We start from the raw sequence: 72,089 nt of genomic DNA on the forward strand, positions 1-72,089 counted from the left end.
GTGACTGAGGGGCATGCAAATTTTTAACAAGTCTTCAAATATCTCTCCATTATGACCAAAAAAACAAAAAAAAAAACCTTAAGCAGGCTGACTTTTTTTTAAAAGATAATTTATTTCTGTTCCCTCCCTTTGACAGTCCAAGGAGCAATATATATATATATATATATATATATATATATATATATTATATATATATATATATATATTATATATATATATATGTATATGTATTTTTTTTTCCTTCATAACAGTTTGGATTCCAACACCGCTTTGCAGCTGTCCTTGAAACTGTCTCAACAAAATACAGCTTCCCTCCCCCCAAAAAAAAATCCAAAAAACAAAACACCCAGTACCCTTTGAGACACACAGATTGGTACAATGGCAATATACACATCAATCCTTAACCAATGGTGGCTGGACTTAGGCAATTTTGGATGTGGCAATACACAAGGTTTCATTTGAGTAAAGACAAAACTCAAGAATGACTTGAGCAAAGAGTAAGGAAGAAATGCACACAGAAAAGACAAATCACAAATATCTCAAATAGGAACCACAATTATAACACAGATAATTAAGTAATCAAACTATCACACACAAATTTGAACTTTTTTAAAGGGACAATAGTTCCCTTTGCTAGTGTCCAAAAAATCCTTTTAATTACTCTCCTTGAAAAAGAGCCAGTAAAATGAATACCAAGTCCATTGCATCTTTCATTCACTCAAGTCAGAGGAGATGGAAGGAACTTGAAAAAGTTACCTCTATTTCAATATGACTATTACCTTTGCAGCCTATATTTAATTTTATGCATTTAAAAAACATTATTCTGAAATGGGTCCATTTGCTTAACTAGATGCCAAAGGATCCAGAAAACAAAGATGAAGCCCTGATCCAGTACAACCCTTTAATTTTAGAGAAGAAATCGATGCCCAGAGAGAAAATCCCTGGCTCAGGGCCGGACCAAGAGAGATGGGACTGGAGAAAGGAAGAAGCAGTAGAGTCTTCGAACAAACCCAGGTCCTTTTTGGATTCAGTTTGTTACTGGTCCCTCTCCAATAACCAACCTGAATCAGTAGTTCTCTTGCCTTAAAAGAAGAGCTGTTCAATTATATTACTATTTCACATTCTTCTATCTGGGACAGGCAGAAAATTTTCTTCTCATTACTGTGATAAGATATTCATACTGGGTTCCTGTTAACTTTCAGCACTTAGAATTTGTCATAGAATTCAAATTGCAAGCAAAGGTCAGAGGAAGTGGAATATGCAAGGGAGTTAATGACTTCTTCCTTTATTAGGCTGAGATGTGATTACACATCTATTAAAGCGGGGTGGGAGATGGTGTACAGCATTATTTTATAAATTAAAGGAGAAAGCAATTGCTCGACAATTCACCTCCATCATGGCATTTTATATTCTTGTATTAAAAGACTTCTTTAGGTAGTTATATCACCTACAAAATCGAGATAGCACTATGTGGCTTGGGCAAACTAAGTGCTCAATAAGATACAAGACAGGTTGGATTGGCATTCTATTAACCCCGTTATATTTTCACCTGTCTACAATGGGATTCAAAATTACAGCACTGAATGAACCCGGATTTCTTCTCTTGAGTCCAAGATTCAATAGAATTCAATGTGGTTTGATGTTAAGTGATTTCTTATTATGTTCTGAAAATCAGTCATCCATAGGTAACTTTCTCTTAACCTGAGTATATATTTAATTAACAAGCAATTGTATTCCCAGTCACTCTTGGTAACAAAGGGTAAGCTTTGATTTATTATTTGTACTTCTAGAAATCAGAGTCAGTCTTACTGGGAAACTGGGAAATTTTAAGATGGAAAACGAATTATTATTAAATCACTTGCATCTGAAGCCCCCAATATACTCCTTCACCCAAAACTAGGCTCTGTGGAACTGGGCTAGGAAGAAGGGAATCACTTAGATTGAAAGTGAGACAAATAAAAGTGTGGCTGATGTAAGTAAGGTGAATGCATAGCATAGCAAAAGGGTATCAAAAAATGGGCAATGAAAACCTAGACTTGTGTACTGTAGTTCTCTACTTTTGGTTCACCCAACCTTTTCATAATCATTCTCCTGTTTGACCCTCACAACAATCCTATGAGACAGGGCAGACATTTTCCCTATTTTTACAGATTTAAATAAAAATGCTGTTCCTGGCATTTTATGAATAGTCCTATTCTGGAATATAATGGTTAGTGGACAACTCCACAACTAGCCATTTCTCTGTATCAAAGCATGGATTGATGGATTATTGAAACTGGTAAACAGTACTTTGGTAAAGGCGCAGTGGATAGAGCACCAGCCCTGAAATCAGGAGGACCTGAGTTCAAATCTACTGGGCAAATCACTTAGCTCCAATTGCCTCATCCAAAAAAAAAAAAAAAAAAAAAAAGGTAGGGGGAGAGAAAGATAGATGGCCCAAGTGGCTTCAGCCTTCTAAAAATAAAAACAGAGCCCTCCAAGGGGTTGGAACGTGTAGGACTAAATCCCAGGGAATTTCACTGTGAAGAAGGGCAACTGAATGCTGAAAGGGACAGGAATCCTGCTTTTGATTTTTAAAAAATTCAATAACTCAACACATTTGCAGACACCTCCTAAGTCTTAAATAAATGTTGACTGACTGAGAGCTCGAAAAGGCAGTCAACCTGATTTTTCATGGCTTGGAACACACCCACCTATATGACTGGTTCAAAGACCAGCATACTGCTTCCTCTAACACCAAGCTTAGTAATGTCAACAAAGAATGCAAAAATATTCCTACCTTCACTCAGCCCCCTGACTGCCCTTTTTTTTTAAACTCCAAACCTTCTCTTCTATTAAAAGAGGAAAAACCCTGCTATCAGCCAGCCACTTTAACATTAGGACCAATAGTCTCTCTAGGTTAAAATACCTTGAGGGCTTGACTCTATACCTGGTAAAATGACCAAATCATACTGATCTGACCAATAAAAAAATCAAATCAATAAAACAACCCTACAAAATGTATAGGCGTAAAATCCACTTCAGCAATCCTACAATATAAGGATACAGGTATATTTTACAATATTTAAAATTAAAAAAAAAAACTGAGTGTCATGTAGATTGTATAAGATTTTGCTTTCTGGAAAAGCTGACTGAATTGTTTGGAACAAGATAGTCCCCCAAGGTCAGACAATGAAAATCTCTTACTGGCAGTGTTTGCACTGAGGTTTCTGAGCAGAAAGGGGCAAAGCCCTGAGCTCTGAAAGCTGTTCTTTTCTTGCCCTCCGAAAAGAGATCTCGGGTACTGTTGGATGCTTCTCACACGGAGCCAAATGTCCCCGAGTTTTGCAACAACGGGTTATCACTTGCACTCATTCCAAAACATATGTATGCAATCTGCTTTTCTACAAACAGAATGTTGTTGAAATCTGCATTTGTTGAAGAAGAACATCCCAGGAAAGGGCAACTGTTTGGATCATCTGGATCTGTTCTGCCTAGGGATAAATAAGGCAGAATCACAGATTCCTGGGTGACATGACAGGACTGAGGAATATAGATCATCATATTTTGGGCTACTCTTATTGTACAGAACAGCAGGCAGCAGAGCAATAAATAGCCTTGCTCAAGGAGATCTCGATTCCCAGCAGTCAGCACAGCCAAGCTCAGACAAGCATCTAGCACAGGATTCATAGATTTTAAGCTAGAAGAGATTTCAGGAAGACCCAAATAAAATCCTGTACAAATCTCCCTTCCCTAGCCTTTGGTGCCATCCAGAAGCATGGACTGAATCTGGTAATCTATCTTTCCCAACCAATTCTTTGTTTCACTGGAGCTTCTTGGAATATGATTTAGATATAAATAAGGATCTGACAGAAGTAGCAACCAAGAAAAAGCCTTTTTCCTCTATTCTAAATTAGTTTCTAAAGATGTGCCTGAAGACTATACTAAGGTAAAGAGGCTTTATTAAAAAAGAACAAATGTTGGAAATGTTCTAAAATGCAAAGGAAAATGGGGGGATGTCCAAAATCCTTTCCAAGGGGGCAACTGTCCTTAGCACCTAGTCTCTCAATGGCAAACTGGGTTTTTATAACCCATGAAAAAGGCATCAGGAGAAAAGAAAATCCGAGGAGATCCAATAAGAGAATCCAAAACCTGCCTCAAATGTGCTTATGGAAACAAAGCATTCACAGGGGAAAACTTCAGAGCAAAAACTTAAAGCTATGGTAATCACAATAACTAGCAATTCTTCTATGGAAAACAGATCAAGACTCGGAGAAAGACTCAGAGGAGAAAGGGACCTTAGAGATTATTTTCCCCAAAACTATTTTATAAGTGGGGTTATTGTGCATAGAACATAGATGAGAGTTAATGCCATGAAAAAAGTTTCAAAAAGGATGTTGGAGAAGGCAGGGACCTGTTGACTTATTGGGGGATACCCTACCATTGGTTACAAGGAGATTTTTTTGTTGTCATGGACTTAATACTCTGTCTGTAGGGCAAGTGCCCATCATGGGTCCACAATGAAGCTGGCTCAAAAATATCATACATGGCTTTTTAAATTGTGGTATTACTGAAAAAGAAAAATGAAGTGCTTCAAACCCCCATCATTTCTGGAGGTGACCAATCATACAAATACATTCAGATCGGCATGTCCCTTTCTTAGGGTCACCGAATGCCCAAAAGATACATCCTATTTATTGCTTATTCACTCTGTGCTATTTGTTTTGGGTTTACCTGGCCATGGATTATGGTCATTTTTAGAAGTGTCTATCAATTATTTGTCCACAACATTCATGGGAGGTATCCAAGGTATAAAGTGGCTGGTTTGGTGGGAGTGCTTATCAATGGTGTTGTACAGGGAGGTGCTAATAGGAAGGATAAACTGGAAATGGAAAGGAGAAAAGAACCCAGACAAAATTATTTTTTTTCTTAATTTCTATAGAAAACCTTCCCTTGAAGTGGGGAGGAAGATGACTAGCTTTGTAACCAGGGAAAGACAGGGGTTGGTCATCACTAGAAACATTTACCCAAGGAGCACAGAACATGATTTGAAAGAGCTTAAACCTTAACATATGACTAAATGACTTTAAAAATAAGAATACATCATGTACCTAAGTCTAATCTGGTGCTTCGGGTGGAAACCGGAAGCCAGAGCTTCCAAGGAATATGGAACTCACTAGCATTTGCAGAGAATTAAAGGAAATGATTCAAGGTGCTTGAGGTGATAAGCAAGGAGGATGAACAAGCAGGAAAGCAGAGATCTCCATTAAATACTCTCTTCCTCCCCTCTCCCAACTATGGTGAGCCTGTGGCTCAGTGATAGGGAAAAACATACTTTCATTTATGTGCCAACAAGGGCGCTTAGGAAACCAGCTTTTGACTTTCTCCATAGGCTGTTTTGTAAGTAATAACTGGAATATTGGAAGAAAAAAAAACATTAAACATATACAATAATCAGGGTCACAACTTAAGAACCTATTCCATATACAGACTGGCTCAGATACAAAGCTTTGCTCCATGGAGTCCTCTTGGGGGGATATCTCCCTCCCCAAATTTGGCCAACTTCCACCATAAGTTGCTTCTCCTTTAACCATCTCACACCGAGATTAATGTAACACTGAACTATTTGATACTCTATGTACATATATAAATATGTGATATTATATATGAGGGGAATGGGGGAAAGGGGATTGTGCCCAACAAGGAAAATTGCGTTGATGTTTGATTTCAGGAAGGGCAGTAGCTCTGGGTACCAGAAGAACAAACAGACCTCCTTTTTTGCATCTCCTTCAAAGCAGGCAGCCCAGAGCTGCCCTCAATATGTCATATACAAAAGAAAAGGGAATCACTGATCCTGAAAGCTTCCAAGGCAGTCTGGCACAGACACATCTTGTGTTGATAGGATTCATCTCAAATAAGTCCACACAAATCTTACTGTGTCTCCAGAGTACTGCCTCATTCACACATCTAACTATAATTCTCCCTTAATGATAGCCTCAGGTTCAATCCTTGCTGTAGTCAGGAAGGAAAATTTTCTGCCCTTATTTCTGCAAAATTGGAGGTTGTCCTTTCTTCTTGTGACTCGCCCAACTTCATTCAAAGGGAAGGAGAAGGAATAAGCAAAGGGGAGGTTTGCTGGAATTCAATGCTTCCCTCCTCCCAGGTAAGACTTCAGTGAGAAGTCCAGCTATTAAAGACAGCCACAATTTGGAATAGGCTCATCTGCCTGATCAGGAGTGAATCCACATCTCAGGCCTGTTGGGAAAGGGAGGTAGCGCTCCAATGCTAACTTATGGAATGTAGTCTTTCATGTTAGTGGGGATCAGAGCTGCAATATCCCAAACCTGTAGACCACAGATTTATCTTTACATAAGAGACACTGAGGTACAACTTGACCAAAAGACCAGGGCTCAGCTCCTCTGATTCCTAAATTAACTTATATAAACAAGTCACTCACTTTCTCTGGGACCAATTTCCTCATCTGAAAAAGGCGAGCTTGGATTAGATCTCAGAGGAAAGTTCCAGTTTTAATAATCTACATTGGAAGATCCTTTCTACAACATTCTATAATCTTACAGCTACACGGACATGCATGCATTACATTCCCACCAAAGACACTCCCTCATCCCCCAGTTCCCAGCATTCAGCTTTATTGGTCCAATGATGCTGCCCCCTCCCCCAAAGTCTCATAGCCAGCAACTAGCAGAGGTCCTTCAGGACCCTGTGGCAGTAAGGGATGTTGCCCCATGACTTGCCCTTGCAAATAGTCCTCCCTTCCTCTTCTTTAAAGGTCTTTACTTTTTAGAGGGGATGCTTGGGTCTATAAAGATAGCTCATCAATTCTGCTTTCACCATAGAAACTGAGGAGTGTTTCTGGTGTATAGAACACACACAAGAGAGGACGAGGCAAGGGGAAAGGACAAAGTTTTTCTTCACTCCTAGGTCTACTGGCAGATCGGGGCTCTAAGTATGGCTGACAGTCATGCAGGTTAATTGCAATGGTGCTAAGAGCTGGTTGTTGGTCCTGGGTGTTTGGGGAGGAGACTCCACCTGTACTCCTCCCTCAGTAGATGCTGCAGATTTGGTCCTCGTCAGAGCTACTCCATAGTCATTTGCTCAATATGGTCACTCAACAGCTTGTATTGCTCTGGAAGAAAGAATATTTCACAGAGGAAATTTCAGTTTACATACGAACCTCAGAGAGAAAGAAACAGACTGTATGGAGGTGGGGACTCTCTAGGAAAACAAGAACATTAAGATGATGTTCAATATATTTAGGATAGAGACTTAAGGTGCTTCTTTGTTATTAAATAATTAAGGTCCTGGAATGAATATACAGTAAATACTTAATAAGTTAAGAGTAAGTTAATAAGTAATAGTTAAACAAATGAGTAATTATCTTCATTAGAACCACAGAAGTTCTCCAACCAGAAAATGGGTAGTGTTGCCAACAGTTTATTAGAACACTACAGATTGAAGCTTGCTTTTTAAAAAACTTTCTGTTATGGTTTTTTTGGGGAAAGGGGCAGGTGGGAAGATCTATGTTTTCTTTCAAAACATGACTTATGGAAATGTTTTGTATGGCTTCAAATGTGCCTTCTCAAAGGGATGGGGAAAAGAGGGATAATCTGGAACTTTAAAACCAGGAAAAAGTTTTTAAAACAAGTGCTAAATTAAATTGTTTAAATTAAATTAAATTAATCTGTTTTACATTTAACTGTGGGGAAAAATAAAATTTTAATAAAAGTTTTTAAAATGAAATAAAAATATTATTTTCATTTTTTCTGTATTGTACTGATTCTTCTCTTATTCTGCTAATCAAAGAGGTTTTTTCATGATGGTTCTTATAAGGGTGAGGAAAAATTTCCAACTTGTCCATGTCGCTGTAGGATTATAGAATGTTGTAGAAAGAATTTTCCAATGTAGATTATTTAAAACTGGAATCCCAAAGGGACCTGTATGTGCCAAAATGTTTGTAGCAGCCCTGTTTGTAGTGGCTAGAAAATGGATGCCCATCAATTGGAGAATGGCTGGGTAAATTGTGGTATATGAATGTTATGGAATATTGTTGTTCTGTAAGAAATGACCAGCAGGATGAATACAGAGAGGACTTTCAAGACTTACATGAACTGATGCTAAGTGAAATGAGCAGAACCAGGAGATCATTATACACTTCGACAACGATATTGTATAAGGATATATTTTGATGGAAGTGGATTTCTTTGACAAAGAGACCTAACTGAGTTTCAATGGATAAATGACAGACAGAAGCAGCTACACCCAAAGAAAGAACACTGGGAAACGAATGTGAACTATCTGCATTTTTGTTTTTCTTCCCGGGTTATTTTTACCTTCTGAATCCAATTCTCCCTGTGCAATAAGAGAACTGTTTGGTTCTGCAAACATATATTATATCTAGGATATACTGCAACATATCTAACATATATAAAACTGCTTGCCATCTAGGGGAGGGGATGGAGGGAGGGAGGGGAAAAATCGGAACAGAAACGAGTGCAAGGGATAATGTTGTAAAAAAAATTACCCTGGCATGGATTCTGTCAATATAAAGTAATTATTAAATAAAATTTAAAAAAAAAAACTGGAATCCCAGCTTATATTTTTCAGATAAGGAAATTGGTCCCAGAGAAAGAAAGTCTGAAGAAAGACTTTATGACTGGGATGGGTATGGAGATATATGATAAGTGCAGGAATATATTTTGGCCAGTATAGGTCAGCAGGTCAAAGACTATTTGGTACTTGTTAACTGAGGTCTCCAACCACTCCTACTGTATGCCAGATTTAAATAAAATTGGGAAATATTTCACAAAATAAATAAAATATAGACATTATTTACATTTCAAAACAAAGTCATATGAGCCTTCTGGGATCCTTTTTTATGGTTTAGTGGCCCATGTTTCTATTTGAGCTTGACACCATTGATATAGAGGTCTAAGATCTAATAACTAAGTATGAAACCTACAGCATTATGTGACTTCCAGACTAGAAGCTCCTTGAGGGTAGAGACAATCATGTAAATTCCACCTTCCTTAGCTTTCAGTCTAGTGCTCTGTACACAATAGGCTAGCAGACTAGTAACATTGTGCCAGGCCACATTAAATTAAAATTAAAATGCCTGCATTAGGCGCCAAGGAGCTAAGAATATAAGTACAATCTCTACTGAGAATAAACGTGGAAGAGCAAGAAAAATATATAAAAATATCAAAACAAGGGAGTTGTTATAGGTAAGGTAGTTTGGAAAGATGGACAATTAATGGGAATCAAGAAAGACTTTATGTTGAGGATGGTAACTATAAAAAGAACAAGTTTCCTTGCAGTGAAACAAATCTCACTAGCTAGAAATGTGACTCCCTCAAAGGAAAACAAAAGCCAACACAACTTCATTAATCAAGTTTTCTAGAAAAAAAAAAAGAATATTTTTCCATGAATTCTTTTGCTTTGTCCCTGCCCACCTTCCCCCTTAATTCTCTATATACTTCTATATGTTATACTTTCATATATATATATATAATATATATATATATATATATATATATATATATATATATATATATGTATATTCTCAGCAGCAGTAGAGCTCTCTCACCTTCATCCAGATTGCCAATCACCGCCTGCTTCTTCAGAAAGTCATTGCACAGCTTCTTGCTCAGCCCAAAAGCCAACATGTTGTGAGTAAATGTGCTGGAGGAAGGAAACCACACATTACACCCATTGGGATTCCTACCTACACCCTTATTTATACCTGTCTCCAGTGAGAAGCGGAAGATGAGTTTCTCATTGACCACCTTTGTCCAGAAGACCACATTGATGCTTTTCTGAATTCCATCTATAGAAGCCCCTTCATTAACTTCAGGACATAGGAAATGAAGTATTCCCAGAATACTCATATTTCTCCTTCCTCCATCAGTTTCCTATATCCCTCAAAGGGAATGGCAATTCTAGCAGTTTCTGTCAAGTTGGACAGGCCTTGAAGCCTACCTTTTTCAATCAATCAGTAAGCATGTACTAACCACCGACTGTGTGCAGGTCACTTTGCTCAGTACTGGTGATATAAAACAGTGGTCCTCAAAGTGTAGTCCAAAGAATTGTTGGGGTCTCTGAAACCCTTTCAGAGGGTCTACAAATTCAAAATCATTTTTTATTTCTAATATAGTAAATAGCTATAAATATAACCCATGTGAACAAAAACCTCTTGAACAGATCCTCGATAGTTTTTAACAAAATGAAGATACTGAGAACAAAAGTTTGAGAACCGCTGATATAAAAGATTGCCCTATCCTCAATCTAAGCTATTTCAAAGCTAGCTTAATTAGAGTTAGAAATGCTCATCACCAGAGAATTAGCCAGTGAATTATGATTTGGAAAGGAATGCAATGATTAATACAATCCACTGAAATAAGGAGGGATTGTGATTAGCATCAGGAAAGTTAATTCTGTCCCCTAGAGTAATAAAATGATAGATCCGTGAAGTATATAATAAGTTAAGAGGATCATCAGTCTGGACCATCAAATCTAACCCACTCATTTTAAAGATGACAGAGCTAGATCTCACAGCCAGTAAATGTCCATGGCAGAATGTGAACTCCCTGATGTCATCTCTCAAGGTTACCCAGTTTAAGGACATAGTCTTGAAAACTGAATCCTAGAAATAAGAACTAAAATGGATTTTTCAGGAAGTTAAGTGAGTTTTCCCATTACATTATGAGTTCCTTAAGATCAGGGACTGCTTTCTGTCTTTCTTTGTATCTCCAGTACATAGCATGGTACCTAGCACATAGTCAGTGCTTTATATATGCTTACCAACCAATTGCTTGCCCAAGATCTTACCCAAGCTGCCCAAAGGTAATGTTCTCATTGAATCGAAGACTGTCAGCCCGTTCCTCTTGGGTCATGTGACACCACTTCTCCCTGCAAGCACAGGAGGTAACAAGAGAGCAGGTTTTTGGAGAACTTAACCCATGGACCCAACCACAGCCCCAATAATATTCACAGAAATTACACCTACCCCATCATCCCCTGCACCACCAAATAGTTCTCTTCATGGGAGATCTTTTCACTTTGCATTGAGCACTAAATTTACAAAATACACAGCATCTAAATACTAATGCAACAGTGACCTGTTATTTTACCAATGTGGGAGCCTCCCTGTGTGGAAACTTCTTCCACCATTGTCTGTTACTTTAAAATTTACAGACATAAAATCTCTTGGAGAGATAAAGTGAACTGCTTGTCCACAAAGCTAGTATGTGTCAGAGGTCTTCCCAATTCCAAGGTTAATCCAGTCCTCTCTCTAGCATGATTTATAAGAACAACAAAAATTAGCAGATATTATTTCATCTCTTCTCTCCCATTAATCCATTAATTAGGGGAAGACAAGTTGGTGATTTCTCTACTTCATAGATAGGGAAACTGAGAGAAAATGTGCCTAAGGACACATAGGGCAAGTCAGTTGGAGTGGAGACTGTTATGGGTTCCTAGATCCTGGATTTGTGAATATTTACTAGTTTCCTCATATAATAAATGTTGCCTCCTGTCTAGGAGAATTCATAGAGAGACAGAGCCTGTATTACACCATAACTTTGGAAAGAAAACATGTTGGCTTAGGCAATTCCTCCTGTTGGAAAACTAGGGGCTGACCTAAACTATAGACAGGGATATCCCGATTGCCTATGAACTTCCTTTGATCTAAGAAAAGCTCATTTTTCCTAGTTTTGGCTTCTGGCTATATCCTCCTCTGGATGGTTGGAATCCAATCCACATCCAATCAATTTTTCAAATGTTTGCTTTTATCTCCTTCCCTCCAACTCCAAAGAAGTCAAACAAAACATTCTTTATTCTAAAGCCATGAGAAAATGTTAGTCCAATACAGCCTGAAGACCTGTTTAAGATCCTAAAAGGGTGAGGAAAATGTGCTGAAAACCCCAACAGGGAAACTGATGAAGTTCCTATGTACTTTTATAAGATACAGCCTTGATTTTTGAGGTTCCGAGTGACATTCTCTCTCATATCTTCACAATTCCTCTTTCTATATTCTCCAGAAAAAGAATACTCAAGGTTGGGAGAGGTGGAGGAAAGAGATGATATGAGAGCAGAAACCAAGCATGTTTTCCCAAGAATCCCCTCTATATAGACGTATAGGGAACATTGGGTCACCACCTCTGTGGTGTTGTAAGGGAAACAAAATGTTTTCCCTCACCCTAGGTAGTGGATGGTGTAATATTTACAAATGTAAAAACAGAGGCTGAAAGAGATTAAGCTTGTTAAGGAATTAATGGACAAATATCCTCCAACTCCTAGGTGCTAGCTCAAGGTCTAATTGATGTTAAAGAGTAGACTGATCTCACTTGAAAAATTCAGTGATAAGCTCTGGCTTAGTGATAGCTCTTTCACATATGATTCTCACAACAACCCTGTGATATTTTTAATAATCCTTTTATTATTAATAATTTTTTATTATCTCATGTGCTATTACTATCTTTATTGTACATTTGTGGAAACTGAGGCAACCAGAAGTTAAATCATATAATAATAATAGGATAATCATATCCAGGGTCACATAGTTAAGTATGGCATTTATAGCATTTGAACTTGGGTCTTCCCTACCCTAAGTCCAAACTTCTATATACTGCCCTATGGAGTTCCAAAGCTTATGTATCTTTTTTCTCGTAACATTGCCTTTGTCTATCAGAACTTAATAATGCCAGATGGAAATGTGGCTCCAGGCTTCCTGGGCTTTATTCATTTGTCTTAATGAATAAAAAGCACCGAGTGTCAGAACCAAGGAATTAAGGGCTTCTAGGGAGGGCTGCTGCATTAATGAGAACCAGGGGGCAGGCTTGAAGGAAGAATGTATTTTAACACATTGGTTACCCTAGAAAAATAAAGTTCTTGACGCGTTAGTCAGGACTACATAATAGCTAAGATCAATATAAAAGGAAAAAAGATAGTCTGAAGAAATAGGGGCCATGGAGGAGAAATGCAAGCAACAGGAGAATGAATGCTCTGAGAAGAGGGCAGTATCAAGTCAATGAGGTGCTTAGATACTCTGTAACATAAGGGTCAACAATGTTGAAGTGAGGATGGGCAGAAAGTAGAGAAATAGAGACATACAGTCTTGGGGGAAAGCGTAAGTGTGGAAGTTGCTAACAAATGGCTGAATAATAACTACTAACTAATAGTAATATCAATTTTAAATTTCTAGAGACATCCCTTGAAAATGTACCTCAAAGCAATCTATTACCTATTTTGACAAGGATTTTTATTCTCATTTTTCAGATTAGTAAACTGAAACTCAGAAAAATAAAGTGATTTGGTCAGTATTACATAGCTAATGAGCATAGGAGAGGAGTGTCTCCTGATGCCTTTCAAAAGAGGCATTAGGTCACTCATGAGAATTATATTAGTCTTGCTTAGAGTCCCTCAGCAGAGAGAGCTGACACTAAACAACATCCCTTCCTGTAATACCCCATCCCCTTAACTTCAATCCCTAGAGAGGCCATTATTTTAAAAAAAAAAATTGCTTTTTCAGAAATATAAGGTAATAACGGTGTCTTTACTCAAGGTAACTTTGATCAACTGATACTTCATACTGAAAAATTGAAATTAAAATTTAAAAAAATGTATGCACGTTTAACATATCAGATTGCTTATAATATTGGGCAGGAGGGGAAGAGGGAAGGTTTTGCAAAGGTGAATTCTGAAAACTATGTTTGCATGTATTTGAGAAAACAAAATATTATTAGGTTGAATTAAAAATAAAAACAAACAAAGGTAACTTTACCAGTATCTGGTCATCAGACTTATGAAAAGAGTCAAATGGTTAATGTGTACCATATATGATCTTAGCCATACTACACATTTCTAAAGAGGTCTCTCTGTGCTTTATAATAATTGTCAATTGCTGTCAACTATTTTTACAGAAAAACGGAACCTTCGGGAACTGAAGTAGCCAGCCCATGGTCTCACAGCTTACCAAATCCTAGCCAGGAGTCTGCTTCTACTCTCAAACCAAGTCTGATTCCAGTATTCCATCTACTTCACCTAGACTATGCATTCAAAACCTAAATCACACTTTGAAAATGGAACAATCAATTTAGAAATAATAAAAATTTGATATTTCAAAAAGAAAAAGAATCTCCTTGTTGGAATCTCAAGTCCCAACTTCTTACATTTTCCAAGTTCTAATACTTGGATCTTGGGAATTAGTGGCAGAAGGAATCATTAAATTCATATGGCCAAACACATTTACAGAATAGGAAACTGAGGCTTAATGGGATTAATTAGGCAACCCAGGTCATATGGCCATGCCTTGACTTCTGGTACTCTTTCCACTATAATATAGCTGCCCAAACAGAAAATCATCATCTCCCTTCAAAAATACAATTTAAAAAATATTTCCTGTACAAAGCATGATTTCAGTTTTGCCCTGGAGCCAAAAATCATTTTCTCTGGCAGAACACTGCTAATTTTATAGAGGAAGGAGAAATTATTTGATTTATAGAAATTTAATTTAAAAGCCAGCTTTTCAGCAACAGTGGTAATCTATAAAATGAGACCCACTGGATCAGGACCAGAACAGAACTTGTTTCAGGGAAGGCAGAGATGATTGCATTTTATTCCCTCTGTGAAAATCCCATGAGGAAGTGACAAAATGGATAAGGAAAGAGGACAAATTCATTTTTTTCTCTCAATGGGGAAGGGAATCTTCAGGTTAAAGAATTGTCAAAGGAATTGTTTTTCTACATTGATAAAAACACATTCTGTGTGTGTGTATGTGTGTGTGTATACATGGTATGTACATGTACATACTGTCAGGTGTGATACCATTAGAATGCTCAAATACCATGTGAAAGGCTTTCTTGATAAAAACAGACTGGGAGAAGAAAGGATCCACCCTTCTTTTCTGTGGCTTTCAAAATGAGAAGGGAAGAAACAACATTTCTTCTGCTCCTAAGTTTCTAGATCTATAAAATCAGGACAATGAACCTGAACTTGTCTTTGAACAACTTTCCTTCTCTGCCAGCTATTTTCTAAATGCCAAGAAAGAGTCATAAAGGGGTAACTAAATTAATTTTTTAAAAGAAATCTTTCCTATTATTTAATCTAATTAATAGATGAGGAAGAATGAGGAAATGGGGGATTAGAAAGATTTAAAGCTTAATTATGCTTAATTAAAAGAGATTGTCAATTATCCTGAAATTATTTTCTATTGAGTTACACCACTCCCAAGGCCAGCCCAGTCCCACTGGAACAGAATGTAAATTCTAGGAAGGTATGTTTTTTTGTCTTTCTAGATAGATCAGAAGTTTAATAAATTCAAACAAGCTTGAAAAGTTCCCAGACCCTGGTGCCTTAATTTAACCCTCAAAACTAAAATGCTCTTCCCCATCTTTTATAATCATGACTGACTATAAAGATCAGGTGAAATTGAGTCAATTAGCTTAAAATCAGAATCATGGCCCCAAAGGTGTATCACTGCCATTCAAAAAGCCAAGGAGACAGAATCAAGGATACAGGATCACAGAAACTTAGAAAAAAATAAAATGATAGAACTGGATGAGAACTTCCAAATAATCTAATCCTTGTCCTTGATTTTAGAAATTAACAAAACCCAGGAAAGAAATGAGACCCAATTTATACTTGCTAGTCATGGCAGCTGCGCAATTGGGCAGGAAATAAGGAAATAAATATGGTTTGCTGCAGGAGGAGCTGACCATTCCAAAAAAGAGCTCTGATAAAAACTGATTTATTCAAGGTAATTTAGAGTCATCACATGAGGGAAGTAGGGTGTCTATAATGGCATAGAAGGAGCCATGGGGGAATACCACAGAAAATAACACAACATGCATCTATTGTGTCTTGTCTATACTTGCATATAGATCTTCTCAGTGTCTAGCACTGGACTCTGAAAACAATAGACATTTGATAAATGCCTGTTATCATTGAGTTAAGATTTATGATTCCATCCTCCCTTTCTCCATCTAGTCCAGAGGCCACATCTCACAGAATGTGAAGAGAATTGGGTTCCCTGATTAAAGGTTATTTGGCTGGGGGGAACCTTTACATGGGACTTGGGCAGTTGATCAAGGGCTATGTGCCTCCCAATTATGGTCTTCTCCAACTCCTCCATGCCCAGGGCCACCCACAAAGTAAGACATGCTGAGTATGAGTGATTAGCAGATATCATCTGTCTGCACTGTCCTGAACTCCCCAGGTAACACCTCTACTACAAGAAACAATCTTCTGACCTCCACCTGGGCCTGTTAGGACCACAACAACTAAAATTGTACATTTCCTCCCCCGCCCCACATCCCACCCCCTTAGTTTTGCCCTGAAATGACCTTAAAGTGGACCAGAAGTTACTATCATATGGAACAAAGACCCAGGGGACACACACCTCTTTTCTTCTTCCTCTCCAGCATTCCCTCTGGAGTGGCAGCAGAAACAGGGTCAACAAAGGGCACATGTTAAGATCATGCAAGATATATGAATGGAAAAAGAGAACAAGTAAAAGAATGAATTATTATAGACATAGAGAAAGGACAGAGAGAGACGGAGAAAGGAGAGAAAAGACAGAAAGAGAAGGACACAGACACACAGAGAGAGGCAGAGGGAAAGAGAGAGAAGACAAAGAGAGACAAGAGACAGAGAAGAGAAGGAAAAAGAAAGAAAGGGGAAATAAAAAGGGAAAAGGAAAGGGAAAGGGAAAAAAAAGGAAAAAGGGAGAGAAAAAAATAGGAGAGGGAGTAAGAGAAATAGGAAGAGACAGGATATTTAAAATAAGCTTCTTTCCTGATAGAGAAAAGCCCCACTTGCCCTTAATTATAAAACTTTTCCTCAACATTATTTCTAACATAACACAATATTTTTTTGTCCAAATAGCCTGCAGTGAAATTTCAGGGTACTTCTCCACCCCTTTTCTTCTCCCAGACTTACCCCAGAAGGTTAAGGTCACCCCAAGTCAAAGAGTTTGGGATTTCCTCTGCTTTACCCCACTCCCATGACTACCCTCCCCCTACTCCAGTGGTCCAGTATGCAAAAGCTATGCTTAAAAAAAAAAAAAAATCAGCCATTGCTTCTCCTTGCTGGGGCCCCAGTAATGGGTAATAGCATCATACCGCTGGAAGGATTCATACAGGCTATATTAGTCCAGTTGCTTCTTCAGGCCAATGACATGCCCATGGCCATACAAGCTTACCTCTAAGACTCAGACCCGAGTCTTCCTCATCAGAGAAATGAGGAAGCTGAGGTTTGGTGAAGGGAAGTATCTTGCCCTAAGGTCACTCAGCTTGCGACTGGCAGAGCTGGGATTCAAACACAAACTTCCTCACTTTCAGAATGGCAGCCTTTTCCACTACACCATACTAACCACCCAAGTAATGGCTGGGGGACATCAAAGAGCTCAGCGTGTCGGGCAGTTCAGTAAGGAAGAGTGGTCTTAAGCAGGAGACATCAGCCTGGTTATGCCATGCAAGCCAAGCACTAAAATCCCCTTTTCAGAAATTGAAATTGGCCTGTCCTCCCTGCAAACACTCACCTGGGGGAGCTACTCCTTACGCCAGTCTGGAGTGTCTTTAGAGTAACAGAAGTTAGAGGGATTGCAGAGATCTATCCCAAAGTCCTCATTTTATAGAATGGAAAAATGAGGCTAAGAGAATACAGGTCAGTTGCTGTAGGTTGCACAGCAGTTGCCAAAGCCCAGGTCTCCAGCCTTTCAGTAAGGGGTCTTTCCACTCCTCTCCCACCTATCCCTTTGCCACAAGATTCTTCTGAATATAACAGCCATAAGGCCCAACTTTTCCCTCATGGTGTCCCCCCAAGACAGAAGTAGGAACACCATGAAAAGCTCTCACATCAGCATCTCCCTACTGTCGAATACTGTAGCCAACCTTCTATAAACCAGCAGAAGGAACCCCCAAACCCCGGCCAAACTGCTAATCATTGGATCCTAGCAAGACCAAAAATGGCAACTGGGTTCCAATAGAGGTTAAGCCTCATGATGGCATCTCCTTATGGCTTCACCTTTGGGTTCTAGTGTCCTAGTGAGAGTGGGTCCAGAGGGAGATGGAGAAAGAAGGTGATGTTGTCATCCAGTGTCTGGGAGAGTCAGGCCAAGTCATCTAACACTAACCCCAGGCAAGAAAGCATACATGCAGCTTCTGGACAATCAGCCTCCGTCACCTCCTTCTCAGCTGCGTGTCCTTCCAGCACAGCAGGCAGAGAAGGTGGCAAAGGGATGGTGGGAGGGACGAGTCCCTTCCCCCATCTTCCCACTTACACAGAAAGAGGAGGGGCCCATGGCCAGCTTTAGCTCCTACCTAGTAGTAGGTGATCTTTTCCTTCTCTCACAGTGAACAGCATCAAAAAAAGCTGCGTTCCAGAATCTCAAGGTATGCCTGGAAGAGAAGAAATCATTCTGGTGAAGAATAAATTATTTATTCCTTTCTTAATAATAGAATTATTTATTCTACTAAGACCAGTATAGATTTTTGCTCATTAGTTCAATACATCAATATTTCATGTTATCCTAGGGGTTATTTCAATGTGAGTTGAAGTTCAGTAGCTCTGTGATCACATCCCACACCATCGCTTATTATCTATATAAAAAGATGGCCTAAGTCCTTCCGACATGGTCCTTCTTATGGTGCAGTAGTTAAACTGCATGAGGTCCACATAAAGTCCAAAAAAGCTTAGCTTAGGGTTCTTTATTAGAGTCAAGTTATTCTGGGGGGGTTCAGTTCCAAAACACCATCATTGTTATGAATCAAGGAAATGCCTACTACTTAACAGGCACTCGGGATACAGATGGAAGGAAGGCAACAAGCCCTACTCTCAATGAGCTTATATTCATAGTAAGAAGATTCAGTTGTCCTTCATTCTCCAAGAGCACCAATATGACATCACCATGTTTGAATTGTGTCCGACTAAGCTGATCAGACCAATATGATCACAGAATGCTCAACCACAGATCAGACACCAATAGTCCCTATGAACATTTCAAGAACTTCTCTTCTGCATTAATTCAATTCTGCTTTGCTGAATTGTTAGAGTCCTTGAGAGTAACATTCTATTGCTTTTTCTAGCCACTTTGTGAGCACTTGTCCTGTATGATTTCTCCATAAAATATTAAAAAAAAACTAAAAAAAGGACACAATGATCTAAAATATTGTGGAAAATGATGAAAGTAAAGTAATGTAATGATGAAAGTAAAATAATAATAAAAGCAGTTCCACTCATGGGGGTGGAGCTTTTCAGTTGAGAGCAAAGCCTTCATTCAAGGATCTTCAACAAACATCCAAGTCTCCCTGGCTTTATAAAGTCTTTGCTTACTACCTACAATTCACCATATTAAGTGCTAAAGAAATAAAACATTTATTAAGCACCTTTTGTATTCTAGGAATGAGGCTAAGACATGGTCCCTCATCCTCATGAGCATAAAATGAGATCTGGAGGGACAGAGCAAGGTAAACTATTTCTACCTATCAATGTCTATATGTATGGGTAAATTGTTTAACTCCCCTGAAGTTCAATTTCCTTTTCTGTAAAAGAGATATAATTGCCTTACATACATTGCACCAATAAGATACAAATGTTTTGCAAACTCTAAACAAAGAGAAGCCATGAATTATTAGCACTCTTCTTCAATGCAAAGGGTCAAGGTTTGATGATGGCAAGGAAAAACCTTGTGGAAAGTTACATCTATTACCCAAGGTAGGGACAGATGATGAGGCAGCTAATTCCCTGAGCTAAAAGCGGAGACACTCTCTCAAGGGGACCTGGGAGCCATCCAGGTCAACCCTCCTCATTTATCAATGAGGAAACGAAGACCTTGAGGGCTTAAGCATTGACCTGAGGTCATATTCCTCAAATGATTTCCTTCTTAGGAACATTATTAATGGAGTCCTGGGAGGGACATATGATGTGGGTAGTTAAAAAACTCAATGTGGGGGAAGGAGTCTGAAAGAAAACAGGACAGTATACATGGAATATTAATATGAAAAAAGCTTAAGGAATCCAAGTCTGAAAAATCTTCTCCCACTCCTTTTTTTCTCCTTTACTTTTTCACCAAAACTTGGCTAAAGCACCCATATATCACCTGTGAGACCTTTGCTAACCAGACCAGCTCAAAGGATCTCTCCCCACTATGAACTCCTACATTCGTGCCATCCAACATTCTATATGTAAAGGATCTAAGGCAATCCCATCTTTTTACATAGAAAAAACTGAAGAAGAAATTCAATATTTAATACATAATACTGAAATAGCCATAGGATAACATCATAGATCCCTGAAATATTGATATATTGAACTATCGAGTCCAAATAAAGCAAACTTGCCATCTCTCAAAAGGATGAACAGCATTTCCTCTAGTGATTCATAGAATTATAGTCCTTAGAACTAGAAAGAATTTAATCTAGTCCAACTCCCTTATTTTACTGAAGAGGAAACTGAGGGTCAGAGAAATTAAGTGATCAAAGTCAGGGATTTCAATCTAGGTCATTTTACTCCATATTCCATGTGTTTTTTTTTTAATTGTACCACACACTAGCTATCAATATTTAAATATTTCTGTAGCATTTTCTATATGTGAGGCACTATCCTAGGCACTGATAACAAAACAAAATAAAAAGGAAAAGACAACATAAAGCATATTATAAAAATGTTATATAATTTAAATAAATTTATATTATATAAATTATAATATTCCAGGGAATATGACATAAAAAGGAGATTACAAATGTTATTTGAGAAAGGATACCATGAAAGACTGAGAGGTGATGAGATGTTTGTAAACAAATGGATGGAGTGCGTTCCAGCATAAACAACAATTTACACAAAAGCATGCTGGCTGGTAGGAAATGAAATGCAGCGAGTAACCCAGGAGGAAAAAAAAACATTAAGGAGATCCCAGAGTCTACTTCCTTTCAACAGTAATCAGGTGGTATGGAAAAGTAGCTGTCCAATGCTTACCAGATAGGTTGTTGCTTCAGGTGAGTGTACAGATAGATCTTCTCCCCTTTCTTCTCTTCATCTGGGCTGTACATCGTCACTGCAGGAAAACGTAAGTATTCCTAAGTGTGGTCTCCTTTTGTTTATCCACACTGGCATTGGAAGGCCCCTTTAGAAGCCTTCAACCACAATCAGGATCACCCATCTGTGTCTATCTCAAAGCTTCTTAAACTGTGGCCTGTGATTGACTGAATGTACTGATTTATTATAAGTAAATGTTTTATTTACATATCTGTTTTATATCCCTACATATATGGAGTCATGTAAAAATTCCACATGTCAAAAATGGAAAAAAGTGGAAAAATGGATTTAAAATGAATAATGGATTTAAAATTCAAGCTACTCTACCAAGTAGCAAAAGAAGGTTTTATCAAAAGCAGGACAAAAGGATGTTGCTCTCCAAGACTTCTCTACTGAAACACTGGTCTTTTAAGCCTGGCTCCAGGAAAGAGCCAAGAGGGGGACTCCGCATCAAAATAGCATTTTTCACACATTATATTGTTTAATATACAATGTCCTCAAATATAAGCTACAGGGGAACTATTTGCCCGTCTCTGCCCTAGAGTCTGAGAATTTACAAAATTTACAAAAGCAGATGGATTCTCACCAGATTTCTGCTGCTTCTTCGGTTTATCTTCATCCTCCCTGAGGAAAAGGAAACCACAGCAACCATAAAGAACCTGCCTTCTCCAAAAGATTAAACTTCCTGGTGGTCTCATTTTACCCAATTTTTGAAGTTGATTGATCCCCAAATGTTTGAACCATCAGTAGTGAAAATGCTAAGATGCTTTTGGCATCAATAATGCCCATTGTTTACATGCATCACTGAACTGCAGTGAGAAACTTGAGAAACATGATATAACTATATCCCAAACCATCATAGATCAGATTTATAGCTGGAAGGGACCTTTGTGGCCATCTACTTCATATATAATCTCTAATGGAGTTTTAAAGGTGAAAGGGACATTATATACCATCTTATTTTACAGTTGAGGAAACTGAGGGTCGGTAGAGTCATTAAAGGGCTGTCCTATGAGAGTGGGATTCACCTCAGAAGATCATAATGTCATATAATCCAACCCCTCCATTTTACAGATGAAGAAGGTTCCGTGCAGTTCTAGGATCTATTCTTGTAAGCATGGGAGACAGAATTTGAAATTCTATCTTTCGGACTAATACTCTGACTCCATCTAATTTGCCTTGACTTCAGAATCAAATAGAACTATAAATACTGAATTTGGAGGTTTTCAGGATGCAGATTTGGAACAAATTTAACATTCAGAACAATTAGATCATCAAATTGTCATGTTACTCTGATGGATGAGGATCATTGAATCACTGAAGCTCAGAATCCGAATGCCTTCTTGTCTGTTTAGGAAAAGGTGGGAGATGAGGTTACTTTGTGATATAAATTTTATACTACTATGATTCTAAGAATATTTAAAGCAGGAATCTGGGGGCCTATGAACTTTTGTTTCTAAAAAATATTTTGATAATGGCATTTCAGCATATTTGGGTTCCTTTGTCATTCTCAAAATATTCTTCTGAAAAGAGGGTCCAAATGACCAAAAAAATCCCGAATCCACACCATGGTTAAGAAAAGACACATTTCTTATGTCTAGAAACATCATAATTAAGTTCTGGAGATCATTAAGCTCTCAGGCAGCAGATCCAGAACAAAGCATCTCATCGCCTCTTTCACATTGCACTCAAGAAGCTAATAACATCTTCCCTGAGGTCTGACAAGCCCATGTGACCATGTTCTCAAAATAGACCCAACAAACAGAAAACTAGGACAAACTTACTCATTTCTCTTGGTCAGTGGTCCCTTTAGCTTGGTTTCCAAGCCTCCAAAGAAGCCTTTCACATTTTCCGTTTTTGCGGATGTGTTCTTTAGGAGACGTTCCGCGATGTCCTTCTTTTCCGCCAGCCAGCTATTAGCAGACTTCAGGTAGGAGTCGATGCTGCCTGCAGGTTTCTCCTTGGATTCCAGAGGCAACATGTGAGGTTTACCTACCAAAAAAATACCCCCATAAACCTTCTGTTCTAAGAGCTCCAGTGATTGGGAACTCTCTACCCAATGGAAGAGGAGAAGGAGAATTGAAACCATTTTTCATTTTACAAATGTTTTCATAATATAGTTTTGGGTGGCAGGGAGAGCTGGGTACATCCTTGTCCAGCCTCCTCATTTTATATGGGCAGCTCCTGAGGTCCAGAAATGGCAAGTGATTTGCTTAGGATTGCCCAACTGGTAAAACAGATCTCTCTCTGCACTGTATAAGACAAAGAGTTAGAATTGGAATGCTAGACCTTAGAGAATCATAAGATTGGATAATGTAAAGATCATTCATCTTTATATTACTGTGTGAACACATCATTGTATTATTCTATGACCACATGGAACAACAGGACTGCCTATTCCACGAGATAGACCAGGATAGTTCATGATGCCCTAGGATTGGCCACAATTCTGGAAGAAACATGTGGGGAAGGTCACACATTCATGGCACTGCCTAGCAAAGGGGTCTTGTATCTCCTTTCTCTACAGTGAATGAATCTTACTTATTCCTCCTTTCTCTCTCATCCAGAGGAGGGCTTATTTTACAGGAATATAACTCACCCATTGGTTATCTTTCTCAACCTGAGTATATCCTTTAGTTTCCCTTAAGAAAAACTCAAGAAACTGATACTGAGAGAAGTAAGTAGAACCAGAAGGAAACTGTGTACAGTAATAGCAACATTGTGTGATGAACTATAATAAGGCCTGGTGAGCAATACTACAATCCAAGACAATTCTAAAAGACTCATGATGGAAAATACTATCGACATCCAGAGAAAAAGTTTTTTTCTTTCTCAGTTTTCCCCTTCTTGTTCTGATTCTTCTTTTACAAAATGAATAATATGAAACTAAGTTTAACATGATTGTATAGCCTACACCTCATTGGTTGCAGTCTTGAGGGAAGAAAAATTCAGAGCTGAAATTACATTTACATGTAATCTGAAAAGGATAAAATATTATTAAGTGAGGGAGAAAAAAATTTCAAAGATGTATTTTCTTTTCTGTACAACCAACTTTTTCTACACCCCCTGCCCAGGGAAATAGAGGATAACAAGAAAGATCATATATATCACACAATATTCAGAAGAATTCTCTTTAAAGTACTAAAAAACTGGAAACAAAGCAGGTGCCTATCTCAGTTGGGAAATCCATGAACAAATCATAAATATAATGAAATATTATTCCATTAAAAGAATGAGTATGGGGCATCTAGATAAATATAGGAAACACTATTTAAAATGATTCAGAGCAAAGAAGGTAGAATCAAGGGACCAATATACACAATAACTGTAATAATGTAAAGGAGAACAACGGTAAAATACTGATGATTTAGAGTAATTGCATTGGGCCAGTTGATTTCAGAAGAGATGTAAAGAGTGAAGGATTACGCATATGCTGTCAGATGTGATTACTTTGGTGGTTAGGTTTTGCTTAAATTAAATCTTTTTTTTTAATTAATTAGGGACGGTTCAGTGGATTCCTCATTTCGCTCTAGGCTATATTCCCAACTTCTTCTACCATGCCCCAGTTCTTCCTGAAGCCTCACTCGAGCCCTAGAATTTCCCCTCCATACTCCAGTCTCTGCCTGGATTGCTTGCCCATTTAAGAAAACTACATAAGTAAATCAGGTCTTCCATGTACTCCCAATCCCAACCACCAGTATAATGGTAATTATAATTACCCTCCCATTACAATTTCCATAAGGATGAGAATTGGTGGGTTGTTTTTTTTTTTTTTTTTTCTGCTTGGTATTCTCAATGTTGGGAATTCCCAAAGCACACTGACTGACTTTTTTCCCTATTAGAATATAAATTTCTGAAGTATAGGAACTGAGTCTTATTTAAAGTTCCTATACATAGTGGGTATTCAGTTATAGGCAGTGAACTCAATTGCCTGCCACACTTCCACTACAGCCAACAATAATTCAAAGGGTGACAAATGGTAAAACCTAATTTGGGGCTCAGAGATTATGAGATCTGGCAACACAAATCTCCATATTGGGGAATGACCTAGAGCTAAGTAACAGGGTTATTGAATCTCCATCACATCTTTATTGTAAACTAAGTTTCTTGAAGGCAGGGACCACATCTCATTTATTTTTGAATTCACCTCAAAAGAAGCATTTGGCACCAGGTCTTGTACCTGATGGCTAATGAACAAATACATCATGTGGTTATCATCAACCAAGTCCTAAGGACTACTAGAAACCCAGAAAAAATAAAACCCAATGACTTACCAATGTGGTAGTATGTGAAGCACATGGTCATTAGATTCTTCGCTGGTCCAAAGTCATCCATCTGATGACACCTAAAAGGAGGAAGAAGATTGGTCAGTGAATTCCAATTCCAATCTTGATAGGGAAGCCTACAACCCTTAAAATGTGCTTTTCCTAACCTCCAAAAAGATTCTCTTAGAAAGCAGGTTCAGAAAATCTCTTTGCCACAATTATAGCTAAGATTCAGCCCTCCATCCTTGCCAGGACAGAGGACCATTTCCAGAATACTTATATAATATGTAATATGTTATATATTATATGATATATATATGTATATATATATGATTATATGTCAGATTATATATGATATATAATCATAGAGATAGAAGGCTTGGGTATAGTTTACCTTCATCATTTTGGATCATTCTAGGTAATAAACTCAAGGTAGTAAGCAACAGAAGCAGGCTCTGAACTAAAAAGAACAGCATAAAGCTAACAGAACTTGGAATCAGAAAGACCTAGATTCAAATTCCATCTCAGTCATATCTTGCACAAATCATTTGACTTCTTTGCCTCAGTTTCCCCGTTTATAAAAAGTTAGACTAGATGCCTTCTAAGGTCCCTTGTAGGTCAGGTTCCTACAACCCCTAAGTTAAAGAGGGATAAAAAGGGTATTGGAAATTCAATCCAATAGTCTCATTATGCCAGTGAGGAAGGCGAGTATTTGCCAAAAGGTCACATAGGTAATTGCTTAGATAGGGCTAGAACCCAAATATTCTAATTTCCAGGCTCCCCTTTCTACTACTCCCAGGCCATTTGACAAAAGCCTGTTGGGGTGAAAGCTTCCCGCAGAGACTAATTGATATTGGTGGAAAAAGATTTATGCCTGTCTGAGGTCATCAAATAACACTTCTAAAGCATCTATTTGCTTGAAGGCTGGGCGGTACCTCATATAAAGCCCTTCACAACAGGAAATTGAGACAAATTCTAGGTCTTTGCCCAGGAAGAATGCAGCACAACTGCATGTAATCATTACTTAGCCTGAATGCTTCTCATAGAAGAATTTACTCACACCCCAGCTGTTTCCACCCTCTGCTTTCCACTGTCAGATTTCTCCTTCTACTGCAAAGAAATGTTGATCTCTGCCATTCTGTTCGGATGATTCTAGATTTATCAGAACAATTATTGTTCGATTCTTGGTGATTCCATTTGGGATTTTTCTGGCAGAAATACTAGAATGGTTTGCCATTTTCCAGACCATTTTATAGATGAGGAAACTGAGGTAAACAGGATTAAGGAGTCACTCAGGATCATAGAGCCAGGGAGTGAAGCTGGATTTGAACTCAGGGAAGAAGCCTTCAGAACTGTTGTCAATTGTTGTCAAGGGCAATGAGGAGTTTTCTGGGCTTTATACCCCACTACTTCCAAAAAGGCATCTATTAGGAGAATTATGGTAGTTTGTGGCTAGTAAAAAAGCAAAAGTACACCCTCAGAGCTGAAATTGTGAAAACTTCCTGGCTTAGGACAGTATTTCAAATTAAGTTCAATTTGTGAAATAGTGAGAAATGAGTACCCCAGAGTTCCTGATTTTGCCCTATATTTATATTTTTCCCCCAGAGATTTATTTTAAGATATAAATAAAGAATAGCAGCATGTTCAGTACCATATAGGTACTGCTGTTTAATACTCAGTGTCTGAAAAAGGCTTAATTCAGTTCTGGACCTTTTTTTTTTTTTTTTAAGGCACTAAGTTTTAGGAAACCCCCTATTTTAATCATAAATTTCTCCTTTTCTCATCTAGTATAAGCTACCACCCCTATATTTCCAATGGGGGCAATGACAATGAGTCAGCCCTTTAAGTGAAAGGTCCTTGACGAGAATCTGTGTTTCTGGATTCCCTTTGAGGGGCTGTTTCTCCTTGGCCTCCAGCTGTATTGTATGTCCATAATAACTAGCAGCCTCCTGAAAACTGCCTCTCCTGAATTTTCATAGAAAACAGACTAGAGAATGTAGCAGAAGGAAAGGCACTGAATGCAATCACTAAAATCTTAAACCAGCTGCCCAACTTACTCAAACAGCACCACTGCAAAGGACTGCACCAGTCGATAGAAAGTCGCCTCTGAGACACACTTGGAATAGCAGCGCTGTCCAGGAAAAAGGACACAGGGAGGCAGAGGTCAGTCTCCTTATGGCTGCTGAGCAGCTTGCCTTGAAAGAGCATCCATCCCTCCTTCAGGAATGATTCATCCTGTTCTCTTGCATCCCTTCCCCTATCTCCCAGTTCTTACCTGTGCACTCACGTATCGGGCAAACCACTCGCGACCTTTTCCATTTTCACTGCTGCAGAACTCTCCAAATTTGGCTTTCTCTTCTTGGTCCAAATCTTCTCTGAAAGAAAAGGCAGACATATCATATTCCTCCCTACAAGAGAAAGGATCTCACAAACCCAGGATACCAAGTTGCTGTGTTATCTTGAAATTTCATTGTGCAATCAAAAATAGTCTCCCTTAGTTTACAAAAAAAGGGAATAGAGAGAGATTCTTGTTGTACACCTACTCACATAAGGAATGGGGCGTTTATTCTTGAATAAGACCATGGCATGCAAGTGAATAGGATTTGAATGAGAGGACTATGCAAGATTACCAGCTTCACTTTCTCCTCCAGAAGGTCACAGAGTTAGCTACTAGCCGCAGGACTCCACACCAGAATTATGGACCTTAATCTAGAATTCTATACTGCCTCATAATATATCTTCTTACCCTCCAGAGAAGATCTTTTCAACATAGTTCCGCATAAATTCCCTGAGTCCCAGAGACTCCTCATCTTTGGCTGACTCTGTACTCTGGTTTGAAGAGAAGGACTCATTGGATGATGAGCGGTGATAATGGTCCCAGGTCGGGTGAGTGGGGGACTCCCCCATATCATTCTCACTATCCGCCGATTCTGTGGTGTCGCTCTCTGATGCCCCATCACCAAGAGAGTTACTTCCATCTCGGGGTTTCAAAGGGTGTGATTCTGAGGAGGCCAGGGTCGATGGCTCACTGTCAAAGTCAATCAGAGATGCCACAGCAGCATCGGGGGCTTCCATGGCTCAGATAGGATGCTGAGAGGACAATCAGTGGGCAACTGGACTTTTGGTTGGGGGGGACAATGCGGCAGTCTAGAGTACCAGAGTCACTTTAGATATGTGGGCTACAAAGCACAGGACCCACAGGACATCCTCATGTTGTCCTAAGGCATCTGGAAGAAGAACACAAATAGACAAAACAAATCAATAATTACTAATTATACTACCAATATTCTTGCTTGATAGACACTCCAGAATTTTAAGTTAAAAATTAACTAAGGAAAAATGTACAGAACCCAAGAGTATTAAACTGTTCTCTAGTGTACATATTTTGGTACATAAGACTTTTTCCAAGTGTACCCTTTGTATGTGCTGACCTCTCTCAATAGGGACATCAGTCACAGGAACAAACCATTAGATTGGACATAGAGTGGTGTAGACATGCAAAAGAACTGTGTTTGAAATCTAGCTTTTTAGCTGTGTGATCTTGGGAAACGCACTACCTTCCTCATAGGGATGCTGTCGAGAGGACTCCTTACTGAGATGGAGTGTTGGATTTAGAAGTCAGGAAGAACTGAGTCAGAACTTTGCCTTAAACTTGTTATGTGATGTCTAATATCACTTAACCTCAGTGTGACTCAGTTTCCTTACATGTAAAATAGAAATAATAGCACCCATTTCTTGAGGATTTTGTCACCAACAAATGGTAGCTACTTCTCAACAAGGATACCCTCTCTTCTTGTGCCTTTTATCCCATTCCTCTCCTTTTTCCTCTGGGGCCCTGCTCTCTCCCACATATAGGCAAATTTCCTGCAAAAGTGCCCAAGTCTTCTCCTTCCTTTAAAAGACAAACAAGCCAAAAACAAAACACAAATCCATGCCGTTCCCATTCACTTGGGTCTGTCGTCCCCCACCCACACTATTATCCTGCTTGTCTTTCTCTTCATAAGCAAACTTATTAAAAATAAAATCCATCTGCATTTTATTTCCTCTGCTTCTCCCTTATCAGCCCATTATAATCTATCTCCCAACTTCATCACTCAATTGGGATTGTCCTCCCCAAGGTTACCATTGAGTATTTTAATGGTCAATTCCAACATTCTTTTCTCAATCTTCTGCCATAATCCCTCTTTGGCTTATAAAACTACTGACCAGCCTCCTGGATACTCTCAGATTCTCACAGCACTGATGTGTTCTAGTTTTCCTGTCTAATTTCTCCTTATTTTTTGCTGTCTCACTCCCTAACTCACCCGCTAGTGGCGCTAAGTGACCCAGAGTCAGAAAGAGTTAAATCCAATTTCAGATACTCATTAGCTGTGGGACCTTGGACAAGTGACTTTTTACCTCAGTTTTCTCAGCTTTTAAATGGGAATAATAACAGCACCTACTTCAAAGGTTGTCGTGAGGACCAAATGAGCTAATACTGGCAAAGCATTTGGCAGAGTGCTTGATACATAGTTAAAAAATACACACAGTACATAGAGCACTGGTCTTGAAGTAAGGAGGACCTGAATTCAAATCTGACTTCAGACAGTTAATATTTCCTAGCTGTGTACCCTGGGCAAGTCACTTAACCCCAATTGACTCAGGGGAAAAAAAAAAAAAAAAGAAATGCACACATCCATTTGATGAGCCTTTATAGTTTCCTGGGTTCCAGGTACCACATTAAATGCTGGGATACAAAATAACACCGAATATCCATTGAGTATGTCCAAATGGATTAGGCAACTAGGCATCTAAACACAGAATTCATTGGTTTCCCCCAAAAAACTTACCCTTTTTCCTAACTTCCCTATTTCTATTGAGGGTACCACCCTTCCTGTTTGCGACCTTAGAGTGATATATGACCTTTCTCTCCTTCACTATCCATACACAATGCCAGACCCCGTCTATTCTTTCTGCAGTATCTCTTGTCTCCATCACCCTCTCTACACTCACATAGCTACTACCCAACTCTCATTTTCTTGCCTCACTCCCATTCTCCCAGCTGCCAAAGTGATATTCCCATAATATAGATTGCTGTGTCACTTCCTTGCTCACGATTCTTCTAAGAATGATTCTTGTATACAAAGAAGCTTTCTGTACCACTATGTCTCCAACCTATATTTCTATACTTTTTCTATATTTTTCCTTGCTTATTTGTTGTCCTGTCCGACTCATCATCTTGCCAGGATTTTTTTTTTTAATTCCTACTGATCTACAGCAATTTCTACTGCAGAACAGCCAACTTTGAATCTAGGAAAGTCTAGCCTCTAAAATATATCAAATAAGGTCAAATAGGATGCTCCCAGAACTCAGCCTTCTAGCTACAGAGATTTCTTGGGCAACTTCAGCTTTAGGGATGATCTTGAGAATAAACCCATATGTAAGAGATGAGAGCTTCCTGGAGAGAGAAAATGTCTTTATTTGAAGCTGAAGGAACAGTTAAGAGTTAATGTCATGTAAAGGAGAAGAGAAGAAAGGACATGGGCTGCAAGAAATTGAGACCTTGCTTCTCTTTCTCTCACCCATATTCTTCCTCTCACCCATATTCTTCTTAGGACAGTGAGTTATTTGGACAAATATATATATATATATCTCTCTTAGGAAGGGCATTGCTGATTTAATAGTACTAAAGGGCATTTGCCTTATAAGGAAAAACAAATCTACAATATGATACCATAAATCTTTCAGAGGACTGTGGAAGACCTTGTAGGAGTATTGCTCAAACAGTAAACATGAGTTCAAATCCCTATTTTATGCGTTACTAGGAGTATTTCTTTTTTTTTTTAATATCAGTTTATGGGCTTCTGTGAATCCCTTGTACTTTCTACAAATGATGTGGGCTGAAATAAAAGCTGTCTACCCGATAAGCCTTTGTTACCCTGAGAGCTTATAGTGTAGTGAGGAATCTTTGTTACCCACTTATGGTAATTTAGACACAAGCACTATCTATTTGCCCCAGACCAAACAAGACAGCCACCCAATGTTGAATTCAGTCCAGTTTAGTTTTTAGTGCAGTTCTCCATCAACTTTTTTATTGGCATATATTTTTTATTGACTGTCAATATTTTCTCCTCAGGAGGATTTAATAAAGTCCTCAATGGCAGAGTTTTATCTCTGTTGAGTGGCTTATGCAGAGTCATACTAATAAGTGTCTGGGGCTATATTTGAACTCAAGATGAGTCTTCCTGACTCCAGATGTGGTAATCTATCCACTTTTTATCACCCAGCTTCCCCTCTCTTGCACATAGCAATAATAAATGCTCATTGAATGAAGACAAACTAACTCAATATCTCTCCTGTAGAATGAGACAGCCATGTTCTTTCGTGAAGTAGGGAGCTAGGAAACACCAGGACCTATTTATCTCTATATCTATCTCCCCCTCCCAGAAGACCTAACTAATGAGTCTGACATATAGTAGGCCCTTGAAAACCAGTAATCCAGTTTCCATCTTCATAACTTCATAATCTCCCATGTTTAACTCTCATTTTCTTTCACAAAAACCTATAGCCAGACAGTTAATTTGGTTGCATTTATTAATGTCCTTTCTTAAGCCAATTATCATTCTCTATTAAAACTCTAGTCTCAAAGGTCCCTTTTAGCCTTGCCATCCTACATTCTAAGGATGCTTTCTGTTATCTTACCATACAGTCTGAATCTATTAACTCTTCTCTTGCCCCATACCTTCCCAATGGTCAGGAGGATTGAACCATAGTTCTATGTAATGATTCCATTGCTATAGCTTTCCTGTAGCAATATCCTCCCAGCTTCATTTCTTGGTATTCTTTACTCTTTCCTCATCCACAAACTACTGCAGGGCTCTCTAAATTGTGGCATCCTGGGTGGAAAATATTGCATACCAGATTGCTTGGTATGCAATGGCTCAGCCACATCCCTAAGGAGGTTAGTTCATCAGAAACCAATCTGCTGTAACTCTGATTTTCTTACCACTTCAGAACAGCCAAAGTCCCATCACCCTGTCACAGCTGGCCAGCCTTGGAGAATCAGCTTAGGGGGTGGTCAATGCCAAGAGAAGGATCGTCAATCCTTCTCCACATTTGTGGGCCACAGCTTCCAGCCACAAGCCACAATGCTGAGTGATGGCCCTACTCTGTTCTTCCGTGTTCCCAAGGACAAAAGAATACGTCCCCCAAAGGAACAAAGTATTTGTGCAAGCCAAGCTGTACACATACATAACTCATATTTATTTTGTGAGCTACAAAGTGTTCTTGGATGTTCCCAGGAGTGATAAAAAAAACATGGTACCCATTTCCTCATGCAGAAGTCATTGGTTGAAACCATTTGGGGGCATAGCCACCATGTGGATTCATTTTTCCTGGCTATGCTTATTTGTTTTTATGATTAATAATAATAGCATCCACATACTGCTTTAATAAAGGATTTTATAAACATTAGCTAATTTTAGCATCACAGGTAGGTGCTATTATTAGCCCTATTTTAAATTTAAGAAAACTCAGCCAAGCAGTCTCTGTGGGTACCTCGGTGACACAGTGCATTGAGAATCCATTCTGGAGTTCAAATCTAACTACTGTGTGATCTAGAGCAAGTCACTCATCCCTATTTGTCTTGCATCTGTTAAAAAAAAAAAAAAGAGCTGGAGAATATATGGGGCAGCTAGATAGTACACTGGATAGAGCCCAGGCAGGAGGATCCGAGTTAAAATCCAACCTCAGACATTTAATATTTCCTACCTCTATGACTCTAGGCAAGTCACTTAACCCCAGTTGCCTCATCAAAAAGCTGGAGGAAAAAAATTGTATCTCTGCCAAGAAAACCCCAAATGGAGTCACAAAAAGTCTGGCACACCGTGAGCACTATTTAAATGTTAGCTATCATCTTTGTTGTCATCATCATTTTAGACTTGGCAATCACTTTCCTCATGAACTGTCAAATAGGCTTTTCCATCCTGCTCTTATGACACTGTTTATCATTTTCACTGAATCCCATCTATTTTACAATAAAAGAAATGTGCCCAATTCCTTGACCCTATAACTCTACTTACTACACTTAATACAGTAGATATGACTATATATTATAGTTCTATATCCTGGGTTTTTTTTAATCATTTCTTTTCATTGAATTAGACAAATTCTTAAAAAATTGAAAGTTAGAAAAATATACCCATTCCTTCATCTAGTTTTTTAGGTCTTTACCCCAAGAATGTTAATGACAGAAAGAAAGGACCCATCTGTAGAAAAATACACACAGCAACACTATTTAGAACACATGCTTTCCCAAAACTGGAAACAAATTATGTGCCCAGTGACACAGGAAGACCTAAAAAAATGGTGATGCATGAGTATAATGGAATATTAGTTGTGTTATATGGAACAAATATTAAAAATAAGAAATATGGGAATACAGGAAAGATGTTAAAAAAAAAGTAGAAACAAAAGAGCAATCTCCAAAATGACTCCATTTATGTAACTGAAGATAACATCAAATTCCAGCAAAGCCAATAGTAAATACAGTGGACAATACTGATGAGTCAATGTCAAAATAGAATCCCATGCTCTTTGTTGCTTTTATCAATTGAAAAATGACTTAAGGGGATGGTGGCAAGTACAATAATTTGATTGCTTATTGGAATTGGGCTTTTTTTTTTTTTGTTTATACAATGATGCTTGGGGAAATAATTAAAACAATAAACAATAAATCAATTTTATCTGCAGGTGAGAAGTCTTATGAAAGATGATGAGGACATGTGACCCGAACAGGAGGAGACAGTTTCATTTATAAAAATGAAGACAGAGAAGCTAGATGGTGCAGTGAATAGAGCACCAGCTCTGGAGTCAGGAGGAGCCAATTTGAAATCTGGTCTCCAAACTTTACTAGCTATGAGATCCTGGGCAAGTCACTTAACCGTACATAGCAACATAGTATAGCAACAACATAGAATAAAGTACTTCAACCCTTTTTAATGGGACTTCTTTTGGAGGATTTGTGAAAGGATTGTTAATTTACAAAGGGCAGAAGTTTGTGACATCTGCAAATATGCAAAAAGAAAGGAGAGTTGGAATGTTGGACAAATAACAGCCTCTCTCTGTGTCAGAAAGGTGAAGTCCGTCTTTGGATTTTCAATATGAAAAAGAATTTATTGGGATTTCACATTAAGGTCCTTTTCTAACTCGTCCTCTTCAGCTTTGCCAATTTAAGTTCTGAGGTTTCTTTCCTGTTCTGACATCCTACAGCTCAGGGTCTCTTCATAACTCCTTTTTGCCTGAAAAATTTTTACATGACTCTAGGCATATGGATATATAAGATATGATACAATATAAAACATTAGAAAAAAGAATAAATCATAATTTCATATTCCCCATCAGTTATGAGACCCCATGAGGGGACAACCCACAGAAGCTGGCCTGGCTTTTTAATGAATGGAATTATCTAGACCAATAGTATCATCCTTAAAAAGAAACAGGGTCCCTAAATTAAGAGCAAGAATCCCAGTCAACTGGGAAAACTACATATTAACATTATAACATATTTTATTTATTTATTTATCTTATTTTGCAGGCCTTGGATTGACCATGTGATCCAAAGAGATGAACCAGTTATGTAATGAGAATGAATAGTATGAGGTAAGATAGAAATACATTGAACCACTGTAAACTGTGGTTCAAATTCTGATTTTGTTCCATACTCCTGAAGTCAGACAAGGCATTTCCCCTTCTTCCTGGACCTGTTTCCTCTTCTATAAAACAGAGGCTGAATTAAAACACTTTTAACTTTCTGGGGTGCCTGAGACTCAGGGAATATGGGAAATCAAAACTATTTTTTCCCAACATAATTCAGATAAACAATGCTCTTTAGGGGCTTCAATAATTTGTAAAAAAAAAAAAAAAAAAAAAAAAATTCTGAAACCCAAAAGTATCACTGAAGTCATGTCTAAAGTCCTTTCCTGTCCTACATCCTGAGCCTAGAACAGTGACGCTTCCTGAAAGAGGGAATCTGGGATCTAGGAAGCCTTGCTCATGCTAGGAAAACATCCCATCAGGGACTTGAGCCAAGAAGGCCAATATGTAAATTAAGAAAAACCTCATCAGCCTCTCCATGCCCACTCTCCCCAACACCCACCAAACGGTTCTTGCTCCAGCAGGGCCTCCCAATCATGAGGAAAAATTACTTCCACATCTCTCCTTCTGCATGCCACAAATAATTAGCATCAGCAATGAGCTGGCTGTTCCTGCAGTACCCATAGGCATCTGTTAACACACTGATGCTCCCCCCTGTAATTCCTCTCCCTGCCCTTCCAAACCTCTTCCCCTCCCATTTCCCCTTTCCTGTCACAAGTGAAACCACAACATTAGTAACCTTGCCTGTGGGGTCCAGGTTGGGCTGAACATTTACATAATGATGCTGTTGGATCCTTGTCCAAAGCAGGACACTGTGGAACCTTTCGGTTAGAGGCCATTAAAAGCTGTAATTAAAAATATACCCCATGTTGTTTCCTAGTTCTTGTTTTGAAACCACAATGAGAGCTTTCATTTCAGTTTCTATCAGATGATGACTAGCTCAGCTCAGTAGTTCTAACAAAAGAAACCTGCTTATTGCTTTCTGCCCGGGTGATAATTGCTTCTGCTTCAGACCTGGAGTGCTATGGGGCTGTGAAATGATTGCCATCCAAATGGCAGTCCCTGGGAAATTCAAAATTCAACAAATTAAAAAGAAATTCAGGTAGAGGGTCTAGTTTACTAGTATGTTTGGAAAGTTGTGTACTAGCCTGAACATCTGTAGCGACACCTGTTTGTGCACAATATTCTGCCAAAGTTCCATGACCTTTGCCAAGAACCCCCTTTAACACAGGTGCCCCAAGAGATCAAGGAGGGGAGCAAAAGTTATGTTAAGGAAACTGCTGCCATTGTTGTCATCCAAACCCTTAAGCATTTTCTGTGATTTCAATCCAATTCATCTTTACTATGACTTCCATGGCGGTATTAGCTGGTGTACTGAATGACCCATTTATCAGTACTTGGCTTGAAATGGAAATTGCTCTATAACTTCCAATAACTTCTGGAGGCTGTGTAAAGTAGCTAAAGAAGTATTAGACCATCATTTGGGGAGCCCGGAACAAATTATGGCATGAACACATAAGATATGACAAGAGAGATGGTTTCAGGGAAAAGGTAGCATGACTAGGATAATTTAAATAGCAACTACACAAATCTGCAATAACCAACCATGAATTGGAGGTCCCCAAAATGAAGTTTGTATCCCATCTTCTGCCTGGAAGATAATAGACATAATACAGATAGAAACACACATTTTAGGAGCTCGCCAATATAGGAATTTTTTTAAATCACCATTTTATAGTATTTTTTTCCAAATACATGCAAAAACAGCAATCTATTTTCCTTTTCTTTCCAACCACTTTAGGAGATGGAATGGAAAAGGAGGTAGGCATAGGATAGTTTTGTTTAAATAAGGAAAAATCAAAGCATTTTTTAAATCAGAAAAGAGAACAGATGAAAGGCCAGATAGAATCCCAGAGAAGTAGGACAGCTTTGAAAGTTACTTATCAAATTTATTATATATATAAAAAGAAAAGAATGGGAATCATGTTTCCTGTAAAGTTCTCTTTTTCTGTTTTATTGGGCACAAGAAAAATACCAATTTTGTTTGGTATTTAAGTTCAAAACAACCAAAAAAACTTTAAAGGTGACATCTGAACTGAGTTTTGAAGGAAAACTAGGGCTTCCAAGAGATCAAAGTGAATGAAGAATCACTTGATTTGGGGCCAGAGGAAACAGACAAAAGTCTGCTTCCCACTATGCAAAATGTTGGAAAAGTCCCATTCCTTACCTGGATCTAAATTTTCTTAACCCTAAAAATGAGGGGATTAGACTTTACTATTCATTCCTTTTCAGTTATGTCTTATACTTTATGACCCTTTGTGGATTTTATTTCTTTCTTCTATAGCTCATTTTACAGAGGAGGAAACTGAGGCATAAGGTTAATTGACTTGCTCAGGGTCACACAGCAACTAAATGTCTGAAGCCAGATTTTGAAGATAAATTTTCCCCTGATTCTAAGCCCAGAGTTCCTTCCACCCAGTTGCCCCTTTCTAGATGTCAATCCTTATGCTGAATGATGAGTCCCTATCTTCTTAGTCAAGACTCACTGCTCCCAGCAAGTGTTTTCAAAACAATAATCCAGCCTTCTGATAGGTGTTTACTACTACCCCGTTGGATGGACAGAGCAAATGAATGGTGTCTTAACCAGATCCTATACCTATTACATGCTGTGGTCTTATTCCTAGAAAGGGATGACATAGTTCTAAGGAAAAGAAACTATAATAATACCGTAACGTCATTTGCTTTTCAATCAACAAAAATAGAAACACCTATTAAGAATCTAGTAATCAGGGGCAGCTAGGTAGTGCAGTGGTTAGAGCACCAGCCTTGAAGTCAGGAGGACCGGAGGTAAAATCTAGCCTCAGACACTTCTTAGTTGTGTGACCCTGGGCAAGTTATTTAACCCCAATTGCCTCAGCAAAAGAAGAAGAAGAAAATGAATCTAGCAATTAAATCATCAAAATCTTCATAATAAAATAAAATTTAAAATCTTCACAATAAAATTAAAAAATTGTATGAAAGATACTCAAGTTAAAATGAGATTTGGCCTTTTGTAAAGGCTGTTTTTCTTCTGCATTTTGCCCTATGTCACTTTTGTTTGTTTAAAGGGTACAAATTTTACAAGTAGAGAAGAAAAATAACCTTTTGAATTTCCACAATATTTAATTCTTTTATACTTGCACTAGATTTGAGACTATATGAATTCAATCTGGACATGATCATGAATAGCACAAACCTTAGAAGACTAGAGCCACATTTGAAAGTAAAGGACATTTTATTAAAAAAAAAAAAAAGTCTAGTAATTAGACGATACAGTGGATAAAGTACCATCTGAGTTCAAATTCTACCTCATTTACTAATTGTGTGACCTTTGGCAAATCATTAATCCCTTAAAAAAAAAAAAAAAAAAAAAAGGTTAAGTCTAGCATTGTTGAGAATTAGTAAGCCATGGCCTCTGCCATCATGGGAATTCAAAGTCTGGCTACAGAGAGTATATATAGGTACAAAATCTAAACAATTCAAAATGTAATTAAGGATTCAATTGTGCATGAAGGGAGAAGGGGAAAATTCAGAAGAGTATGCTCAATGAGAGCTAGAGTGATTAATGAAAGATTAGTGGAAGGAGGTGGGACCTGGCAATTGAGAAACCAGTGTTCGAGTCCAGGCCCTGCTACACTTACTAGTCATATATCTTTAATTATCTCTGGACCTCAGTTTCCTTATCTGTAAAATGTGGATAACAACACTCCCTACAAGCAAGTCAAAAGTTCCCCTCTAACCACTACTAAAAATAACAGCTTGGAACCTTGTCCTCTAACTCAAGGACAGAGCCAGGATCATCATGACACATAATACTGGCCTTGGACAAGCCATTCAAAATCCCTAGGGCCTCATTTTCCTGAGAAGGAGGCCGTTAGACAGTGCAGTGATTAAACTGGAGTCAGGAAAACATTCATAAAAAAAAATTCAAATTCAGCCTGAGGCACTTTTTAGTTGTGTAACTTTATTTAAACCTATTTGCCTCAATTTATGAAGTATATGTGTGTGTATGTGTGTGTAAATATATATATATGTGTGTGTGTATATATATATATATGTATATATATATATATATACACACACACACACACACACACACAAATTTGTATATCTATAAAATGAGCTAGAAAAGGAAATGGCAAATCATGTCTTTAGCTCTTCCAAGAAATTTCCAAATGGGGTCAAAAAGTCACACCAAGTTGACCCCATTTTTTGAGTAGCAGGCCCAAAGGTCTTTTAGTCCTAAATGAATGATTCTAGACTCCCTGGTTCACTTTCCCTTAAAGTCAACTGCCAAACTATCTGAAAATGGCCTTTTTCAGCTAATCACTGTTGACTTCCCCCTAAAATACAATTCTCTCCATTTTACTTATAAACAAAAATTATTTCTATGTTTTAGGTCAGAGGCGGAAGGGCCACTCAGAAAATAAAATTAAAGGGTTGAATGGGATCTTAGAAATTACCCAGCCCATACTCCTTTTAGAGATGAGGAAATTGAGGTTATATATAGTGAAATGAATTGTCGACAAAAACACAAATCCAACCCCTGCTATGCTCACAAATGGTAGGGGGTCTAATTCTTTGAAATCTACCGACTTCTCAGAAGTCTCCCCAACACAGGATTGAACTACTCAAAAATCACTTCACACATAATCATAAGCATCTGGTTATTCATTTCCCATCCCACAGCTGTTCTGTTTATCATAGGGAACTCCTGAGAAAACCATCATGCCCTTTGGTTTAGCTGCAATGAGGTGGAATCTGATGACTGCTGCTTTTCATTAACTTCCCCAACCCAGCTGAAGAATAGGGGCTGCTGTTATTATCATTCATAAAAAGTAGCTTGAAAAATTACCCAACTGTGAGGATTTGCTCCAAAGTACAGTCCTCCCTTGTGGGAACTAAGGCAGTAGCTCTGCTTATAATCACAAAATCACAGACTTGGAACCAGAAGGTCCATCAGGGCTTAACTTTTTGTGTGTCCTGTTGGCAGTCTATGAACCCTTCTCAGAATCATGGTTTTCATATGTATGCCTCAGTTTCCTCAACTGTAAAATGGGAATAGTAACACACCTTCCAAAGATGTGGTGAGGATTATGAGATAAAGGCACTTAGCACAGTGTCTATTAGATGTAGGTATTTAATAAATGCTTATTTCCTTTCTCCTTTCAAGTCAAAGGCTTTAACCTGAAAGGTAGGATACTATTACCTTCCCCTGCTGGCCCCTCACTGTTTACAAGCTTAAAAACAAGTCCTTTAATCAGCTCAAGGCTTTCCCCAATATTAAGCTGTATGGCAGCCTGGGATGATGGGCAAAGCAGGAGACTTAGATTGGAGAACCTGTTTAGATGACTACCACAAGTTCAGTTTTATCTATAAAAAGACACATAATATATAACAAATATTGTTTAATTCTTCTGAATATGCATCTTATAGGTTTACCAGTCCATTAGTAAAATTCAGAAAGGTCCTGCAAGCTTTTGATCCCATGTTTCTCAGAAGCCAGCTTTTTCAAATTATTGAAACTCTCTTGTCTATCTCCTCCCATTGTAGATTTTCCTGCACTTCCAGTCCCTTAGAATAATTCCTATTCCACAATTCTTCCTGCTCGGCAGGTTCCTGGGGTCCATAAAGAGAATGTTGTAACCCAATTGATTACTTCAACCTCCAAGGCCATAGGAAAGGCAACATCTTTGTGTTTCTCCCTAATTAGACCATGCAAATGATGTGCATAGCTCCTGGCTCAGCAGGACGTTTTACTGGTTTTATCTCCCATTGCTCTTGGAAGTAGGTAGCTTTCTAGAAAAGATATGATTCTATGAGAAGGAGGGCAGGAGGAAGGAAGCATCCTTTCCTACCTGAGTTTAATAGCAGGGTGGGGGCCCTCGAACTGGACTCAGCCAACTGAATTAAGCTATAATTCCCTCACTGCCTTTCTGCCACTTTTATGGTTTTTTTTTTTTCTCTAGTAATAACTCCCCGAGAGGGAGGGTGAAAAAACACAAGATTTTGCAAGGGTGAATGTTGAAAACTTTAAAAATAAGAGAAGAGTAAAGGCAGAAGATCTGGATTTTAATGAGGAAACTGAGGCAAACTGGGTTAAGTGACTTGCCCAAGGTTGTTTATCCTTCTTTCTGAAAGAGAACATTAGTGAGGTGATGTCATGACTTACAAGTGAATTTGAGCGAGAGCAGTGCAAAATTAGGACAACTGTAGATGCAATGAGAGATTTTGACCTTTTTCAGCTCAAGTCTTCACAGGCCTCAGTCTGACTGAGGCAACACCCATTCAGTGATTAAAGCTAGGGAGCAGTTGAGGCAAAAAATCTCTTGGTACCTAGTTCAAATATGGGAGCTGAAGCGAGCAGAATTTCAAAGCAGAAATGACTACAATATACATTCAGTCTAAATATCTGGGGCCAGATTTGAAATCAGGAAGATGAGTATCTGACTCCAGACCTGGCATTCTATACACTGCATCATTTCTATACAACTCTATACACTGTACACACTATACACTGCATCAGCTACCTGACCTATTTTTTAATAGCTAGCATTCATATAACTACAAAATACTTGTTTATAAACATAATCATTTGATCCTCACAACTTTGAAAGATGGGTGCAATTATTACCCCCATTTTATAGGTGAGAAAAATGAGAAAGGGTCACATAGCTAGTAAGTAGCTGAAGATTTGAATTCAGAGATTTTCCTAGACACCTAGTTTATCTAGGATTCAAGCTCAAGCTTTTTTGCCAAGTAGCTGCCTTAAGAGCAGGGCAAGTTTTATTTTTTGTTCCTTTTTTCGGGGGAGGGGCAAGGAAGAGAGATTTGTTGCGTTTAATTTTTTTTCTTTTCTTTGAATCCTAATAATTTAAATTTTGATAATATAACACACACATTATATATATAATATACATATTTTAATTTTTGTTTTCTGACTTCATGTTTCTATCAGAGAGTGTTCCTACTGAACAGATCTCATACTATGGAGCTGATAAGTGCATCCCTATAAAAGCCTTCTTAGATCAGTGCAGGTGTCAGTAATCACCATTGCCTCTACACTCCTACAACCCTGATTTATCTATCTCATATCCTGGTTTCTCACCTTGGAACAGGTTCCTCTAAATTCTTCTCTTTTGTAGAAATGGAATCTTTCTAAATCCCAAGGCAAGCTCTAGTATTCTTAGCAGTTTAAAAAGTCCCATTGGACAAATGACTTCTCAAACAACTACTCCCTGTGGTTTAACTGAACTCAGACTCGGAGAAATTCCCTAAGAGTTTGTTAGTTTAGTTATAACAAGGGATAATTATAAGATGTTAAGATGGCTATGTTTCAGTGGTTTTCAGACTAGAGTTCAAAACCTGACCCAGTTTTTTATTATTAGTTCTATGATCCTGGGCAAATCACAATCCTTGTTTGTTCATTAATGAAACAGTCTTATGAACCATACTCACCTTCCATGGTTTTTAGTGAGGATCAAACAAAATATATATTAATATCAAACAATTTAGTATACCTACTCACATTGGGAATGGATTCAAAAAGCAAGATCACAAATACACCATGAAGGGCATAATACTCTCCAAAATCTATAAAAAAATAAGGATGGGGGGAAGCAAAGAGGGAAGGAAGAAGACAAGGAGGGATCCCTCAATAGGGGGGAGGTTAAGTAATAGTAAGACAAGTTATAAGGCAGAGATAGGAAAGAGTTGTGTGTGTGTGAGGAGAAATGTATATGTATTTATACATATGTATACATAAATATGTGGCTTGGGGATGGATGGGAGAATGAAAAGGTGTATGTATGTCTGTGTATGGGTATGTATGTTTGTGTATATATCTATATATGTGAATATAAATAGATCCTTTAACTGTAGCCTGCTTGGGAGTGTGGGGAGGTTGAAAAGGGTGGTGGTGGGGGAAGTAAAAAAGATGCACAGCAGAAAACAAAAGAATAATTTACAAGGAAGTAAAGAAAAGATGGACATACATGAATATAATTTCTTCTACATACATACTTTTAAAAATTGGTTTAAAATTTTTAAAATTTGTTTATATGTTGTTTATATATTTGGAATCCTCCCTCTTGTTCTGCTGGACATGACATTGTTCTCTTTTGTTTCATTTTGTTTTGAATTGCTTTTCTGTTTTTCTTCTCTTATTCTGTTTCTTCAAATAAAATAATTTTGATTAAGATATTTCAAAGTCTATCACTGCATTTCAAAGGATATATTTTTAATATGCTAACTAGATAGATTCAATATGCTCACTAGTTTTAGAGGGAATCCCTAAAGCTTTCTATTTTGGTAAAAAGAGTATTTCCAGATTTCACAAAACCTGATACTACTGCTTCACATGAAAATTCTCAGATTTGGGGCCTAGTATGAGCTACTTGGATTAAAAATTATAAAGCAAATCAGTGTCACCTGCTAAGAGAGGGATAGAGGAAGGGAGAAAGAAGGGGAGAGAGACAGACAAAGGAAAAGAATTAGAAACGGAGAGAGGGAGAGAAATAAAAAGAGACAGATAGTGACTTGCTAAAGATGCAAGTGACTTGGACTCAGATTCAATTTCATTTGTGGAACCTTATATTGTCTACTTCCCACAAGTAGTTGTGACTCAAAGGACACAACATCTATGTCTAAAGTGTTCTGTGACCATAAAGTATCAATAAAATGGAAAAAAACTACAATCTTTTTGATGTCATTTTGTGTAATTCAATAATTTATTAAATGGAGAGAAATACTGGGATCAATGGATCCATGTTTGATCCCAGGGCTAGATGAGACTATCATCTCAAAGAGTCTAGCCCCAAAGTACTCAGAGAGCAAGCCTTTTATGGGATAACAAGAACAATGACATAGTGGGGGAGGCATCTAGATGGGGATTCTAATGACATCTAAAATGGATAAACCTTTATCTTGTCAAACATTAAGAAGGAATGTCTATAAAACCTTTATTTCAAACATTAAGAGGGAAAGGTTATAACCTAAGGCAGAATAACTAAATAGGACAATTGGAGAAACTGAGTCACGACATTAAAAAGGGAACTTTGGCACAACAATGGTTAGGGCTGTTTGGTTAATTTCTATAAGGGGGTTGAAGCAGATTAGAAGGAAGATGCCTGCAACAACCATTGTGCAATAGTAGCAATAGTAGCAATGATAATAACAACCATGGAAAGATGCACAGAAGGTATAGATACATTTTTGCCAAGGATGACTGGCCCCCATATCCCTCCAAATGTTTTCTTTGTATTCATTTCATATACATTTTTATTGGCCATATTTTATTGGCCATTTATTTGGCTGAGGAGAATGTAAACTCCCTAAGGGCAGAGCTTTTTTTTTAATCCCCAGTAGCCTTCCACAGTACCCAGCATATCGTAGGAATAAATAATTTCTCAACTCATTCAGAGAAACACAAGGATGCAATTCATTCAAATAGCAAGAGTAAAGTATACAAGATGTCAAGCCCAAAGGTTGCATAAACATTAAAAGAACATAAAGACTTCCAAGCCCATTGGGAGATCCCTCTGCAGGAAACTTACAAGCACTTCATAGATGGGAAAGTACGGGGAGAACTTATGAGTACAATACAGGATAATACCTAACAGACAGCAGATGTTTTAATGGCCAAGACCTTGGATTGAAGAGAAGATAATTAAAGCAGAGAACCAGACTATAAATGATCAAGAGATCATCCAATCAGATCTAGGTCAGGAAAGGATCTAGGTCAGGGATTTTTGGAATTATAGATTTTTCCAGTCTTTTTGTTGGGGAAACTGAGTTCCAATGAAATGATTTGTTTAAGGTCACAATCAGGATTTGAACTTGGAGTCTTCTGACTCTGCTCTGAGAATCTACCTAATCATAATGATAATGGAAAGTAATATAAAGATCCTCATTGGTTAATTTCCCTTTAGGATTTCTAAAGAAAGGACAGATCAGGTGCTTTTGTTTGTCCGTGCACCCAATTAACCCAGGCAGGGTGGAGCAAAAGTGAACCCTTTCAAAAGTATCTGAAGACAAACATTCATCTGGGTGAGGCACTCAAGGAGAGAGCGATGGTACGAGTACAGAACCTGTACTAGTCTCCCTCTTCTGACATTTAATTTTTAGTCTTTGGGGAGGGGCAACAAGCCCAGGCTCTCTGTTTCTACCCAGAACCACCAGGTTCTTCAAAAAGGTCATTTAATATCTAGAGGAAGAGATAAATATTGCGAAACCTTAAAAAAAAAAAAAAAAGATGTATATGCTGAAGTGAAAAACATCTGTGCTTTGGTTCACCTCCCTTTTCTTGCAAAGCCTTGCAATACCAGATTTTATACTATAGGCCTGAGAACCCAGAAACGAGAACTGGGAGGGATATTTAGAATCAAGACTTGCTTGGTATATAATGCCGGAGAAACTGAGGCAAAATAGAGATTAAAGAGTATTTAATATTTTATTTGAAAGGGAGTCAGGATAATAAAAGAGAACTGTGGCACAACAGGAAGAGGTGTTAGAACATACTAAGGCTTGGCACTGGAGCCCAAGGACTTTCTTCAAGGTTTACAAAGCATTTTTGTCACAAGCATATTCCAAAATTATCTCATCTAATTTCATTCTTCTACAATTGGGGAAAACTGAGTCTGGGTGATGTGGGAAAGATTCCTTTCTAGATTCTCACCCTCTCCTAGTTAATAATGTAAATTACCCTTTAACTCACAAATCCTGGTCCCTTTGAATTCCAATAGAAGATCCGGACCTGTCCCAGCCCTACCTGGATCTGAGCCAACTTTGGGGCTACACTTAAAAGCCCCTCGAACAAAATTTCCCATTATAAAAGGGAGATACTGGGATCCCCCTCTTTGCAGAGATTCCAAACATGCTAGCCATGTGAGGACCCTCTGTCCACTGGACCCTCTGTCCAGTGTCCTCCTTATCTCTACCTTCATCTATCTCCTTACTTCCAAACCCAATAATAAACCTCTTTTATCAATCTAGCTCTCGGGCCAATAAATGCTTTTATTGAGGACTCGCTGCTACTAGATCCCATTTACTGCCGGATCCTTGCGCCGAATCCAGGGGGATTGCAGGGGAGCTCCATTTGGCTCCCTGTACCCCGAACCTGCCACTAGACCTCAACTAAACCCTAATTTAATTTAGGTACCCCAAATCTAGACCTCAACATGGGGGAGGGGGTTTTCTTGCCCAAGGTCACATAGCAAACTGGGCTAATGTTCTATTCACCCATCCTTGATATAATCATGCAAAATGGGAAAAGATCCTCTTATCCCCTGCCAATCACATCCTGGAAATTTTCCCTTTGTCCTTGGCTGCCCTATCCCCCAAAAATATATTACCCCAGAAATACAGACCGCTTCCATGTTGTAACTCATCCTTGTCTCTAAGGGAGGCATTTACTCTCAAATAAGAAAAGAGCAGTTTTCTTGGCCCAGATCCACACACTGAGTCAACCACACTTTCTCCCAGTTAGCTTCTTTGCTTTCTTTTGTTCCTTATATTTAATCAGTGACCAAGTCTTGTTGATTCTATCCCCCTAATTTCCCCTCAAACCAACTCCACTACCTGGGCCACCACCCTAATTCTTATCACATCTCACTTGCACAACTGTACAGAGATAGGAATGACCATTATACCATACATGATCACATATTTCCTTGATCTAGGCCACTAAGTTGGGGTCCAGAGAATTCTGGATGGGAGGGTATCTCTGAAATCCTTTCAGAGGGTCTACAAATTCAATTAGAACTAAAAACTAATATGGTAAAATATATATGGGTAATATGACTGACATAAATAAAAATTCTTTGAGGATAGATCCTCAATAGCATGTTTTAATAGCATAAAAGGATACTGAGAATAAAAGTCTGAAAACTATTGATATTCTAGGCAACTTTCAGAGTGGAAAATTTTTCTGCCAATGGAAGTTGGCATTTTCTAGACAATTTATAGTGTCAGAGAGCCATCTGAGAGATTTATTGCTTTGCCCAGGTCACAGGGCCATGTGAACCAGTTACTCCTGCTTCTGAAGTCTGCACTACCTACCAGACCATCTTACCCTATTATAACTGGCCTTCCTGATTCTATTCTCTACTGCAGAAACCATCTTTCATACTGCTGCCAAAATCATTTCCCTAAGGCACAGAGCTGATGTTATTTCTCTGCTCAAAGAACTTTCAACAACTCCCTGATCTTTATTCAAGGTGTCCCAAAAGTATCAGTGCCATTTTAAGCTACTAAATTTTAAAATTTTGAACTAAAATTAAAACAGCACTGACACCTTTGGGACCAAGTGTTGTACTAACCCTTAACTGACTAAGACACAAAATCATTAACATGAGATTTAAGACCTTTGACAAGCCACTTCCCAAAGTTATTTCCCTTTGCAAGCTCCATGGTCCCAGTCAAAATGAACAAGCTGTTTCCTGATCTCTGCCCTGTTTTTCCCACTCTAAGACCAGGAATGTACTCCCTTGGCATTTTTGCCTCTCAGTATCCTTATCTTCATTCTTCCAGACTCAGCTCAGGTACCATGTGTTCTACAAAGCTTTCTGATTCCCTCCATAGTCACTACTTTCTCCACCCTCAATTTCTGACTTATTTGCGTGCACATTTTTAACACAAAATTTTTCTTGTAGCAGAATGTAAGCTATCTATCCCTAGTACATAGCTAATGGTAGATGCTTGTGTTTGTTGAACTGAAATGAGTCCAGGGATGCCTGAATTCAACTAAATAAAATATTTATTAAGTATCTACTATGTGCTAAGCACCAGAGATAAAAACACAAAAAGAAACAGTCCCTGCTTGCATTCTATTTAGGGGAAAACATGTGCATCAATAAGAAATCAATGCAAAGTAATTTTTGGTAGGAGGGCACAGATCTAGTAAAAAGCATAAGTTTATTAAAAATAGACATTCCAGAAGGCAGGATGAAAGGATTGGCGAGAGATACTAAAGACATGGGGACTGGTGTGAATAGATATGATAGAGCAGGGAATGGTGGTGAGGAACTAAACATAAATCACAGGACAGATTGCCATGAATTTCACAGCAACAAAAGTAAGATTGATCATTCTCTAGGAAAGCAATGGAAAAGGGAAGGAAGGAATAGGTTTATGTCAGCAAAGTAGATACCCAGTCCCTGGTTCTGTTTGACTGATAAGTGTGGTGCTGGGTCCAGGTCTGAAGTACCATCAGGGTCAGCTAAGTAGCAAAGTGGATAGAGCACTAGCCCTGGAGTGGGGAGGCCCCAAATTCAAATTTGTTTTTAGATACTAGCTATGTGATGCTGGGCAAGTCATTTAATTCTGCCTCAAAAAAAAAAAAAAAAAAAAAAAGATTTAAAAAAAATGTCCCATTCTCTACTCTATACCACTGCCAGAGAGTAATTTTCTAAAAACAATGTTTTATACTAGCAAGCCTAGGAATAAATGGAGTTTTCCTTAAAATGATAAGTATCTAAAACCATTAGCATCATGTAATGGGGATAAACTAGAAGCATTCCCAATAAGATCAGGGGTGAAACAAGGTTGCCCATTATCACCATTGCTCATATATACGTATATATACAATATATTGTACTAGATATATAGTATTTTTTTGCTCAGGAATCTACAATGGTTCCCTATCATCTACTAGGTCAAATCCAAGTCAACTCTCTTTATTCTCCAGAATGGGCTTTCTGTTTTAACTAGACCCATCTTCTCATTGTTACCCCAAGTATGTTATACCAGTATTTCCAAAACAAACTCTTTCCCTTCCCCTCTACAATATGCTTTCCTTAACATTCATATAACACAACTTATTCGTATCCATTTATCAACTGGAAAATGGCTTGATTTCTTATAGAGTCAATTCTCTATATATTTTGGAAATGAGACCTTATCAGAACCTTTGAGTGTAAAAAATGTTTTCCCAGTTTATTGCTTCCCTTCTAATCTTGTCTGCATTAGTTTTGTTTGTACAAAAGCTTTTGTTTGATATAATCAGAATTTTCTATTTTGTGATCAATAATGATCTCTAATTCTTCTTTGGTCACAAACTCCTTCCTCCTCCATAGGTCTGAGAGGTAAACTATCCTATGTTCTTCTAATTTATTTATAATTATATTATTTATAATCTCATTCTTTATGCCTAGATCATGAATCCATTTTGACATTATCTTGGTGTATGATGTTAAGTGTGGGTCAATGCCTAGTTTCTGCCATACTAATTTCCAATTTTCCCAGAAATTTTTGTCAAACAGTGAATTCTTATCCCAAAAGCTGGGGTCTTTGGGTTTATCAAACACTAGATTATTAAAGTTATTGACTATTTTGTCCTGTGAACCTAACCTATTCCACTGATCAACTAGTCTATTTCTTATATGCTTTCTTAAATGCCCAGATCAAGGCTCATTTTTCAAGACTTGTGCATGGGGGATGTGTATATAGAGATAGATACATATCTATATTTTTATACATACAGCAGTAATCTGGTTATCTATTAAGAGCAAATTTAATAGACTGGGATGGGATGATATTCCATGAACGTCTTAAGAACCAAAGAAAGGCCTCAAATAGATTATATAAAGGATTTTTGGAAACATAGACAAGAATCAGACAAAATCAGAAGCCAAAGACAGATAAGTGGAAAATCTTCAAACAAGGCTGTACCTCCACTGATAAATCCATGATTTCATCTAAGGGTACAACCACAAAAAAAAAAAAAAAAAGTAAAAAATTTAAAACATTATAATTGCACTAATGGGCTTCAATAGACAATCAAGTTTAAAATTTAAATACCACCATCTTTTTAAAAATACCTGGGAACAAGGAGTGAACAGAAGCTTATGTCTATATGAAAAGCAGCCAAACTAAATATATATACTTAAATAGCTTTAGAAAGCTTGCCTTAAGTGTATTGATGCATTAAGTGAATTGGCTATCTCCTTGCAAGGTCTTCGCTGTGTCTCTTCTTTCCTCATGGGATTTTAACTTATGACTTAAAATTGGAGCCAATTTTCTGATTTAACCTCATACCCATCCCTGTTTTTCTTAGGTTATTTGGGTTTTTCATTTTTCTATCATAATGGAGGCAGTTAGGAGAGCGTTAAAATAGATTTTTGTGAAAAAAAATTGTGTTGTCTAAGATCCAAGAAAAGGATCGGTAAGATGATGGCAGCAAGAAATTCATAGACCTAGAATATACACTTATGGAATGTATCCAGTTGGATGTTTCTAAATCATTCCTTTAGTAATTTTCTTCAATCCTTCTAGGATTCATTATTTTAATCAGCCTTGAGGTTCCTCCATCTTTACAAACTGAGACCTCTTTACGTTTTGGATCATTATTTTTGAGTTAATCTGACTTACAGATATTCTAAAGACAAGCTTCTTCACTCTTGGTTCGCAGGCAACAATACAAGACTGGATCTTATCAAACATCTTTCATGCTTGGTCATCAAGCTACCAGACAAGGCAGTCCATTACCTTAGTCTGAGTAGCTAAGGTCACTACCTCCAAACCACAGTGAGATAGCACAAGGCTTCAGCACAAGTTGCTCAAGCATTAAGTATATAAATTTGAAACTACAAAATGGCTCTAGAAAGTCAGACTGACTTAACAAAGCAACAATAAAATCTGCAAACTCTCAATTGCTTCAAGTGTCCTAATCAAAAATCATTTCTTCTCTTGGGTATGACTTTCTGCACAGAAAGTTATCAATTCACAGGAAGGTAGATAATAATGGTTTTAGGGTGAAGCATTGATATTCAATTGTCAGAGAAAAAAATTGAACCACCTCTGATTCAAATTTTTCCCTTGTTTTCACCAGCATGAGAAATTTCCATTTTGGAAGCCTCTTCTGCCATTATAGATCAGAAAATCCTAAGGGAGGCACAGAGTTTGAGTGATGCAACCTACAACTTCCACGCTCCAAAGTTTGTCCTCTTTCTACCATAACATGGCCCCAAAATAATAAATTAGTAGAAAGTACTGATTTCCTTAACATTCATATACCACATATTCATATACCAGGAAATCCAGCCTCTGTGACCTTGGGCAAGTCCCTTAACTTAGTAGGCAACTCATAATCATAATTTGCAAAGCATGTACCCTGAATCAAGAGGGAGTAGTCCCAATGGGAATTCTCTACACAGATACCTTTTACTCCTATGGAGTTTAACAAGCAAACAAAAGAGTTTCATAGTTACTGAGCTAATATTTCAGAGGCGAATGTTCAACCAAGCTTTTTCAACTAAGCAAGTGTGCTTTGCTTTCATTCATTTACAAACTAATATGGCACCCTAGCCAATCATTCAATTCTAATCATAAGACATGATAAGAAATAAAGAGACTGAACTGATTTCATTGTGGCCAGAAACTCCCGATGAGGAAATTCTCTTTATAAGTGAAGCACCCTTTCTGGTATACACTGTATAGTCTTGTATATACTTACATATACAAGATATAAGACTATACAGTGTGTGTATGTGTGTGTGTATATATATATATACACATATATATATACACATACATATATATATAATTTATACTTATATAGTCTGTATAATCACCTGGGACACTGAGTAATTAAGTGGCCTGCCCAAGGTCACACAAACAGGATAGTGTCACCTTTCAGGATAGTCATCTACTATTCTCCACAACCTCCTGAAACTGGTATTAATATTTTATGTAGCATATAAACATGTAACACATTACTCCACAAGAACCACCCAAATATAATTGGAGTGGTCAAGAGTTAGGCAAAAAATAGTCCTTCCCCTTTAGTGAATGGGCAATACATACAAGCATAGAAGGCATTCTCTAGCAGAAGTTAAAAGACTTAAATTCAATAGATTTTAAAGACTTCAGTTCAAGGTATACTGGAACCACAAAGGCAAACACTATCTACATTCACTTCGTGGCAAATCATGGATAGGATTTAAAGCGAAAAGGGAACTTGGAGCTTATCTGGCCCAAACCTCTTATTTAAAGATGTCATAACTGAGGGCAAGATTGTGTAACATGCTCAAGGACATACAGTAAATGATAATATCAGGTATACATCCTTTTTATACCAAAATTAGCGTAAGACTATTTACTCCATTTCTTCACATTTTCCCAAAGCAATCTACCCATAGTTCTGTGTTTGTCAATGTCCATCATTTTCATGTATCTAAATTTTTAGATTTAATTTACATATGTCCCTAGAACCTAAGTGAATAAGAATTGGGATTTTTTTTGGCATTTGTATCACCAGTACCCAGTACAGTGCCTGACACACAGTAAGCCCTTAAATGCTTATGGAATTAATGATAGTTCTTATCCTCAAGAAGCTCAAAATCTAGTTGGTGAAGTGAATAGGTCAAAGTGTTCATTTTGTCTTTCTAGTCTTTAAGGTTTTTTATTCAACTCAAAGGACAATAAAAATCCAAGCAAACAAATTAAAAAAAAAAAAAACCCTTCAATCTGAATTCTGTGTAATTATAATGATCAACTCTGGTTCCAAAAATGAAATATGAGAATACACCTACCTCCTTTCTTTGAGGAAATGGGAGGCTTTGGATGGGGAAGATGTGTAGATTGTCAGACTTAACCAATACTTCCTTCTTCCTTTTTCTTCTTTGTTATGAGATGATTTTCTGAATAGGGAGGAATAGACAGAGATATGTATATAATGTAAAAACAAAAGATAACAAAGTTGGAAAAAAAATGTTGAGTCATAAATATGATTTTCAGTTTTCAAGATAGTTGTTTACTCCCTTATACCCTGGCCTACCTTACTTTAATATGAACTGAAATCAAGCAGTATTCCCAGGATTGACTATTGAATATTCTCTAGCAGACAAGTGACTTTTTATAGTGAATTAAATGTCAGTCAGACATTAAGAATTTGCTCCATTCCAAGCACAGGAGTTAAAAAGGCTTAAAATCTGCCCAAGGTCACATTCCAAATGGGGAGGCAATGGTGCAAAAAAGGACATACAAAGCTATATACAATGTAAATGGAAGGCATCTTTTTAAAGTTTCATTTCCATTTGGTCAATAGACCCAAGGATACCACATCTATTTTGACTTGCTTCCCCAGAAGATTTCTGGACTGCAGACAAAGAAAACTTAAGTGAGACTTGTCTTTGAATAGTAAGTAATAGTGAATAATATAATAATTAATAAATAGTAAATAAAGTAATAGTAAGTAATAGTAAACTCTCTCCAAAGTGCCTTTTTTTTTCATCAAATGGCTTAGATTGGATCACAGTGGGTCAAAGTTCCTAAATTACTCCACTTTGCTATCATTCTTGTCCAGAAATCCAATAGCTACTTCTTTGACTTTTAGCTTCTAGTTGCCTTTCTCCCTAAAAAGCTTGATTTAAAAGTGAACCTAGAATCCATGAATGTGTGACTGCTTTCTTTTCTAATTCTAATTCTAAAAAAAGTTTAATAAAAGCATAATGCTCAAAAGGGTTCCACAGGCTTCCCCAAATTGTCAAAGATATCTGTGGCACAAAAGGGCAGTTAGGTAGCACAGTGCATAGCGCACTGGTTTTATGCTCAAGAGGACCTAAATTCAAATTTGGCTTTAGACTTTACTAGCTTTGATTTTATATATGATTTACATATTTACATATGATATTATATGATTTTAACATAATATTAGCCTGCTTTATAAAGGCATGTTATAGAAATAGGAATAGATAACAAAACTGAGTGATTTCTCCATGTTATAATTGCCCTTTTCCAAAAATCAAGTACCAACCCTACATGAAATCTGGAAAACATTTTTTTTCCCTCTATCATTTACACAAAAAAGCTATTTCCTTTTCCTTCCTGGACCCATCTACCCTCCCCTATCTAGTGTGTATTCATAATTAAATGTTTCCTTTGCATAGCAACCAGGACTGTTTATCTCGAGAGCAAACAGCTTGCTACTCCTCAATAGGATGTCACTAGATTATAATGTGATTGGTTTTGAGCTAAGAACGTCTACTTCTGATATCATCCTGATTGGGGGACTATGGGCAAATTATTTGTTTTCAATGCTCTTGGTACTTCTAAGGTTATAAACTGTACAGAAGGTATGCACCTGTATCTTAAGATAGTTAAAACTCTACAATTAAGATAAGGGTCCAATCTCCATTATATCATTTACAAGTCACTTCCAGTCTTGGGCTGTCGGTTTAAATGGGGTAACATTTACCTTTTCTATCTTATAAGGGTATGGGGAAAAGTAAATCTTCTAATGCTTTCAAAATAGGGGTTATTATTTTATTTTGATAATGATATTCTTTTATTTTCTTCCCCATTGGAAAATTTATTTTTTTCCTATTTATCTTTTGTTCTCTCCTTTATATTTAGCTTCCTGTAACTCCCTATCTCACAGGGGGTATAGTAGCAAAAGAACAAAAAATAAAATGGAAATCTGGTTATTTGGGCTAAAGGAATATTATGTCAAGTCTCACTTCTATTTATTTTACATTCTTTATTTGAGCTTTACATCTTGGGGTGGCTACCCCATTTCTGTTCTTGGTGGCTTAACAATGGGGCTTTATTCTAGTATTTTCCCTGCACCAACATTAGCTTCTCAGTGGGCTCATTTCAGCTACCAAGTAATGATCCCTTGAAAGCTTTTCTATTCTCTTTTTAAAATTTTTTTCCAGCTCATTGGCCATTTTAACCACTGTTGAGTCATTTCATCTGAGTCACGACTGGCTGAGGTACAAGGCCCAGCAGAGCTTCCTCAAACCGCACCTGGTTGGAGTGAAGCTATTGCCAAGGAATATGGACCTCTAGGCTCTATGCCCATCAATTTGCCAATCAAGGATATTAAAGTGGATTTTTTTTAAAGGGAAAGGACTTGATTCTCTTTTCTCTTCCCTATTTATCTCTCTCCTTCGAGTCATCTCTCTTTTCCAATGAGTCATAAAATTCTAGAGCCTTCACTACTCATACTGATGTCTTTAGAAGTTGCAGAGCATCCTATGAATCAGTTTCCCAACCCCCTGAGGATGAAAATGGTTTGGCTTATGTAAGGGCTTCCCATCTTGTTCTGTAAGTACCTGCCCTGACATTTCTTCTACTTTGAATCACTTCCTCTTTTGAAGGAGTAAATTATCCCACAGACCAGAAACATTAATCCCAAATATTATGCTTTTTACATATGAGAATGATACTACCTATCCATCTGTAATTTAAGATAGTGGGGATAATTTGTTATAAATATATTTTCAATGTGCCCACTGTGGAACCAATGGCAGGTATTTGCCAACCGGGCTCTGAGTGGCAAGGAAATAGGATACAAGCCCTGGGGATCTGGTACAGATGGTGAGCTCCAGGAGTAGAAAGCCTCAGAAAGGAAATATGGAAGAGAATCAAAGATAAATTCTGCCAACTTCACCATTATGTCAAGGGTCTGCCTTCTACAATCCCACTGGGCAGCAAAGTGGATAGAATGCTGGGCTTGGAATCAGGAAAACTCATCTTCATTTCAGAGGTGCAAGATATATATCCCAAGCAACATTTTTCCTGAGGCACAGATTTACCCACACAATATGTGTCTACTGCCAACCTCAATGAAATTCTCCTTTTGCAAGGATGAAGGCAAGAAGTGATTAACCTCACATCATAAAACAGAACCCAGTTCAGGTACCCTACAAGCTTAATTCCAAGTCACTATGTGATTTAGGTTGAAGACCTTTCAGGATCTCTATTCTTAGAGGCCAGACGAGATCCAAGTTTTTAAAAATATGAGTCACCACTTCTTATGGAGTCACATAACTGAATGTGGAGGTGACAAAAGTATGATTATTAGTAAATGTGTTATTTGCATACCTATTTTTATATATCTATATTCCCTGGGCTGTGTAAAAATTTCTTGAGCGAATTTAGGGGTCACCGGTGAAAAAGTTTAAACCCTGGACTTAAGCGTTAGGGTTTAGACCACAGAGCTCCAACTTTTATGAACCAATGGGCATTTTATGATCAATAGTGGCATTTGGGCTTATCCCAACACCCCACTGACATTTGTAGGGAGATCATGTTCCCCTCCCCCAGTCCTTTCCTATCACTTTTTCCACTATCATGCTATTCTTTCTCTACCTCTCACCCCCAAACCCCACCTTCTTCAGAGATAAGGCAGAGCCAGGTTTGAGATTCTGGCATTCTTTTTTGCAATAGTTGCTATTCCTTGCATTAGAACAATGAATTACAGCCTTAAAAAAAATCCTCCTTACTAGCCAGTTTCACTATACTATTTATTGAGTAATCTTCCTTTCTTTTATGCAACCTCAGCTAAGTCTCTTGATTCGCATCTCCAAATAACAATGAAAGTTATTCTTCCAGTGAATTACCAGCAAATTCTAATATTTTCCTCACATATATCATGGGAACTTATACATAGAAAGACTCTTAGAAATCTCATTCTGTCATTCTACAAGAGGAAATGAAACTCAGGAAATTTAACTGAATTATCCAGTAATTGAAATTGATGTGCATCCTTTTCCTTCCTCAGCTCCAACCCCAAATCTGTGTTCTGTGACATCTTTGTACGATTCAATTTTTATTCCCAATATTGTGAATTTGGAGAATGGAAGGACTTTAGAAACTAATCTAGTCCAGCCATTTCATTTTTCCAGTTACTGAGGTTAAATGATTTGTCCCAAGATCATAGTTAATTCTGTCCAGGCAGAATTCAAACCAGGTCTCCAACTTCAAATCTAATAAAATTTTCATTGTTTTGGGGTACTTGCCCTAGAGAAAATAAGCAAAGGCAGCATGCTATAATAATAGCACCACTGGCTTTGGAGTTCAAATAATACATGAAAGTTTATGTCTTAGCTCTGTCATTTACACCCTGTGGGAACTTAGATAAATTTTCATTTCCTCTTTATGGAGATCCATTTTCTCCTATTTCTTCTGACTCAAAAAAATCTATGATCTCAAATGAAAACTGGAAAAGGTAGCTAAGAAGGCAGCACCTTCAATTTCACAATCATCTGTTTCTCTATAGGGTGGAGGACAAGAAAAAACATCAGATGTGTTAAGTTACAATTGAAATGCTCAATTTCATCACTGTTCAGAAGCCACCTAGACTAAATATTTGGAAATTCTGTTCAGTTAAGCAAAATGAACTTCTCCCAACTACTTCCTTCTGGGTTTCTTAAATAGTCACAAACAAATCTAATCAGAAGCCGTGGAAAGCAGAATGCTGCCTGGAAGTTAAGAGGGTTGCTCTAATCCAAGGTTAGGAAGTTGGCCAGTGACTCAGTAAGGAGGGGAGCTCTGCCAGCTGAGTACTTTTATTATTATTATTTTAAAGACCTAAGACTCATAGGAATACAATCAGTCCCTAATTAGTCCTCCCACACACAGAGGGCCCAAATCTCCCCATCCAATTTGTTCCACACCCTATTGAGGGGTGCCCTTTAAAGACCTTCTCCTTCAAGGCCCCCAAAATGTACAATTATCATAATGGGGCAAGTGCACATGGTGTGATTTGCCCTAACTCTAATCCCCACTATTCCCAATACAAAGACCCCAAAATGAATTTCCTTGAAGCCTGACTTAACTGTAATCCATTAAAACGATGTATGAGGAAAGTTCTTCTAGGACAGGGTTTCTTAAATTTTTTCTACCCCTTTTTGCCCAAGAAATTTTTACGTGATCCAGGATACATAAGTATAAAACATTTACTGAGAATAAATCATAATTCAGCTAGGAGACACAAGGGCTGGCAAACCACATTTTAGAATTCTTCAAGTATTTGGAGGGCTTTCAGGAAGGAACAATCAATTTGTTCCATTGCCCTCATGAGATTGGAACCAGGAGGGAAAAGATGGCAATCCATAGAGGTAGATTTAGGCTTCACGGTCAGAATAAACTTCCTAATAATTAAAGCTGTCCAAATGTGGATGCACCTTCCTCAGAAAGAGGTAGGTTCTCCCTGCTTTATCCAAGAAGGTACAAGACAGGTTTGCAATAGCGGGGAATTGCTTTTATTTTATTTTTGATCTTTTCTTTGTATTCCCTGCGCTTAGCACACAATATATATTTAATAAATCCTAGAGATCAGTGCCACTTAATGGAAAATATCCCAGGCAACATTTTTCCTGAGGCACAGATTTACCCATACAAAACGAGTTCTAACTCTTCATAAAGGGGAGGCACTACGCAAAAGCTGTCAGCGTCCACCAAACTTTGAAGGGAAGGTGTGAGGGAGGACGGTGGAGAGACCAGAAAAGGAACCGAATCTTAGTATAATGTTGATTTCTATGAAATGTTTCCCTTTATTGGACTGAATTAGGCTGGTGGGACGTTAGACCAGCTTAGGTCCGCAGCGTGATCTAAAGCAGCTGTGGCCTGACAGCTGTTGGCCTGCGCAGGGAACACTGACTCACCACAGGGACAGCTTCCACGTCAGTGACACCTCCTCCTTCACCTGGGCCAGTCAAGAGGCGGGATTCTGCACTTGGCCTTGGCACCGAGCAACAAACTAAAGGGGGCTCAAGGCCGACGTTTCACACGGCAAAATCTAGGCCGGCTCTCCCGACCCTCATTCCCCCTCCTTCGAAAATCCTGCAAACTTTGGAAAGCAAACCCAGAACAAGAGAGAAAGTGAGCGCTCTGCTCCCGCTCCCAAAGGCGTGTGTCTGCCTTGGAAGCTGCTCTAGCGCATTCGCTAACAGCTGTCCCCGGGCCCTGGAGGAAGCAGATGGAGTCCTCCGTTCGCGAGCCCCCCAACACAATTTAGGCAGGGCGGAGAAATGGGGAGCGGGGAGGTTAGGCAGCCCGCTGGCTGGAAGGCGGGGAGAGGAGAAACTTGGAAAGAAAAAAAAAAGGGGGGCGAAATAACCCCAAAGGCACTAAATGGAGCTTTGTAGACTTATTCTAGTGTCCTAGGGGAGCACAGGACACCACAGGGCACAAGATACCCCATTGCCCAGGCATTCTGCCCTGTCTCTGTGGGAGATCTGGTATCTCCCATCTCCTCCTAACTGCCCTTTCCCAGTCTCGTTAGCAGCATGAAGGGAGCGCTGCTTTGACATTTCCAATTCCCACGTTGACCGAGATTTTGCATAGACCCTTATCCCCACAAACCCCTACAGCCTTTTCCTTTCTAACCCCCCAAAACACTCCTGGTTCCTACAGGTTCTAGTGACCCCACTTTGCTCCCCAGTAGCGCGGAGCTCTTACGGAGCCACATCGTTCCTCATCATAGTCCTCCTCGGGAACTATGGTCGCCCCCTCTCACAACCCCCCCAAACCCCAAATGCCCTTTCAACCTTCCCGAAATCTTTAAACTCTCAAGCCATCTACGAAGTCCGGGGTCAACCCCAACTCCAATTGGTCTCTCCGCTCTCAAACCCCGAACCCTGAAATCTGCTTCTCCATCACCCCCCCCCCCCCATCCTCTGTACCACTGCTGGACAGGTCCCTCTTCCCGCCCCCCACCGCACTGCGCTACGCTGGCTCCAGGCCAAGTGAGCCGGGCAGGGCAGCCCATCTCCCACCTTCCGGCTGCGGCATCGGCTTCGACCCCGGCTTACCGCGGCGGGATGGCCCGGCAGGCTGCTTCCAGTTCCCACGGCCGCAGCAGCAGCAGCACCCAGGTTCTCCCAATGCGCACCGCCCGCAAGCCCAGCTGTCAGCGGCCGAGTTCCTCCGTACTGCGCAAGCGCCTAGGCTGAACCCCTTTTCGCAGGAAGCCAGCCAGTGCAGGAAAGAAGGCGTGGGGAAGGAGGAGGGAACAGGGGAGTAGTAAATGGTCTCGTGTCACGTGACTGGGGGAGGTGCCAGGGGTCTGAGGCTGAGACTCACCTGCTGATGTGTCCCGCCCCTCACCCCCTCCCCGGTCCTTCTCCGGTTATTAATAACATTTTATAAAAATTAATATCATTTCTCTCTTTTCACGTCTGCCCTATCTTTTCTGTCACCAGCCTTGCCCAGTTTCTAATTACCGACCACTGCAAGAGTATATGGGGCTGGACAGAGCACCAGCCCTGACTTCAGGAGAACAGGAGTTCACATCTAGCTCAGACACTTCATGCTTTCTAGCTGTGTGACCCTGGCCAAGTCACTTAACCCCAGTTGCTTCAGGGGAAAAAAAGAGTACATAGGGCTTTGGTCTTGAAATGAAGAAGAGGGGCTCAAATCCTTCGAAAGGAGCAAATCACTTAACCTATTTGTGCTTGTTCTGCAAAATGAGGCGTCTGGTCTTCTAAAAGAGTCCTAAGTCTACCGGCTTCATCTATCCATCTTTCCCACAGTTCTCAGATCGACTTCTTTGCCTTACCTACCTTTGCTTCCTACATGTCATTCATTTACTCTGTTATCCTCACCGGTTCCTTACTGCATACCAGGTAAAACTTAACAGTTCAAGACTAGCCACTCTCTTGTGCTATCCTGCCTTTCCAACCTTATTCTACAGACCACAGGTCCAGAATGGACCACACTCACCCTCCCCTTCCAACTGGTATTTTTGTAAAATAATAACAACTAATGCCTTTCTTCTTCAGGATGTTTCCTGTTCCTGGAATGCTCAGAGAACTGTAACTCCTCCTTATGTTCACCTCTTGAATTGAATATCATTTTCTCCAGGAAATCTGTCTTTCCCCTGGTTTCCCTCTAGCTTTATCTGGCTCCTCCTCTTGGGTGGCCCCACTAGTATTATTGTTATTGTTGTTGAGTAATATCCCACTTTTAGTGAGCCATTTGGGGTTTTCTTGGCGAAGATACTGAAGCGGTTTGTCATTTCCTTCTCCAGCTCATTTTTTGCAGTTAAGGAAACTGAGGCAAACTGAGGCAAGCAGGGTCACACAGCTAGAGAGCATCTGGGACCTGATTTGAAGTCAAGAAAATGAATTTTCCTGCCTCCAGGATAAGTTATCTTATATAAGAATATATAAGAGAAGAGAGAAGTCAATTGGATATTCCTCTCTAATGTATTTATTAATACATATATTATATGATACATATATTATATGCCAAACATTAAGCATTAGTACAAAGATAAAATTGAAAGTCCCAATCTCAAGCAATATGCATTTTATGGAGAGAAACAATACATACACAAATAAGTAAATATAAAATCAAATAAAACTTAGTTGGGGAAAACTGCTGCAATTAGAAAGATACTCGAGTAGATATATGTATTGAACTAAGTCTTTGAAGAACCTAAGGATTCTAAGAGACAGAAGTGAGGAAGCAATGGGAAATGGCCAAGGCGAAGACATGTTGATGACAGATGGATTGTAATGGGTGAAGAACAAAAATAAATCAATTTGGGTTGTAATGGAAAGGGCAAAAGGGGAAGCAAATCAGCTCAAGCCAGATTTTGAAGATCTATAAACACCAAACATAGTAGTTTCTATTTGATTCTAGAAGCAATAGGGAGCCACTTGAACTTTTTGAGCAAGAGAGTGACCTGGCCAGGTATTTAAGAATATATTTGGCAGTTTTGTTGAGGATGGATTGACAAGAGAAGACATTAGAGGCAGTAAGACCCAATTAATGGCCAGTTACACCAGTCTAGATGAAAAGTAATAAGGGACTGAACTAGGGTAGTGTTTGAAAGAGAAGAGAGAAGTCAATTGAATATTCCTCTCTAATGTATTTATTAAGTAATGGGGTTCAATCTAATTATCTACATTGATGTTTCTTCCCCCTTCTAGATTGTGGTCTCCATGACAACAGAGATGGAATCTTATCATAACTATGTATCTTCTAAACCTAAATATAAATTATATACCATAAAAAGTTAGGGAATCGAGATATATTTCACAACTGTAAGTAAAAGAAGAATTCTCAACTAAATAAAGGACAAATATTCACAAATGATAACACGTAAAATTAAAGGGGTTTTGCATGCAAAATAAAACTAGAATGAAAAATTGTCGTATGGCTCAAATCTTTGCAACAAAAATCTCTGATAAAAGCATGATATCCAAAATATATATGGATATGACTCAAATATATGAGATCAAGAATCATTCCCCAAAGGAAAAATTTTCAGAAGAAAAAAAATAATTTAAAATAATATTGAAAAACACACTAAATCTCTATAAACAAAACAAGTTAAACAATACTAAGGATTTACTTCTTTAAAGCCTCTTCCAGGATCTATTAAGGGCAGTTGATATTCTTAGTCCCTAAGGTTCCTAAGGGTAATTTCTCCCAGTACAATTGCTCAGGAGTTACCACTAGTATGTTTTCCATTAATGGTCCGCAAGGAAACAAAAATGAGCTCTTAAAAAAAAAAATTACTAAAATGGCATAGTAGTTAAAAAAACATTCTCCCTGATAAATGTTGGATGTACTTTCTAGCAAATATATACATAGGATCCATGAGAAGAATGGACACAAACTTATACTAGTGAAGCCCGCATGTGACTAAAACAGCTTGCACTTTCTGAACTATAGACCTCGATATTCTTTCTCTCCTTGTAGGATTTCCACAAAATTTGCATGAATTGATACAGAGCAAATGGAACAGAATCAAAGGAATGATTTATACAAAGACCATAATAACATAAAGGAAAGCAGAGCTAGAAGATTTCAGGATTCTGATGAATAAAACAATCTCAATCCTGAAGGAAAATCTCCTCTCCTTAGGTAAGTGGCTACTACAGAAATGGATGGACCATTGTCTATACTGTTCAATAAAATTGTTGTTGATTGGATTTACATAATTGTTTCTTTATATATATGTGTGTGTGTGTGTATATGTACATATATATACACATATATATATATATATATTTTAATAATAGTTTTTATTTACAAGTTTTATGCATGGGTAATTTTTCAGCATTGACAATTGCCAAACCTTTTGTTCTAATTTTCCCCTCCTTCCTCCCACCTCCTTCCCCAGATGGCAGGTTGACCAATATATGTTGAATATGTTAAAGTATATATATATATATATATATATATATATGTATATATATATATATATATAGAATATAATATAAGTATACATGTCCAAACAGTTATTTTGCTGTACAAAAAGAATCAGACGCTGAAATAATGTACAATTAGCTTGTGAAGGAAATAAAAAATGCAGGCAGGCAAAAATAGAGAGATTGGGAATTCTATATAATGGTTCTTAGTCATCTCCCAGAGTTCTTTCCCTGGGTGCAGCTGGTTCAATTCATTACTGCTCCATTGGAACTGATTTGGTTCATCTCATTGCTGAAGAGGGCCGCGACCATCAGAATTGATCATTATAGTATTGTTGAAGTATATAGTGATCTCCTGGTCCTGCTCATTTCATCTCAGCATCAGTTCACGTAAGTCTCTTCAGGCCTTTCTGAAATCATCCTGTAGGTCATTTCTTACAGAACAATAATATTCCATAATATTCATATACCACAATTTATTCAACCATTCTCCAATTGGTGGGCATCCACTCAGTGTCCAGTTTCTGGCCACTATAAAGAGACCTGCCACAAATATTTTGGCACATAAAGGTCCCTTTCCCTTCTTTAGTATCTTTTTGGGGTATAAGCCCAGTAGAAACACTGTTGGATCAAAGGGTATGCACAGTTTGATAACTTTTTGAGCATAGTTCCAAATTACTCTCCAGAATGGCTGGATGTATTCACAATTCCACCAGCAATGCATTAGTGTCCCAGTTTTCCCACATCCCCGCCAACATTCCGCATTATCTTTCCCTGTCATTCTAGCCAATCTGACAGGTGTGTGGTGGTATCTCAGACTTGTTCTTTATTCTGTGGAGGATGGTCCTCCATTCTTTATCTCTTCTCTCTAAAGTCTTTCCAGTATTAATCCTATCTATCATCAATTCTATTTACAGATAACTCCAAAAATCTATATGTTCAGATTATCTAGCTATATTCCCTATATCTGTAACAGCCAGCTGGACCTGAATAGCTATTAGCATTTCAACCTCAACATGTCTGGAATTTAGTTTAATATCTTCCCCATTAAAAATTAGTAAATCTCCTTAACTTTAACTATTTCGGTTGACAATCCTCCAAATACCCAGAACTTGAAATCTTAGCATTATCTCTGATTCTTTTCTGTCTTTCCTATCATATTCAACCATTTAACAAATCCTGCCCATATTCTTCCCCACGAATGAAGGTGTAGGAAGAGGAGAGGTAGGAGATTTGTAATCAGATTATCTAGGTCCAAATCCCATTTTTGTTACTTATTACTTACACCAGTTCAAACAATTCATTCAATCTCTTTAGATCTCATTGGCCACATCTGTAAAATAAGATGACTCTACATGATTATTCAGGTCCCTTCAAGCTTAGGATCCATGGATTTTATTTGAATTTTTTGAGGACAGTTTGACTTCAGTTTACAAAGGACAGTTGTAATTGTTGTTAGTCCTTTGTTCTCAAAAGGACCAATGACATCAGGAAAATGACGTCTTGACTTGCAAGTAAATTGGTTCTAGGTGAGGCAAGGCTGTGCAGAGTCATCAGCCTCACCCTCCCCTTTAGGATCATCTGAGTCCCGTAGCAAGACATAGGTCAGGGTTACTGGAAATCACCCCAGATACAGTGGGAAACCTTGTCTTGTCAAGATGATAGCAGATACCCTTTTTTTCCCCAGAGTTAAGACCCAATAAGCAGACTGTGCCCCAAGCTTGACATAACAACAGTCCTTTGCCTAATACTAGATACCTCTGAGCTCATGTTACAATCATGAAGCCCTACTTTGAATCAAACTTGTCTCATTGTTTCTGTCACCCCTCATTGTCAAGGGCACTGCTATTCTGTTAGTATAAGTATTAAGACCTCCCCACACAGCCTGAAATTGAAATTAAACTTCTGTTTGATTCCTGACTCTCCTGTCTCTAGCCTGTGTTGTCCAGCTCTTGAGACCCATAGGTTAGAGGCTCTTTCTTTCTAGTTGACAGCCTTTTTAGGCTATGATTTTTCCTAGGTCTCAGTTTGTTTCAGGCAAAACCCATTCAGTGATTTAAGGCTAAGTAAGAAATGAAGTAAAAGATAGCTTAGTTTGCCTACTCAAAAAAAAAAAAAATCAAACTGGCAGAAGAAGACCCTTGGGGCCAGAAAAGAAAAACAAAGTAAAGTTTACCAACAAAATGACTAACAGTTTATACAACATTCCACACCACTCCAACAAAAAAAAAAAAAAGACAATTTTTTTTTCAGTTTTCAAATGAAATATTTGCAAGGTTCTTAGCAGAGTGCCTGACATATAATAGGCATTATATAAATGCTATTCTCTTCCTTTTACCCCTTATTTAAGGTCCAAGATTGATCACAACCATTCAGCTGAATTCCAATACATTTTATTATTTTTTTAATTTATGCTTTCATAGTTTTTGTGTATATTATTTATTCTACTTACCTCATACACATCTTATACAAAAGCTCTTATAGGAAATGACCTGTGTATTTTTTTCTTTTATAATAACTTTTTATTGACAGAACCCATGCCAGGGTAATTTTTTACAACATTATCCCTTGAACTCACTTCTGTTCCGATTTTTCCCCTGCCTCCCTCCACCCCCTCCCCTAGATGGCAAGCAGTCCTATATATGTTAAATTTGTTGCAGTATATCCTAGATTCAATATATGTGTGCAGAACCGAACAGTTCTCTTGCTGCACAGGGAAAATTGGATTCAGAAGGTAAAAATAACCTGGGAAGAAAAACAAAAATGCAAATAGTTTACATTCATTTCCCATTTCTTTCTTTGGGTGTAGCTGCTTCTGTCCATCATTGATCAATTGAAACTCAGTTAGGTCTCTTTGTCAAAGAAATCCACTTCCATCAGCATACATCTTCATACAGTATCATTGTTGAAATATATAATGATCTCCTGGTCCTGTTCATTTTACTCAGCATCAGTTCATGTAAGTCTCTCCAAGCCTCTCTGTATTCATCCTGCTGCTCATTTCTTACAGAACAATAATATTCCATAACATTCATATACCACAATTTACCCAGCCATTCTCCAGTTGATGGGCATCCATTCATTTTCCAGTTTCTAGCCACTACAAACAGGGCTGCCACAAACATTTTGGCACATGCTGGTCCCTTTCCCTTCTTTAGTATCTCTTTGGGGTATAAGCCCAGTAGTAGCACTGCTGGATTAAAGGGTATGCACAGTTTGATAACTTTTTGGGCATAATTCCAGATTGCTCTCCAGAATGGTTGGATTCGTTCACAACTCCACCAACAATGCATTTGTGTCCCAGTTTTCCTGCATCCCCTCCAACATTCATCATTATTTTTTCCTGTCATCTTAGCCAATCTGACAGGTGTGTAGTGGTATCTCAGAGTTGTCTTAATTTGCATTTCTCTGATCAATAATGATTTGGAACACTCTTTCATATGAGTGGTAATAGTTTCAATTTCGTCATCTGAAAATTGTCTGTTCATATCCTTTGACCATTTATCAATTGGAGAATGGCTTGATTTCTTATAAATTAGAGTCAATTCTCTATATATTTTGGAAATGAGGCCTTTATCAGAATCTTTAACTGTGAAGATGTTTTCCCAGTTTGTTGCTTCTCTTCTAATCTTGTTTGCATTAGTTTTGTTTGTACAAAGGCTTTTTAATTTGACATAATCAAAATTTTCTATTTTGTGATCAATAATAGTCTCTAGTTCATCTTTAGTCACAAATTTCTTTCTCTTCCACAAGTCTGAGAGATAAACTATCCTATGTTCCTCTAATTTATTTATAATCTCGTTCTTTATGCCTAGATCATGGACTCATTTTGATCTTATCTTGGTATATGGTGTTAAGTGTGGGTCCATGCCTAATTTCTGCCATACTAATTTCCAGTTATCCCAGCAGTTTTTATCAAATAATGAATTCTTATCACAAAAGTTAGGATCTTTGGGTTTGTCAAACACTAGATTGCTATAGTTGACTATTCTGTCTTGTGAACCTAACCTATTCCACTGATCAACTAATCTATTTCTTAGCCAATACCAAATGGTTTTGGTGACTGCTGCATTATAATATAGTTTTAGATCAGGTACAGCTAGGCCACCTTCATTTGATTTTTTTTTTCATTAATTCCCTTGAGATTCTCAATCTTTTATTGTTCCATATTAATTTTGTTATTATTTTTTCTAGAGCACTAAAATATTTTCTTGGAAGTCTGATTGGTATAGCACTAAATAAATAGATTAATTTAGGGAGTATTGTCATCTTTATTATATTCGCTCAGCCTATCCAAGAGCACTTAATATTTTTCCACTTATTTAAGTCTAACTTTATTTGTGTGGAAAGTTTTTTGTAATTTTGCTCATATAATTCCTGGCTTTCCTTTGGTAGATAGATTCCCCAATATTTTATGCTGTTGACAATTATTTTGAATGGAATTTGTCTTTGTATCTCTTGCTGTTGGATTTTGTTGGTGATGTATAAAAATGCTGAGGATTTATGGGGATTTATTTTGTAGCCAGCTACTTTGCTAAAGTTATGAATTATTTCTAATAGCTTTTTAGTAGAATCTCTGGGGTTCTCTAAGTATACCATCATATCATCTGCAAAGAGTGTTAGTTTGGTTTCCTCATTGCCTACTCTAATTCCTTTAATCTCTTTCTCAACTCTTATTGCAGAGGCTAGTGTTTCTAATACAATATTGAATAATAATGGTGATAGTGGGCAACCTTGCTTCACTCCAGATCTTATTGGGAAAGGTTCCAATTTTTCCCCATTGCATATGATGCTTACTGACGGTTTTAAATATATGCTCCTGACTATTTTAAGGAAAATTTATTTCTATATTCTCAAATGTTTTTATTAGGAATGGATGTTGGATTTTATCAAATGCTTTTTCTGCATCTATTGAGATGATCATATGGTTTTTATTTGTTTGGTTATTGATATACTCGATTATGCTAATAGTTTTCCTAATATTGAACCAGCCCAGCATTCCTGGTATAAATCCTACTTGGAATGATCTGTGTAGTTTGAAGGAACTATTTTTTATTTTAAAATTCTTGTTAATTTTTGCCTTAATAATAGCTAACATTGAAATGTGCCTACTGTGTCAGAAACCATGTTAAGTTTTTTACAAATATTATCTAAAGTCATCCTCACAAAAACCCCATAAAGTATGCTGATCTCCAGATTTTGTTGTTGTTGTTGCTGAAGCAATTGGGATTAAGTGACTTGCCCAGGGTCACACAGCTAGGAAGTGTCTGAGATCGATATGAACTCAGGTCCTCCTGTCTTCAAGGCTGGTGTTCTACCCACAGCACCACCTAGCTGCCCCTACTCCCCATATTTTAGATAAAGAAAATGAGGCAGAGAAATTGAGTTATTTTTCCAAGGTTACATAGCCAGTAAGTATCAAGAAGTCAAATTTGAGTTCAGGTTTTCTGGACTCCCGATCCAAAGCTCTATCCATTGCATCTCTGAAGTTAGTAGGAAGAAAAGAAAAAAGAAAAACCATAATAAATAATGTAAGTCAAAAGCTAACATTATTTCTTTAAAAAAAAAAAGTCACAATTGTAGGTAAATCAATAGCAATGGAAAGATGTATGGTAGGCATAAATAATAGCAAGATAATAGCAAATTACCAAAGCAATGGTATAAATGATCATAAACAATCTCAGCCAGGCCATACGTGAGTACAAAAAGAAGTGGATTGATCAATCATGCAGCAAGATTGCTAGACATGAGATGAATAGGCTAAATGCTGCACCAGTATCCAGGAAATGTGAACAGAATTAGAAGAAGGCCTTAAGCATGATGGATGCAGCCTCCATGTGGGATCTGAGGAAAGAGGGGGCACAGTGATCTTAAAAATGAGAAACTGTAGTTGACTTGTGATTGATTTGCAATGGCAAGGTGGAAATACCCGTACCAATGAGGTCCATTCAGTGGTTATTCAGTCATTTTTCAGGAATGTCTGTCTCTTTGTGATTCCATTTGGGTTTTTCTTGGGAAAGACACTGGAGTGGTTGCCATTTCCTTCTCCAGATCGTCTTACAGATGAGAAACCCGAGGCAGTGACTTGCCCAGCATCACATAACTTGTAATTATCTGAGCTCAGATTTGAATTCATGAAGATGAGTCTTCCTGACTCCAGACCTGGTGTTCTGTGCACTATGGCACCACTTAACTACCCAGATCCACTCAAGTATGATACTAAGGCCAATATTTTTTATAACATATCAGGGCTTACGTAGCTCCTTCTTCACAACAACCTAATGAGCTAGGTAATATGAGCATTCTTAATCTTCATTTCACAATTGCTGAAAATGAAGACCATGAGATTGTCCCAGAAGAGTACAAATAACAGACATCCGAAGTCTTTAAAATCTCTTCTGACTATCCTGTACCACCTCTAATTCAGTGGAATGGAAGGAAACAGAATGGAAGCCCACATGAGCATATTATGAAATTCCCAAGCCAACAGTATCTGCAGACATAAGGAATGCAGAAGGAAGCTCACATTACTTCCAGCCCGATAGTTTTGGACAAAAGGACACAGGTTTAGAGTACATCCCTATTTCTAGATTGCCTGTTTTTTCTCCAAAAAGGATTTTAAAAACTCATAAGAGCTATTCTGGAATTTCTTCAGGAGCCTATGCTATATACTTTGCATTAAGTGCTTACAAATGTTTTTTAAAAGAATTTCCTATTAAATTCAGAAGAAAATGTCTTAGGCATCACATTTCCTGATGTTCCATGAAAATAGGAACACCCCACTTGTCTACTCTAGTTTAAGAAGGAATAAATATTTTCTCCATTTTTTCAGAATTATATGTGCATTTGTTAGAATGGAAGGCAGTTGAAAGTAGGGACTGCCTTTTGGTCTGGATCTGTATTGCACAATGCCTGGCACTTAAAGGGGCAAAGAAATTAATGATATAGTGTGAAGAAAAGAGCTCTGCCTAAGAGACCTAATTTTTTTCTTTCTTTTTAAATTTTAAACCTAATTATAATACGAGAAACCAAGAGAATAAACATATCCATGTATACAACAAAACATAAAGCATTCAATATAAAACCATGAATTTCCATTTTGGACTGCTTATCTAAATAAAAATCTATGTAACAAATAATACACTTTTTCATTGCTATCCTTCTATTTTCTTTTCTCTGCTGTGCTCTTTTTTTTTTTTTTTTCTGTCTTCTCCTTGCCTGAGAGAAGGCTTTTCTTTGGAAATGAGTAACATATTCCTTTATAGGTCTAAGTATTTCTGTGATTTTCTAAAATCAACCAGCTCATCATTTCACACAGTAGTATTTCGTCACAATCATATATCACAATTTATTTAACTATTCTCCAATTGCAAGGCAGCTATCATTTTAATCAATCTGATAGCCATAAGATAATATCTCAAAGTTGTTTTAATTTGCATTCCTCATCAAAATAATTATTTGGGACATTTTTTCATATAACTACACATAGTTATATTGATTCATCAAAAGATTGCGTGTTCATATCCTCTGATCACTTATTAATTTGGAAATGACTCATATTTTTATAAATTTAATAAAATTCTTTAAATATTTGAGACATGAAACCTTTACATGAGAGAGTGTCTACAAAATTTTCCTTATAGTTTTCTGTCTTAAATTAGAAGAACAAAGGATAGTTTACCTCTCAGATCTGTGGAGAAGGAAAGAATCTGTGGCCAAAGAACTGGAGTTAATTATTGAACACAAAATAGATCATTTTGATTATATTAAGTTAAAACATTTTTGTTTAAACAAAACTAAAGCAGACAAGATCAGAAAGGAAGCAATAAACTGGGGAAACATTTTTACATTCAAAGGTTCAAATAAAGGACTCGTTTCTAAAATATATAGAGAATTGACTTAAATTTATCAAAGGATATGAACATACAATTTTCAGATGAATAAATTTAAAAAAACATTTCTAGTCGTATGAAAAGGTGCTCTAAATCATTATTGATCAAAGAAATGAAAATTAAGACAACTCTGAGGTACCACTAAATACCTCTCAGATTGGCTAAGATGACAGGAAAAGATAATGACTAACGTTGGAGGGGATGTGGGAAAATTGGGATACTAATATATTGTTGGTGGAGTTCTGAATGGATTCAAACATTCTGGAGAGCAATTTGGAACTATGCCCAAAAGACTATTAAACTGGGCATACCCTTTGATCAGCAGTGTTTGTAATGTGCTTAGATCCCAAAGAGATCTTAAATGTTTGTGGCAGTCCTTTTTGTAGTGACAAGAAACTGGAAACTGAATGGATGCTCATCAGTGGAAGAATGGTTGAATAAGTTATGGTATATGATTGTAACAGAATATTATTGTTGTATAAGAAACATCAGCAGGATGATTACAGAGAATCCTGGAGAGACTTATATGAACTGATGTTAAGTGAAATGAGCAGAACCAGGAGATCATTGTAAGATTATAAAATGATTGATTCTGTTGGACATGGCTCCTTTCAACAATGAGATGATTCAAACCAGTTTCAATTGCTCAGTGATGAAGAGAGCCATAGATGCCCAGAGAGAAGACTGTGAGAACTGAGTGTGGATGACAACATAGCATTTTCACTTTTTTTGTTGTTGTTTCCTTGCATTTTATTTTCTTTCTCATAGTTTTTTTTTTCCTTTTTGATCTGATTTTCCTTGTGTGGCAAGATAATTATATAAATATGTATGCTTACATTGGAATTAACACATATTTTTATCATGTTTAACATATATTAGATTGCTTGCCATCTGGGCGAGGGGATGGGGAGGAAAGGGGGAAAATTAGAACACAAAGTTTTGCAAGAGTCAGTGTTGAAAAATTGTCCATGCATATGTTTTGAAAATAAAAAACTTGAAAATAAATCTGCCTTCCTTCTAATCTTGACTACATTTATATTATTAGTAAAAGAACTTTTTAATTTAATGTAATTAAAACCATCCATTTTATACCTCACAATGTTCTCTTTCTTTTATATAGTTGTAAATTGTCTTATTCATGAGTCTGATGGGTAATATGTTCCATGTTGTTCTAATTTTCTTTGATCTAGGGATCCTCAATCTTTTAAAGTAGGGGGCCAGTTCACTGTCCCTCAGACTGTTGGAGGGCCCGACTATAGTAAAAACAAAAACTTTTTTTGTGGGCCTTTAAACAAAGAAACTTCATAGCCCTGGATGAGACGGATAATCATCCTCAGCTGCTGCAT

At 37.9% G+C, this 72,089-nt stretch overlaps 1 protein-coding gene across 4 annotated transcripts; it reads right to left on the bottom strand.

The window, feature by feature from the left end:
* Positions 1 to 598: 598 nt before the first annotated feature.
* Positions 599 to 59,643, bottom strand: KIAA0513 (KIAA0513 ortholog). Of its 4 annotated transcripts, none has more exons than XM_051974907.1 (14): positions 59,465 to 59,643; positions 52,493 to 52,600; positions 28,039 to 28,519; positions 27,568 to 27,667; positions 27,350 to 27,423; positions 25,302 to 25,372; positions 22,812 to 23,019; positions 21,614 to 21,651; positions 20,968 to 21,046; positions 18,315 to 18,392; positions 16,394 to 16,423; positions 10,825 to 10,905; positions 9,584 to 9,678; positions 599 to 7,126 (listed from the first exon to the last, which is right to left on the bottom strand). In XM_051974907.1, exons 3-14 carry the CDS (start codon positions 28,365 to 28,367, stop codon positions 7,077 to 7,079), a joined length of 1,233 nt encoding a protein of 410 aa, XP_051830867.1. In that variant the 5' UTR covers positions 28,368 to 28,519; positions 52,493 to 52,600; positions 59,465 to 59,643; the 3' UTR covers positions 599 to 7,076. The 4 variants fall into 4 exon arrangements, with proteins under 4 accessions (XP_051830867.1, XP_051830866.1, XP_051830868.1 ...); XM_051974906.1 differs by having other exon boundaries at positions 59,501 to 59,642; XM_051974908.1 differs by lacking the exon at positions 59,465 to 59,643 and adding an exon at positions 58,352 to 58,516.
* Positions 59,644 to 72,089: the final 12,446 nt, after the last annotated feature.

The sequence above is a fragment of the Antechinus flavipes genome, chromosome 2 (genome assembly GCF_016432865.1).
Source record: "Antechinus flavipes isolate AdamAnt ecotype Samford, QLD, Australia chromosome 2, AdamAnt_v2, whole genome shotgun sequence".
Lineage (NCBI taxonomy): Eukaryota > Metazoa > Chordata > Mammalia > Dasyuromorphia > Dasyuridae > Antechinus > Antechinus flavipes.

Coding starts and splice junctions, on each gene's coding strand:
- KIAA0513 (XM_051974907.1), bottom strand. CDS start 28,367: ATGGAAGCCCCCGATGCTGCTGTGGCATCTCTGATTGACTTTGACAGT. Junction 18,393..20,967: donor CTGAAGCAACAACCTATCTG/GTAAGCATTGGA, acceptor CTTCTCTTCCAG/GCATACCTTGAGATTCTGGA. Junction 7,127..9,583: donor GATTGGCAATCTGGATGAAG/GTGAGAGAGCTC, acceptor TCTTTCTTCCAG/AGCAATACAAGCTGTTGAGT.